This window comes from Populus alba, chromosome 2, assembly GCF_005239225.2.
Source record: "Populus alba chromosome 2, ASM523922v2, whole genome shotgun sequence".
Taxonomy (NCBI): domain Eukaryota; kingdom Viridiplantae; phylum Streptophyta; class Magnoliopsida; order Malpighiales; family Salicaceae; genus Populus; species Populus alba.
Genome location: NC_133285.1, coordinates 19,879,323 through 19,951,411, shown reverse-complemented (window position 1 = coordinate 19,951,411; position 72,089 = coordinate 19,879,323). Strand labels below are relative to the sequence as shown.

At 32.4% G+C, this 72,089-nt stretch overlaps 3 protein-coding genes, 2 non-coding genes and 2 pseudogenes across 7 annotated transcripts in view; 4 read left to right on the top strand and 3 right to left on the bottom strand.

Moving 5' to 3' along the window:
* Nucleotides 1-3,878, top strand: part of LOC118062746 (homeobox protein LUMINIDEPENDENS) — a 10,149-nt gene extending 6,271 nt beyond the window's left edge. The window contains exons 11-13 of the mRNA XM_035076590.2: nt 1-18; nt 1,378-1,916; nt 2,501-3,878. The exon at nt 1-18 is cut by the window's left edge and continues 414 nt beyond it. Of these exons, the coding sequence (XP_034932481.1) occupies nt 1-18; nt 1,378-1,916; nt 2,501-3,451 (1,508 nt within the window). The 3' untranslated portion in view covers nt 3,452-3,878. The remainder of the gene's footprint in view (nt 19-1,377; nt 1,917-2,500) is intronic.
* Nucleotides 3,879-4,965: 1,087 nt separating this feature from the next.
* Nucleotides 4,966-11,263, top strand: LOC118062754 (metal tolerance protein 2). Of its 3 annotated transcripts, XM_035076597.2 has the most exons (11): nt 4,974-5,629; nt 6,244-6,341; nt 6,494-6,648; nt 7,195-7,310; nt 8,250-8,346; nt 8,450-8,534; nt 9,809-9,871; nt 10,009-10,114; nt 10,509-10,654; nt 10,725-10,816; nt 10,893-11,263. In XM_035076597.2, the coding sequence occupies exons 1-11, from the start codon at nt 5,161-5,163 to the stop codon at nt 11,011-11,013; spliced, it is 1,548 nt and encodes a 515-aa protein (XP_034932488.1). In that variant the 5' UTR covers nt 4,974-5,160; the 3' UTR covers nt 11,014-11,263. The 3 variants fall into 3 exon arrangements, with proteins under 3 accessions (XP_073263790.1, XP_073263791.1, XP_034932488.1); XM_073407689.1 differs by lacking the exons at nt 10,725-10,816; nt 10,893-11,263 and having other exon boundaries at nt 4,966-5,629; nt 10,009-10,161; nt 10,393-10,517; XM_073407690.1 differs by lacking the exons at nt 10,725-10,816; nt 10,893-11,263 and having other exon boundaries at nt 4,969-5,629; nt 10,009-10,161.
* Nucleotides 11,264-18,919: 7,656 nt separating this feature from the next.
* LOC140955317 (uncharacterized) lies at nt 18,920-24,781 on the top strand (annotated as a pseudogene).
* Nucleotides 24,782-36,310: 11,529 nt separating this feature from the next.
* Nucleotides 36,311-55,897, top strand: LOC140955316 (uncharacterized; annotated as a pseudogene).
* Nucleotides 46,540-46,615, bottom strand: LOC118062775 (small nucleolar RNA Z155). The gene has a single exon (XR_004689824.1). It is a non-coding gene; the product is annotated as a small nucleolar RNA Z155 (small nucleolar RNA).
* Nucleotides 46,722-46,804, bottom strand: LOC118062774 (small nucleolar RNA R41). The gene has a single exon (XR_004689823.1). It is a non-coding gene; the product is annotated as a small nucleolar RNA R41 (small nucleolar RNA).
* Nucleotides 55,898-62,929: 7,032 nt separating the features above from the next.
* On the bottom strand, nt 62,930-66,295 carry LOC118062763 (zinc finger protein GAI-ASSOCIATED FACTOR 1). The gene is made up of 3 exons (XM_035076605.2): nt 65,832-66,295; nt 64,812-65,208; nt 62,930-64,332 (listed from the first exon to the last, which is right to left on the bottom strand). The coding sequence occupies exons 1-3, from the start codon at nt 66,049-66,051 to the stop codon at nt 63,249-63,251; spliced, it is 1,701 nt and encodes a 566-aa protein (XP_034932496.1). The 5' UTR covers nt 66,052-66,295; the 3' UTR covers nt 62,930-63,248.
* Nucleotides 66,296-72,089: the final 5,794 nt, after the last annotated feature.

Below are 72,089 nucleotides of genomic sequence, written 5' to 3'. Positions count from 1 at the left end.
CATGGCAGACTCCTCCAGGTACATGTGCTTTTGGTTTTTATTTGTTGGTTACTTTGATGTTTGATTAGTAATATTAGCGCAGGTGAGTAGATGCTTTATGGATAAAGCAAGACAACTTTTTAAACTGTTACCCGAATTTTAATAGTGTGCAATCAAGAATTCCAGGATCATTTTGTGTGTATTGTATGTAGTTATAGATGAGATACAGACACATTTAAAATATTTGTCGTTTAATAGTTATGGATATATGTCATTATTCAATTTCTAGTTTGACACTTTCCATTTAATTGCTCATCCCTTGATTCCCTGCCATTTCATCACAATTATTTTGGTTTTTGGATTGACCTTGTAATACAGCAAGTGGATAGCCTTTACAAATACAACATGTGCCAATGTGTATTGAAGATGCTAATTAGTTTGTTGATAAAGACTATTTTTTGTAGTTTTGGGGACGTGGATTCAAAAACTTGTTTCATGCTGTTAATTTTCAAAGTACTAACTTTTCACCAGGAAAGAAAGTAGTACTTGAACTGTTAATGTCTTGTGTGAAAATTCAGCATAAGATCAGAACAATACAAGTTACTTTATAAAGTGAAGTTTATGCTTACCAGATTTTATAGCATTGGTGGGTACCAAGTGACAATGGCATCTTAACTGGATGCAGATGCTATGAACATGGAAGTTATCTATCTTATTACATAGGCACATTGATTTTTAATTCTTTCTCAATTATGGTATCCACATACAATATGGTATCAAATCATGTCAATTACTTCAAACCTGAAACTCCTGAATATGGTTGCTGGATTGCATTGGCGAGGACATGAAATTTAAAGGTGAAAATTATGTACTTGTGGTGTTTTTGGTTTGCCAACCAGTTTTCTATACAACCATAATTTTTTTTTCCCTTATCCTGGAATTGAGCACTTATCAAGCACTATATCATGAGTGAAAAGGGGTTTGCAGCTTATCATTTTTTGGACTGGGGACTGTATATTGTCAGCATGGGGCCCAAACAACTGGTTGCTGTACTCCAAGCAGGGAGGATCTTGTTTCAAATTTTTAAATATCTTAAACAATGCATAGAGAATCAGTTTTACGTAAGTGGATAATCAGCTTAGGCACTATTTGGACTTTGGCTAGACAGGATTCAGGACGTTCACAACAGGGTTCTTTGCAAATTAGGGGTGGCTGAGCTCCCTCACTTCTTGTGTCTTTTTTATTCCTCTCAAAACCAAACTGCTATCTTCAACTTCTCATGGGTTGTCCAAGATTATTTGATTTTGTTCAGGCTTTTTTATTCCTTTGGTATTTCTTATTAGCTCAATGCACATTCTTTGGTGTTTTCAGCCTTTTATGCACTTCTCTTTTCTGCAGAAATAAAACTCAGCATTCTCTGGAGAGTGGGAACTGGTGAAAATAGCAAAGAAGTTGATGTTCAGAAAAACAGAAACCGTAGGGAGATAGAAACGATCTATCAGACAGTCCAGCAGATACCATCTAATCCAAAGGAACCATGGGACCTTGAGATGGATTATGATGACTCATTGACCCCAGAGATTCCAATTGAACAGCCACCTGATGTTGATGTTGCAGAAACACAGGTTTCCCATACTGAACATGTAAATACAGTAGTTGCATCTGCACCTTCCCTGCCTCAGGTTGGTGGAGGGAGTGCAACTGAACCAGATCTTGAGTTGCTTGCTGTACTGTTAAAAAATCCAGAATTGGTTTTTGCATTGACTTCTGGCCAAGCTGGCAATTTATCAAGTGAAGAAACTGTGAAGCTGCTTGATATGATCAAGACAGGAGGGGCTGGTCTGGCAGGTAGTTTAAATGGGCTTGGTGGGAAAGTGGAGGAGAAGGTTGAAGTCTCACTTCCATCGCCAACTCCTTCAAGCAACAATCCTGGAACGGTGCGTGACTTAGGCCAATATTGCAAATTTTGTTACGTATCATTAAACTGTTGTCAACTTCCTATGGGTAGAGCTATTTGCTCTCTTGCAATTTAGGAAATATAAATTCACAGGGAAGCATAAATTAAAATCTGGAATGGACAAAGCTCTACTTGCAATGGAAATAAAATAAAGGTCAAAATGAACTTGGGCAATTAGAGGTGTGACCAGTTGTGGAACTTGGGATTTGTCCATGGGAATTGCTTGGATGTTTTCAGCAGTTTAGAAATGGATTTTGTAGATCTTGCTCTCCTCATCTATTAGAGTTGCCATCAATGGCTGGAAAATATGGTTGAAGCATTTTCTGCCATTATTCATCCACTGATTATCTTATGTCCCATTAGCTGGGAATGATGGATTGATGTGTCCCATGCTGTGAAAATTTTGCTCGACTAAAAATGTAGTGGCCCCCTCGCAGGTGTTGTCATTGGAAAAAAAAAAAAGTAAATAAAAATGGTATATAATTGTTTTCTATATATATATATATATATATATATCATATGTGCTAATAAACACTCTCATTGGTAACTTTGTAAAATATGCAGAGTGGATGGAGATCAGAATTTGCCAAGAATCCATTTTCCCAGCAGGCTTCAATGGGGAACAGAGTTGTATACAGTGATCCTGGAGTCCCCACCAGTGTCCCCGTAGCCGAAAAGCATACTAGCTTGGTGCAGCATCAAAATCAGGCCACTAGCATCAGAATACCGCAGCAGCAAGCTAGCATTCCATTACTATCCCATCATGTTTCGGCAGTGAAGAACCCTTTCTCATTGCCTCAGACAAGTTCCATAGTACCTGAAAACCGACAACCTTCAATAGTTCTCCCAGCAAACCAGAGTTACCCCTCAAATTCTTCAATGTTGCAGACACCATCCTCAGAAATGGTTTCAACCATGAAAATTCAACCCGTTAACACCCCGCCCTTGCTAAACCTTTCAGCTGCAATGAACAACATAAAATCAACTCCACCCGTTTCTTTCACATCAAAACCACAGGAGAGACGGCTAGTTCCTTTTCCACCATCAACATCCACCGTACCAACACAGTTACAGTCACAACCTGCCCAGATAAACGAACCTCCGATTGTATACTCCACACGGCCGCATACTGGCGATGTAGGTCCAGTGGCTGATTCCTGGAGAGTTAGGCAGGGTTTAGTCTCAAACTCCCCTTCCCAAGTTAATCAAACAAACTATGTTTCATCATTTGGAGGGCCTGTGCAGCCATTGTTGAGGTCAGGTCCTCCTTGGGAAAGAAATGAACATGTGGGTGATGTGGGTGATGAGGGTTATGAGTCTTGGAGTCCGGAGAATAGGCGTTATGAATCACAAGACTACATGCCAGGGAGAAACCATTCAGGGCCCAGATCCAGAATGAATTCCGGACGGGATTATATGCCCAACAATAACAATAATAATAATAATAGGTCCAGGCAACGGAATTCCTCTGGTCATGGGGACCGTAACTGGAATGGAAACAGAAGATGGCACTGATTGACTTGAAAGCTTCTTCCATAATATGGCCCGGCCTGGGCTGATCCATTGCTTGGAGTGAATGTAATGACAGGGATTTACACGCTATATAGGGTGTGTGGTTGTGATGAGGAGAATTCTAACAGCGAATGCAAATGTTTAGATACTTGGGATTCGATACTAAATTTTGACAGAAAGCATCTAATACTTGGACGAAGTTGCAGCTCTTCCTTTCTTCGAGATGATACACTTGGACGAAGTGTCTAAAAAAGCTTGAGAGAAGAGACGGCTCTGCGTCATTGGGACGTGGTCTTGGTAAAGTAACTAGAATCCCCCCCCCTCCCCTCTCTTAATTTTATTGTATTCATTTTTCGATTTCAAGAATTTAAACAAGGATGATTTCAAAAAGATGAGTGGAAATTAAAATGCCATCCATGAGTTTGACCAATATGGCTGTTTTTGTTTCGGAAAGGAAATCTTTAAGATTAGTAAACTGCCGGAGGAGGTAAAGATGGTTCCAATCGCATCGACCATTCGACCATGAGGTTGCAACATGGCATGGAATTATAACAGGCTATGCACCATCATCACTCAGGTTCAAGCTTTGGTGGCTGCAGTGCAGTGGCACCAAACAATATTGAAGAGACGTCGCCTAATCCGTGATTCAATTAAGTCAAAGAATATTAATCATTATTATTGTTAAAAAAAAAAAAAAAAAACACCATTGAATGAGGGAAATCACAATTTAGTCATCAACATGTTACACCAATATCAATTGAATATGAAATCTTTTATTTTCATCAATTTGGCCTCGAACTTAATTAATACAAACCAGGTGAAATATACACTGGTGTAAAAACTATCCTTGAAGGAGCATGTGTAGAAATGGGTTATAACTTAAGAAGAGGTATCTGCTTAAGCCTCTGTTTGAGATTGCAGTGAAAATAGAAGGAGGTTAACATTTATTTATTTTTATTTAAAATTAATTTTATATTTTATATTTTTGGATTGTTTTGATTTGTTAGTGTTAAAAATAAATTTTAAAAAATAAAAAATGTTATTTTATTATATTTCTGAACAAAAAATATTTTACAAAGTAATTATTATTATTTTTAAATGTCCTTTAAATGGGATTTAATTATAATATGTTTGAACATTTTGAATTGAATTTAATTTAGAGATTTTAATAAAATTTTATGTTTGAAATTGTTTTGAGTGTTAAGAATTGAATTTTAAATTAAGGGTCAGCCCTCTCTTGTGATTTAAAATTTAAAAAAGAAAAAAAATTTAATGTTAAAATTAGCTTTTCTAGAACATTTATTTATTATAAAACTTTTAAAGAAATAAGATGAAAATAATTATAATAATATAAAAAATAAAATAAAATAAATTTTATATCATTCAAAAATACAACAATTGAATTCAAATCAATTAAATTTAATTTCATTAAGAAAAAATGGTTTCCAATGACTTGTTAAGGCAAGAAAATCGAGCGAATATCAGCATCAAAATAATAATAAATGCTGACTGTGGCCACCCAACTACAATAATGTTTCTTCTCTCTTGCTCTCTTTCTTTTCCTGCCATGCCAGGTGCCCTCTAGAAGAAGAAGAAGAGGAGGAGGAATCGGAATCATATTCCTATCTCTTTCCCTATCCCTATCCCTTGCTCTTTCTCCATCCTTCATTTTTACTTTGGCCTTTGAATTTCCTTCCAAAAAACATAAAATAATGGGATTCAAATTCTACAAAAGATTTAGGAATTCAATCTTGTTGTACAAATCATCCCATTTTATCTCTTCAGGACGCCACCCGAGTGCTACTACCAGTGCCAGTGCCAGTGCCAGCTTCCTACTCCAACCACCCTTCAATTCTCACCACCAAGTTAATAATAACAATAGCTATAACAACCCTCCTCCTTTCATAATCCATAGAAGGTGGCATTTTGGCCATTCTCATGCCCATCACTCTGACCACCACCACCGACCCTCTCCTGGTGAGCAAAGCGAAAGCATATTCCGTTTGGGACTTGCTGCCGATATCGGCTTGGCGGCTGGAAAGGCTTTCACTGGCTATTTATCTGGTAGCACTGCCATCATCGCCGACGCTGCTCATTCTGTCTCTGACGTGGTGCTTAGTGGGATTGCGTTGTGGTCTTTCAAAGCTGGGATGGCTCCTAAAGATAAAGAACACCCTTATGGTCACTTTTTTTAATCTGTACCTAAGCTCTACTCACTCACTCACTCTCTCTCTCTCTCTGTCTCTCGGTTTAGGTTTTAGGCTGTAATCATGTAATTTGTTAAAAACGATTATTAATGTCTTTTAATCCTAGCAAATCTATGCAGTAATGTCCAAATTAGTAAAAACATTTGGCTGTTTTAGCTTGTCTTAGGCTGGGATTTCTTTTGCATCTGTCCTTGTGAAAACATAGATATTTTAGAGGAAGCAGAGAATAATCTGAATTTTGTTTTCCCTCTTAAACATCCAGAAAGGCCTGCGCTTGTCTATCGATAAATCATCCTGGGATTGATTTTTAATTGATCAAGGATGGTTCATTCAATCGATTCATGATGATATATGCACATAATAAAGTTTGTTTTGCCCGTCTTGCATTGAGCACCGTTTTTGTTCTATAGAACCTTAGCTTCAAGTGTGTCTTGGATACCCCTAGTAACAGCTAAGTTTGATGTGCTGTATTTATTTTTTGGTTCCTGTGTTTTTTTTTTCTCCGCATAAGGTGTACAATAATCTTTTAGATGCATTGTGCATAGGGGCCTGTTTCTTGGTTTCATAATTGGTTTTCCTTCCTCTCAGGGCATGGCAAGTTTGAAACTCTTGGAGCCCTTGGGATATCTTGCATGCTTTTAGCAACTGCTGGTGGTATTGCGTGGCATGCATTAGATCTTTTACTTGTATAGTTCATTTCCTCTTGTTTCTCATCTTCATTAGCACCGACCATGAAGTTTGTCCACATTTTGGAATAAAATTACTCTACCTGCTTCACATAAACTTCATAAAGGATTTTGAATAAAAAATTGTAGAAATCAACCTTTTTCGTGTGCAGGGGTTGCTGACTGCAGTGCCTGAGGTAGCAAACCATCCATTGACCCATGAACATGTGCATAATCATCTTCAAGGTGGGCATCATCATGGGGTTGACATGGATCATCCCATCCTTGCTTTGAGTATGACAATTGTATCAATTTCTGTTAAAGAAGGGTAAGATATGTTGCATTATTTCTGGACAATCCTCTTTTGTTTCCTCTTTAGGAAGAGGTGGTTGCTTCTCTTTCACTTGCCTGTTTAATAGCCTTGAAATTATTCATTTGGCAGATATACCACGATCTATTCAGATAATAATAACTTTATGTTGATGGACATATCCTTGAAGTCTTTTCTTTTGCAATGGTTGTGCTGCCATTGTGTGATGATGGTTTTTGAAGTGCAACTTTGATTAATAAAATCTCATTTGAAACATGTAGCCTGTTTTGCTAAATATTTCTATATACACACCCGTGTCCATGGCTTCTAAAGGCAAAAACAACTAGGAGCTTTCTGTATTCTGTCGATATATGTATCTGTGACCCTTACATCCCACTCTACATGCTTTATTTCTTGTGCAGAAGATAACACCCTAACTACATTCCCTGCTCTGTGGCTTGTCTATTTCTTGTCTATAGCATCTTTTCCAGCTTCCTTTCCTATTGAAATCTATGATCTTGGCTCATTTATCTTTGTGTCACCTCATGTTTCTTTTTCCTGCAGGCTTTACTGGATAACAAAACAAGCTGGGGAAAGGCAAGGAAGTGGACTAATGAAAGCAAATGCTTGGCATCATCGTGCAGATGCCATTTCATCTGTTGTTGCTCTTATTGGTGTTGGTAAGAAGATTTTATTTATGTAGCTGGCATTCAGTATGGTTTGGTCTAAGTTGAACATGAAGCTAATTATTCCAAGATATTTTAACGAAGCAGCATAATTTGTTTAAGACTTGCAGTATAGTTTAGAATTACTGCAACATAATGACAGACTCTAGATTAATAATCAGTACATAGTCCGTTAAAAAATCTGAATTTGATTTAATGTCATGGAAGATTTTTCAAAAAACACATTATCAAGACCCCAATAAGTTTTGGATCAATAAGATTCCTAAAATTAAACTGATGTGAAAGCCAAAATCATGCTTGCAAGATGTATTTCACTTAATTTATAAAAAACATCTGTCTTATATACTAGGCAGCCAATTGTTCTTTCAAAATATCTTATTTTGGTGCCAACTGTTCAGTGTTTCTGAAATGTCAATGTCCGCGTGAATGATGAATAACACTTAGCCCTATTCTTTCTCATAATTCCTGCACAAAGTATTTTATGGTGCCTTTTCATAGCATATTATGACGTGAGGCTGTAACCTGGTTCATCCTATTGACTTGGGCAAAGTACCGGCCCTCTTTTCTTCTATCTTTAGTTTCACTGAAGTGATTTGTTAGTGGTTTTATATATATATATATATTTATTTATTTATTGTTAAAACATAGGCAGATTTAAAAGCAAGACTTTGAACAGAGGACCTCCTGGTATCCTTGGCCAAATTTTAACCACTTGTGCTAACCCTTGGTACCATGGCCATTTCTATACGTCTTATAAAGCACAAGCCATATAGTGATATAGTCTGTTTCATCTTTGGAAAAACTGTTTTCCAATTCTTCTAATGGATAGTATTCGATACACTTTTAATCTTCTTGTTCTGCCCATTCATTTCTCCCAAGTGTTCTTAAATCACTGATGCTAGTTGACCATCAATTTATTCTTCATCACTTTAGGAGGGGCTATTCTTGGAGTAAAGTTTCTGGATCCTCTTGCTGGACTTGTTGTCTCGGGTATGATACTTAAAGCTGGACTTGAATCAGGGTACCAGAGGTATACCTCCAATTACCTTAACTTAATCTTTCACTGAGCATCAGATGCATTTTCTAGCGGCATGAATCTCCTTATCTGACATCATGTTATGGACAAATCATAGTGTCTTGGAACTGGTAGATGCTGCAATCCCAGAGGAAGATTTGTATCCTATAAAGCAAACAATACTACAAGTTCAGGGAGTCCAGGTTTTATTCCTATAAACCCCTTTGCTTTTCAGAACTTCTATGGTCATTTGTTTAGTGCTCACTATTCATTTAATATTACGTATCATTTAGGCTCTTTTGGTTGCTGACATAGTTTCAGAATACTGAAAGTTGCTGCTTAACAATAGTGGAAAATGCATAAGCTAATAGCTGTGGATTTCCCATGACAATGAAATTTCCTTTTAGTTTTGTCAGTTTGCAATTTTGTCCCATGTATTGAACCTAAAACTAATGGGACAGTTCAACTTTTTCAGCTCAACATCTTTGGCTGGCTGGCTTTGCATTAAATTTGATTCAGAAACATAGAATAGTCAGATATGATGCTAACTGCTAACCAGTAAATGATTGTGGTTCTTCTGTACAACAATCTCCTTTGCCATGAGTCTGCTTGGAATGCCAGAGACATGGTGTCAGCTTTTGCAGCAAGAGACCTTGTAGTGCTTAACATACCTAAGAAATTTAATACGGCAGAGAATACTCTTTCAAGTTTTGCAGGTTGTCCATGAATTTTTGTTCATGCTTCCAAGTATGACTTTTAATAAGCTTACATGCTCGTTCTATCAAAACTCACACTATATAGAAATAATACACATTTGATCGCAAATATGATTACCAGTTAATAAAAAATTCCAATAGAACTTTTTATTAATATTTGTTGGGACAGTTCGGGTGGGTGGGGTGGTTAACTGCTAGTGAAGCAACATAACTGTGATAGATATTCCCAAGTTTTGATTTCAATAATCAATAACCAGTGGAATGGCCATACCACCCATGAAATTCCTGAGACTTTTGAACACCATGTAAAACTATGAAGTGTAATTTCTTTTACTTATTTGTTCATATTTTGGGGAATAAAAACATCTCTAGATCTTCACTTTTTCATGATACTTTACGAGTCATTTGTTTTTAATCTTTTTCCTCTTGAATGTCTAGACTACACTAAAATTTCCTAGTACATTATTCAACAAATACCACCACTGCAATTAGTTTAGAAATTCCCAGAGGGATTTTGTAGAACCATATACCTGATTGGAGATTTTATCACTACTCAAATAGATATTTTGAAGTTGATGGAGTTGAATAGAATTATCAATAAAAGGTAGAAAGGAATAAAAACGTGATCATCCCCGTTGCATGGCCTGCAAAGTGTACTTTATCATTAGTCCTGCCATATATGTTGAATGATGGTTGAGTACTTTTAGTTGGTCTTTGCTTCCTGGCATTGTTGCTCAAGAATCCTTTGTAATTGTTTACAGGGATGCCATCGCTTGAGAGGAAGGAGGGCTGGTTCATCTCTATACCTTGATGTACATATTGTGGTGGGTTATTCTTCTGAATGTCAAGTTGTTTGATGCTTTTGTGGTACAATTCGAAGTTTAGTTGAAAAGCTGAATTTATGTAAGACAATTGACCTTGTGGTTTCCCTCTTGATTGACATGGTTTCTTTTACTTGCAGGTTGATCCTTTTCTTAGTGTTAGTGCTGCTCATGAAATCGGTGAAAATGTTCGTCAGGAAATTCACAACTCCCATCCAGGAATAGCTGAAGTTTTTATACACATAGGTATGATAGTTGATTCTATCATCTGCCATAAATGGTCGAGAGAGAGGGTAACACAATGGATGACATCTTTTGGAGAATTATTATTAGACTTAAAAGCTTTCGAAATCTAATTGGGTAGTCCCAGTAAGGAGTGTCAGTTGGATCCTGTTTATTTTAGTTGTTAATCCAAAGTTCCAAACCCTTGATTTTCTGTTTGTCTTCTAATTTCTTGGTCAACATGGTCTATCAAATGATTCAATGTCTAACCATCTTTCTTATGTCCTTATTTTGTTTTCCAGATTAAGTGTCATTACCGTTTGTCTAACAATTCACCATATGTGATCACCTTTTCCCTTTACATATATACAATTGACTCTACAGTTGTGTCCTATAACATTTTCTAATGTGCTTGCAGATCCCGCATATTTATGTATTTCTCCTACTATGATGGATCAAGAAGAAAATTTAAATGGAAAAGTGAATCAGAATAAAAAGATTTCTTTGGATGACAAAGACATTGAATCGATTGTTTCTGACGTTTTCTCATCAAAGATCCCGGAGGTATTTGTCTCATTTTATTGTTTTAACCTTTTCTTTCTTTCAACCTATAAGAGGTTTTAATGGATTTCAGAAAATAGAGGTTGAGCGTATAACACGCCACCTGATGCAAGGCAATATATTACTCCAGATTGAAATTTCCATGCGCCCCAGCATCTTCATTAGGTATGTAAGTCAGCCTTTTGATGTTCTTGATCATCATGCTGTTCTATGTTTGATATTTTTCCTTGTGGCATCATAGGGACGCCATGGAATTGGCAGGAGAAGCAGAAAAGGAAATCTTAAAGGCATCCTCTAGTATCATTCAAGTTGGTTTTCTGCTAAGATTAGGGAGTCCCATCCCCAAGTTTGTCAATGAATAGTTGGGATGCGTCTGGGACGTAAGCTCATCCACTGATCTGCATGTTTGTATTTTGGAACAGTGCATTTGTTGGATTTTGTACACATAATCCCTAACCCTGAAAGCGGAATTGTCTGATTGCAAATGAGAGATACCATACAAAGACTGCTAGGAGTAACCCTATAACATTCTATAAAATAAAACAGTAGGATGGAATTGCATACCATTGGAAGCCATAATATCTGAAGAAACCCTTGTTAAAAAAATAAAAATTCACGCCTTCCTCCCTTTGTCACCTATTCTTTCAGTGAGGGAAATCGTATAAATTTTGTTATCAATTATCTATTATGATTTATTTGGTGTTCTTCTGTACTGGGTCAAGAACATAATTAGGAGGATAATTGTCCATCATGATTCTTTAAGTTCCTCAGTGATTATTAAACAAATTAATTGGTAAAATTTATCAATTTATCTTTAATTAAAAATCCAAGTTAAACATAAATGCTAACACAAGGTTACTGGGCCACTTCAAAAAAAAAAAAAAAAAAACTAACAATAATTTGACTCACAAACTTGCACCAAAAACAACACCTTTAAAAAAAAAAAAAAAACTGATAAATCAATTAAAATGACTTTAACATTATAATTAGCTTAGTTCACATTATAATTACTTAGGTCATTAATATGAGTCATAAGTAGGGGTGTTTACGGTTTGGTTAGATTCGGTTTAGGCTAAAAAAACCAACTAAACCGAGCTTCAGTATTTTAGAGAAATATTAATCAAACCGGATCGGAAACCAGTTCAAACCGAACCGGTCCGGTTCGGTTAAATCCAGGTTTTTTTGAAAACATATATTTAGTGACATACAATATATATATAATATTCTCTTCCATGTATTACCATATTTACAACCATCACTAATACAATCTTTTATAATTTAATGACGCCTATAATTTGTCTTAAAACATTTCTTGTTTATCAACCACACACATGTATAACAGACGAACATAAAAGACATAAATATATAATATAATTGTGCATAAGTGTTAATTTTTATAACTACTTAAACATAAAAAGTATCACAATAAAAGACCCATCTTAATGTAATGCTCTTTGTAAGCCTTGAGAGGCAATCCTTTTTTTTATCAATGGGTCAACAATCATGTAAGTGCAACTGATGTTTTCAATTGAAACTAGTAGTTTCTAGACTCTCTCTAGCAACCGAATACTTCAACTTTATGTGCTATGTACCATTAGAGTGCTTTCAATTCTTAAAGGAAAAAATTGCTATGGTATTATCACAATATATCTTTAATGATTGGACAATTGAGTCCTTGTTAATTTTGTTCTATTTTTTTTTATTGGAATGATAAATTTCAGTTCCAAAACATTTTAGCATTCTGTTTTAGGATCGTGCAATATGTGTATACACTGTACAATTCAAAATATTAATTCAACATACATATTGATTTATAATTTATGCTTGAGATTGCGTTAGAGTTATTCCCTTTAACTTTTGTAAAATAAAAATAAATCACGGTATGTTTTTCCATAACTAAAAGCTTATCATACAGAAATCAAAAAGAAAAATATCTTGCTTTCTGTAATTTGTTAAAATTTGCTATATGTTTTCCCACAACTATTTACAGGTATAATCCAATCACCAAAACCATTAGTCAACTACTAAAAACCTCTAAATAATAATACCAATGCAAAGAACAAAAAGGAATTTTAACAATGCAATCCTAGCACTATTCTTCACTCGAAGATAAATAGATTCAATCATTTAGAAACAAATAAAAAGTTCAAAAGGAAGATTAAAATGAGTAATTTAATAAAGTATAAAGTATAAAGTAGTAGAAAGGAAAGGCTAACATGCAGACTGGGAAGCTTTACAAAATGATTTGCATAATAAAAATTAAACATGCTGACCATGATGCTGTGTCAAGAAAGCTTTAGTTGCAATTTGCAAAACCTGTTTTTATAGATGAATTCAAATAAAAAGAATTACAAAAAATAACACAAGCCATGATAAGTAAAATTTGTAACCCCCGGTTTTAAATTGATAAAATAGCATGGTGAGCATTATAATCAATCGAACAAATTCTAACCAGATAATATAATATTAAAAGAAAATTAGGAAAAAACCTTTAGAGAAAAATATAATGGAACTCCAAGTAAATGAAAATACAAATTTACTCACGAATAATATTTTCGGTATAAACCTTGCATTGACCTGTATAATTATTTTTATAATTATACAAAAACAACCCTTCCTCCCTTTTCCTTGTAAGTTGGCCCAAAAATACAACAATAAAAAAGGAGGTAGCATTTCTTTTCATTTCTTCTTCTTCTTCTTCTTCTTCTTCTTAATTCTTGGAGAGAGAATGAGTTAAGAAGAAAATGATGCAAAAAATCAATGGGTTAGGCAGAACAATAAGAGGTTAGAACTTAGAGAGAGAAACAAACATTATTGGGAGGAGGAAGAAGGCTTTAACGATAACTTGCAAAGTAAACCATTAATTGAGTTGAATTTGTGTAAGTACGATGTTTTCTATGGTTATTTTCTTTTTTTAGTGATTTGGTGATGAGGGGATAAAAAACCCCTCAAAAAATAAAATTCTAGGGTTTATGCAATTTTCATGGGAATGATTGTTTTGATGAATTATGGTTGATAGGTATATTAATGGTGAAAATAACAATCACAATTGAAGAAAAAAGTTGAATTTTTTTTTTATAAATTCTTGTGTTCTTGTTGTCAACCATGGGAGAAATTGGGGGAGATGGAAAACCTAGCTTAACAATTTGTGGTATTACATGTTTATTAAATATATAGATACAAGTAATTGTGTTTAGGTAAGACTTTTGATGGGATAAGAGAATTTCATGTTGTATGTGTTGTCTTGTTGTGCACAAAGTTGGATGACGGGTATGGCTCCTAGATGGAGGGTTTTTTTTGGAAGTGTTAGGAAACAATAATAAAAATATGATTAATAGGGTTCAAGAGTCGCCACCAAGTATTATAATCATTAGAAAACTTAATGGTCTGTGAGATTTTGAGTAAGAGGACTAGTTATGCATGAGAAAGATGCATTACCCTTAGTGCACTCTATCTATGGTAAGCTGCATTGTTGATTGATTATTTTTTTAAGATCATGTTTTTATTCATTGGTCTGTCTAAGGTTCAATAAAAGTTTTTCTTAACAAGAAGGTCCTTATCTTATCAGGCTAAAACCTAACCATTTTAAGACTAAAAAATTAATGGTGTTTTTGAAATTTTGGCCAAATTTTAATGCATAATCACAAACTTGTTATGATATCCATTACTTTTTTCTTCTTTGTATTTTTCAAAGTATGATAAAAATATAATTTTTATTATTTTTTAAAAAATATACATGAAGAGTTTTTAGGATTTAGCCATATGCAATTTAAAATAAAGTTGTATTTTTAAAAGAAAGATTTTATTTTGTTTTTGTGAAAGGAAACTAATTTATTTTATACCAAAAAAACACCTCGTGTGTAGGTCACAATTTTGAATATTTAATATGAAACAATTAAAAAAAAAACTCAAAATAAATTGCAAAATAAATCCTTAAATTTTAATTAGAAACTAGCTAAGACCATGTTAGGAAAAGCAGTACAAAAAACATTAAAAACAAGGCTTGAAATTTTCATTGGGATGTGTTTGCCAAACAAACCTTATAGACTAAAAAAATTGGTTTTTTTTAACAAATTTATATCAAGCCAAACATGGCCTTAAGCTTTTCAAAGACTTAGCCCAACCATGCATGTTGGGATCTATAGCTAAAACAAACACAAGCTTGGTCCAAAACTTGTGCTAAGATCTAAATCCAAATAACATTCATAAGCCCATAACACATATTAAAAACCAAACAAAACTTAAAGACTCTAAGTTAATTGTCAGCCCAATTATTCAAGATCAATACAAATTATAACCCTTAAAAAATGAGTGGGCTTTAGTAAAAGCATAAACCCATATAATTTATCAAGCTAACGCTCAAATTTAATCTAAATCTATCTACACCAACCTATTATCATAATAGGCGAAAAGAATTCGATGGACTATTGTTGATTTTCAATATGGAAAAATCATTTAAGCATGAAAGTGGGAGAAGAAACTTACTTGCGCCTAAGTTGTCAAAGATTTTAGGGCTAGCACTAATTTGTGGCAACTCTTGAAGCTGTGATATGACTCTTTTGTTAGGTTCTTGAAATCCATACATGCAACAAAAACAATAAATTTAAAGTAATGTTCAGGAGTTCATATGACCCTGTTAGAAAGATCTAGAGTTGTTTAGAGATTTATTATCTGATGATTTGATTTTCTCCGACTTTGAATAATTCTTAAAAAACTGGGTTGTTACAAACCACAAGTCGTATAATTGTTTGGCCTTCAACGAAAATCACATCATCACTAGTGAGAAATCTTCTAAATCCCTATTTAAGAGAGAGAGATTGTTATTCCTAGAGTGCTAGCTCTTTATTCTGTGACTTACATAGTTTTTCTATCTAACAGATAACCTCTCTAAAATAAGAGGTATAACTTTATATTATAAAAAAATCCTAAAAACCCTATAAATGACAAAATATATATTTTCCCCTTAAATAATATCTATATATTATTTGAAGATAATTTTAGAAATTTAATCAATCAAGTCCCTACTTGATTATTCTAAGACTATAATTATAATCCTTGAATTAATTACATTCTAGTGATTAATTTGTAAAATTATTTTCAATCATATCATACTTGATTAATTGTCCTAGTTTAATTTCTGACTAATGGTTCTTGATGTGTGTGATACTTTAGGCTCTTAATATGTTGGCCCGAATATAAATTATAATTATAAATAAATATAATTAAATAAATCAAATAATTTAATTTATTATCAATTTAATAATTGATTAATTTATATTTTAAGATCAAGTGCATCATCTTTTAGCAACATGTCATGATCCCTCTAATATAAGAAAAGTCATAAGTGGTTTGACTTAACCTTTTAATGATCGGTTTCTTAGTGTAATTATTATCTATTCATCAATAGTGTTTCCATTTAGACATTTTAACATGGAGTATGTTTTCCATATTAAATCATATTTGTTTATAATATTATAGTCATTGATCCTTTCAATAAGATTTCAAACTTTTTTCAAATCGCATTCCACGTTGCATAAGAATTTAACAATCAATACTATTTGAAAACATATGAAACATTTTTCGTAATTCAATTAGGATGATAAATCATCTCTTGATCACTCAAATACCTTCATATAATTTATGTTATATCTAATGCCTGCCCATATATTGCCTTTATCAATATAACATGTAACATGATCAAAACATAAAACTCCTTATAAAAGATAACTTAGTAATATCAAGTATAAGGATCATTTACACGACCGTCACGTGAGCCTTTCCATAGACACAGATGATATCTTTATATAAAATTCTCATGTGGGCTAGTTTAGTGTATATGTCTTATGACAAGCACCTATATATTAGTTCTAGGTATCCCTTATACCTCAACTTATGAGAACAACAATTTATTTTCATAAAAAAAATCACATAATACGTACCAACCTTTATGGTTTTAAAAAATATTTAGTATTAAGAGAGCATTAACTTGGAACATTTAGGAACAATACTTTGATCTAAAAAAAATCCCATAATTATAACATCTTTATAATTTTTCTTGCAAAGTGTTTTTATTCCATTGATTTTATCTTTATTCTAAATTCATTTATCAAATATTAAATTCATAAATTAAATATAAATGAATATTAAAGATAAAATTCTAGATTCATTTATCAAACATTAAATTCATAAATTAAATATTAATGACTATTAAAGATAAATAATCCCTTTATTTAATAAAATTAAATATGTTTTACATGAATAAAATAGTATTGTGTGTAACCAACTGATTGATTATATGTCATATAAACTAATAATCTCATACTTGCACTAAAATCAATCAGCTATGTATCTAATATTATATCCCTCCATATGATGATCATGCTTATACTGGGACAAAGCTTTAGCAAGAAGATTTGCAATATTCTCTTCAATACGTACTCGTTTTATTTTTACATCTTTTCTTTTAATGATTTCTCTAATCAGATAGAATCACTGCCTAAGTACATGTTTAGATCTTCGATAAGACCTTAGTTTCTTTGCTTGTGCAATGACTCCATTGTTTTTATAGTACAAGATTACTATATCAACAATGCTAGGAACTACACCAAGTTCAATAATGAACTTGATCCAAACAACCTATTTTCTCGCCTTAGACGCATATATGTATTCCTCTTCAGTTGTAGATACTGTTGTGGTTTCTTGTTTAGAACTCACAACACCTTTATTCAGAGTAAAAATATATATCTTAATTGAGATTTGCTATCATCAATATCTGATTGAAAACTAGCATCTGAATAACCATGAACTTCTAGTTCATTTCTTCCAAATACCAGAAAAACATTCTTAGTCCTTTTTAAGAGCTTAAGAATGTTTTTAATTATTTTCTAATGACTCTCACCAAGATTAGATTGATATCTATTTGTTATACTCAAAGTATAAGATACATCTAGTCTAGTATATAATATCACTTACATAATGAATCCTATAAATGAAGCATATGGAATCCTTTCCATTCTCTCTTAATTTGTGTTTTTTGACATATGTCTTTAGAGAGATAGATCTTATATAAAATTTGACATGATCAAAATATTGATGTCTTCTCCCAAGTGTAAGAGTGTCGAAGTAATAAATAATCCGGCAAGACCGGGGTCGAATCACAAGGAAGTTAACTATATAATAATGATGATGATGATGATGATGTTGGTGATGATGAGTTAAAGAGGACTTTGAGATGTAAGATTAATGTGAATATTAATCAAAGATAAAAGAAATTATCAAGTTTAGAGGATTCACTAATAGTATTAGAAATAAGTATAGTATAAACTCTTTTTATTAATCAACTGGAAACCATACACAAAGGAAGTTCCAATCGGATGATTTATCCTTAATAGTTCATTATAAATTTTTAACATGATCATATTAATTATCTTATTATAGTAACATCATATTTTTAAATATTGTCAGTAATTCATGATGTTACCTTAAAAGAACTGTGCACTGTGAAGAGAAAAATGAATGTGAAAAAGAAAGCCTTTTTAGCGGAACAAGCTAGTGCTATTCTTCAGAACAATAATGCTTTGAAATATAAAGACTCTGGTTGTCCTCCAATTTCTTGCTTTATTGGAGAACATAAAATTGAAAGAGCTTTACTTGATCTTGGAGCTAGTATGCATTTAATTCCATATTCAGTCTTTCAGAGTCTTAATTTAGGTGAGTTAAAACCAACTTCTGTAACTCTTTTACTTGATGATAGATCTGTAAAAGTGCTTAGAGGAATAGTTGAAGATGTGTTAGTACAAGTTGATAAATTCATTTATCCTATGGATTTTGTTGTTTTGGATACACAACTTGTTGAAGCATGTAATTCAATTTCTGTCATTTTAGAATGTCAATTTCTTGCAACTTCTAATTCATTGATTAATTGTAGGAATGGGCTGATGAAATCATCATTTGAAAACCTGACATTGGAGATAAATATTTTCAACATTTACAAGCAACTTGGAGATGATAATGATTTATAGAAAGTGTACTTTATTGAAAAATTAGTTCATGATCAATTTCAAACAACTTTTAGTGAAACTGAGATTGATGAATCTGATTAGTTGTAAATGTTCTATTTTCAGGAAGAATCAAAGGCATGTAATTGGAGACCATAAATTGAAGAATTGTCACCACGATCAATTGAGTCCATACCTTCAAGTGTTCAACCACCAAAACCTGATTTGAAACCGTTACCATTCAATGTTAAATACTCATTTTTGAAAGAAAATGAAATCTTTCAGGTCATAATCTCTTCCAAACTTAATGCACATCAAGAAGGTAAGTTATTACAGACTCTGAAAATGCACAAAAATGCATTAGGATGGACCATAGCTTACATAAAAGGAATTAGGCTATTGATTTTCACACACATGATTTATTTGAAGGAAAATGCTAAACCCTCTAGAGAAATGCAATGAAGGCTTAATTTTAATATGAAAGAAATAGTAAAAAATAAAGTAATTAAGCTTCTAGATAATGGAATCATTTATCCTATTTTTGACAGTAAATGAGTAAGTCCTACCTAAGTTGTACCCAAGAAGTCTGGAGTCACTGTGATAACAAATGAGAAAAATGAGTTAATTCCAACTAGGACTATTACTAGTTGACGCATGTGCATTGGCTATAGAAAACTTAATTCAATGACTATAAAAGATCATTTCCCTTTACCTTTCATAGATCAAATCCTAGAAAGAGTTGCAGGTCATGAATTTTATTGTTTCCTAGATGGTTATTCAGGTTACAATCAAATTGAAATTGCATTGGAAGATCAAGAGAAGACTACTTTCACATGTAAATTTGGTACTTTTGCATATCGAATGATGTCTTTTGATTATGTAATGCACCAGCCACATTTCCAAGATGCCATTTAGCATATTTAGTGATATGGTTGAATGTCATTTGATGATTGTTTGACTAACTTAGAAAAGGTTTTGACCAGGTTTGAAAAGAAGAATCTTGTACTGAATTGGGAAAAATATCATTTTATGGTAACAAACGACATTGTACTTGGTCACATTATTTCATCAAAATGAATTGAGGTTGACAAATCTAAAATCAAGTTAATTGCTAACTTGCTAACACTAAAATCTATTAAAGATGTTAGATCATTTTTAGGACATGCTGGTTTTTACAGAAGGTTTATCAAAGATTTTAGTGTAATATTTAAACTATTGTGTAACCTTCTAACAAAGGAAAATGTTTTTGAATGAAATGAACAATGTGAAAAAGCCTTTGTTAAACTTGAAAGCTTGTTTATTTCTGCTCCAGTTATTCAACCTCCTGATTGGTCATTATCTTTTGAAATAATATGTGAGGCTATTGATTATACCATAGGTGCTGTTTTAGGACAAAGAAAAGATAAAAAACCCTATGTGATTTATTATGCAAGTAAAACATTAAATAGTGCTCAAATGAATTACACTACCACTGAAAAGGAATTACTTGCAATGGTATTTGCATATGACAAGTTCAGATCTTATCTTGTTGGTTCACCTATTATCGTTTTTAGTGATCATGCAGCTTTGAAATATCTTATTTTAAAAAAGGATTTCGAGGCTAGATTGGTACGATGCATTTTGTTACTTTAAGAATTTGATATCACAATCAAAGACAAGAAAGACACCGAAAATGTTGTTATAGATCATTTGTTAAGATTGACAACAGATTCAAGATCTGACATCACACCAATCGATGACTACTTTCCTGATGAATCTTTTTTTATGTCTCTACAATGCCTTGGTTTGCTAATATTGTTAATTTTTTTATTTAAGGATATTTGCTAGCTCATTGATGTACCCAAGACAAGAAAGTTCTTGAACGAAGTGAAGAATTTTTATTGGGATGACCCTTATTTATTCAAATATTATCCTGATCAAATATTTTGAAGTTGCATTCCTGACAATAAAGCAAGTAGTGTCATTACATTTTTTCATTTTGAGGCATGTGGGGGTCATTTCTCATCAAGAAAGACAACTGCAAAAATCTTACAAAGTGGATTTCATTGGCCCACTATGTTCGAGGACTTGCATGCATTTTGTAAGTGACACGACCAAAAACTTAATGTCTTCTCCTAAGTGCAGGAGTGTCGAAGCAATAAATAACCCAGCAAGACCGGGGTCGAACCACAGAGAGGTTAATTGTATAAATTATAAATAACAATATAACAACAATAACAACAATAATAACAATAATACTAATAGTAGTAGTAGTAGTAGTAATAATAATAATAATAACAACAACAACAATAACAATTAGTAGTAATACTAATAATAATTATAACAGTAATAATAATAGTAGTAGTACTAATATTAATAATAGTAATAGTAATAATAAAGAGAGCTTTGAGATGTAAAATTGATGCAAGGATTAAACAATGATAAAAACAAATGTTAAGGTTAGAGGATCCACTAATGGTACTTTAAACAAGTATAGTATAAACTCTTATTACTCAATTGGAAACCACACATAAAGGAGGTTCCAATCAGATTATAAATTGTTAACATGATTACATTAGTTATCTTATTCGAATAAAGCTAATACTTGTAAATGTTGGCAAACATTCATGATTATAACTTATGTTAACAACAAATCAAGTTCCTTTCATAGCTCAGGTGTCGATTACACCATACAGTATGGGCTATGAAAGTACCAAGTATTTGTTGTATCAAGTGTTACACAACATAAATCTAGATTAACCATTTAACAAGCAAAGTATTAAAAGTGAACAAGATAACAAATATAAAACATGTTAGTATCCAACATTAAGGTCTATGTTAAGTTTATATTATACTTATTCTTACACCATTAGTGTACCCTTTTCACCTTGACATAATTAACTTAGCTAAACATAATGAAAGAAAGAAACATAAATGAACAAGATAAAAACATAAATGAGAAATAAGTTAACTAAGTAAAGGAAAGGAAATGAAGTGCATAAACTTGATATTAATGAAAGCAAAACATAAGCAATACAAAGAGAGAAAGCAAGAGTATGATCTTGATCTGGAAACCAAGATGCCTCCATATATGGTAAATGCCTCCTTTATAGGCAAAATTTGGAACTATTGATTTGTTGACTAATTGATGAGTGGGTGGCCACATCTTGACTTGGTGACAATCCTTATCTTCTTGTCTGAACAAGATGTCATTGCTAACATCATAATTTGCACAAAATCCTTAGGAATGTTTTAGGAAATTATCTCAGCTTTCCAACAAAAAAAAAGATGAGGTCATTTGGACTTCTAGAACTCAAGATATGGGCTGGACACTAAACATTGTCTGGGCTGCAGAACAGCTTCGGACTTCTTCGTTGTTCCTTCAATTTGGACTTCAAAACGGCTTTTTTAAATCTTGGACTCCGCATTAAAGTTGTAGGCCTTTGTCTTACCTTTCCATCCATATAAAATGGACCTAAATCCGAGATATAGAGCTCCAGATATGATCCAATTACCGAGATATGTTTTGGTTTGGACTGCACCAGCATCTCTTTTCTAAGTTTGGCCATCTCTTTGTCCTTTCACTTTCAATACTTAAACTCATCAATCAATCCTTTCATTTATGTGATAGGCCTGCATTTAAGATGAGCATTTACCATAAATTAAGGTATCTTATAGTATCAAACTTGTTATTATAAAACATGCTTTAGTTAAGGAGTTATTGATACTTCAAGTGCAAAATGATGATATAAAACCTTGATAAACATGCACTTTTAAGTACTAATTAGCAAGACTTATGAAAATTGTCAAAAGTTGGGATCTATTTTAAAACATCATTTGATGCCTTTAAATCCTATTCTTGTCATTGAAATCTTTGACTGTTGGGGTATAGATTTCATGGGTCCATTTCTTCCATCATTTGGTTTCTTGTACATATTAGTTGTAGTAGTTTATGTTTCAAAATGGATAAAGGCAATTCCAAGTTGAAACAATGATAACAAAACGGTGATAAAGTTTTTGAAAGAAAAATATTTTAAGTCGATTTGGAATCCGTCAAGCAATGATAAGTGATGGTGGAATATATTTTTGCAATAAGTCATTTGAGTCTTTAATGAAGAAATATAAAATCATACACAAAGTTGCCACCCTTTATTACCCTCAGACAAGTGAACAAGTAGAACTTGCTAATAGGGAGATCAAACAGATCTTGGAGAAAACAGTGAATCCTAATAGGAAAGATTGGTCTTTAAAACTTAATGATGCACTTTAGGCTTATTGAACTGCTTATAAAACATCATTAGGTATGTCACCTTATAGACTAGTCTATGAAAAACCTTGTCACTTACCTGTGGAACTTGAACATAAATCTTATTGGCCTATTAAAGCTTTCAATTCAAACCTTGATGATGCTAGTCAACTGTGAAAATTATAAATAAATGAGCTTGAGGAAACAAGAAATGATGCATATGAAAATTCAAGAATTCATAAAGCAAGAATTAAAGAGTTTCATGACAAGAAAATACTGAGAAAAACATTCAATATTGGTTAAAAAGTCTTGCTTTATAATTCTCGACTCTATTTATTTCCTGGAAAACTAAGATCAAGATGAAGCGGTCCTTTTATTGTGAAACATGTGTAATCATATGGGGCTTGTAATATCGAGAATCCAAAGAATGGTAATGTTTTCAAGGTAATTGACCATCGTTTGAAAGTTTATTTTGATAATTTTTTAGTTGAAAATGACTATTGAATTGGGTAACCCTGTATATAAAGATTGATTCTTTTTCTCACATTGTTTTTGTGTGACTTTTGTTTTGCTAGTCTTTCACCCCGGTCAAATGACTTAACAGTACTCCGTGACTCTTAAGTCGGTTCGTTTAGTTTCCTATGATAACTGATATATATATATATATATATATATATATATATATATGTGTAATTCTTTGTTGTTTCTCCTTTCTTTGCATCTCATCTCAAATTCTTATTTGGACACTACTCTTGAAAAATTAAAAAAGTATTTTCCCATTTTGCCTACAAATAAAATTGCAAAAAATTATCGTGCTAGGTGTGAAAGATTGAGGTTGTTAATGAATCATGAAATTCCTGAAGATATTTGTTGGTTAATTGAAGTAAAGGTCCAATTATCAGGTGATTCCTCCAATTCTTTCGTTTCATACATGCCTAGAACATGTAAAAGCACTTTTGCGAAGAAACGTCATGCAAAATGATTGAAAGTTTGTCACAGATGTGCTAGATGGACTTGTAATGCAACATGTCATTGTTTAGGAATGATATTTGTAAACCGTGAAGATAAAATACAATTCATTAAGGATGGCTTAAGTAAGGGGTCTTTAGATAATCTTCTATTTACTCTTAAGATGCACTCTAGTTGAGATGTGCATCGTGCAATTCATGATTTATGGCCCCAATTCCATAAAGAACATGCTCGACATAATCTTGAGAATTTGACTAAAAAATACCTTGTTTGCCAGTTTTTAAGAAAACTGGATAGGAAGCCTATCCCCGACCCATAGAGGGCGTTTAAACAATTCTTGGACATAAAACCAAGGGAAGATGTGAGCCACAATCACAACTACTTGTACACACACATGCTTAAAAAAAAAAAAGGAAGAAGGAGAGAGAGACTTCAATTGGCCTATATATATGTGGTATGATTGCATTTTCAATTTCTTATCTATAAATTCTTCTCTTCCTTCCCTTTATTTTTACTTAACCCATACATTCATCAAATATAGAAGTGTGTAGAAATGGCTAATTCCTCAAGTCATCACATAATAAATATTTGTGTTTTCGGTGGATCTAGTCTTAGGAAAGAAAAAGAGTTTTTAGATTCAGCAAATCATCTTGGTCAGGTACTAGCTAAACGAAAGATTCCTTTAGAGTATGGGAGAGGTAGCCTTGGGTTAATGGGGATGGTGTGTCAATAGTTGTATTTTTAGGAGGTAGTCAAGTTTTGGGGGTCGTCCCCAATGCTTTAGTAGAAGAGAACATCATTGGAAAAATAATTAGAGAGAAACTATAGGTCTCCACAATGTTTGATCGAATGAATGCAATGTTTAACCATGTTGATGCCTTCATTGCCTTACCAGATGGTCTGGACACATTGAAAAAGTTCTTTCATATTTCCTTTTAGGCCCAACTACACATTCATTAAAAACCTATAGGCCTGTTAAATGTTAATGGTTTTTATGATAATTTGTTGTCTTTTCTTGACTAAGTTGTGGAACATCAATTTCTAAGATCTTCGGCATGACAAATCATAATCTCTGCTGCTACTGCTAAATAATTGATTGACAAACAACAATCTTTCATCCCTGTAATTGATCCCTCCATGAGTCGTATAAATTGGTCAACTATGAAAAGCCGTAAAAAGCTTAGATTGGATTTGAGCATTCGTTTGTGAAACCTTGTGTCTTTTGGTTTTATTAATAGCATATTATTTTGTTTTGTTATTTCTTATATTTATTTAAGTGTGTTTCAGGATTGTTAGTGTTCGTTGTTTTAGGTGATGTCTTTTATACTCTATCTTTCTATCTTAAGACAATGAGGATAATGTCTCGTTTTGGTTAGGGGGAAAGGGTAGTAGTTGATATTTTATAATAAAAAAAAACTAACTAACTGTGTTTTCTATTTCATAAATCATTTGCAAAACTGTTGTTACTAGGATGACATAATAAAGGAGTTCTAGTGACTATTGAAACGCATCTTAGTAAACATTCTTAATAAGGTCTATCAGAATACTTCTTGAAATATTCAGGTATACAAACTCTTGCATTGTTATCACTTAATTCTACTCATATACTTATTTAAAAAGTATTCTTAAACCTTCATTTTCACACACACACTTTAACATATGATTGTGGGTTGCACATTGGATTATTATATTATTTATGTTCTTTTGTTAAAGGTAGCAACTAAAGGAAAGGGATAGTGTATAATTTGCAAAAAAAAAAAAAAAAACAAAAAACAAAAACAAATTGATAATATTGATGATAATAAAAAGTAGATAAGTTTGGTTTAGTAGCCTCCTTCACTTAAGCAATTAAGCCTAAAGGGTGTTTTAACACCTAATACCCTAAAGTCAACTAACTTGGGAGCTATTGGTTCAACGCTTGTTACATGGGTTGAGGAAAAAAGCTTAAGGGAACCAAAAATTGCACTATCTATGTATCAATATCTACAACTCCAATTACTAAACTCGTAGGGGTGTCTCATCACCTAATGCCCTAGGACCAACTGGTGTAGGAGTCATTAGACGAAAGCTCGTTACATGGGTTAAGGATGCATTATGTTTTAAGTTATATGTATATATATTAAAAAAAAAAGATAATAATCCCGACCCAAGAAAGTTAACCTTAAACATTAGAACAAAAAATTTATTTTCTTCCAAGTAAAGCCCCATAACTATATGTTGATATATTAAGCACAAAAGAAAGGTTTATTAATATCTTGTTTAATAGGTATTGAGCAGATATATAAATTTAATGAGAGTTTGTTTATTTGAATAAATTAATGGAAGTTGAATGATGAATGCCTTGCTTTGTGGAACTTGCAAATTGTTTTTCTATTTTAACGCTTTGGTTACTAGGGACTAGTAATAAGCTTGTTGGGAGGGTGTGATTAGTACTTAAAAGTGCTTTTTTATCATCATTTTGTACTTGAAGTATCAATAACTCCTTAGTTAGAGCATGTTTTATAATAACATATCTAATAATATAAGATACCTTTAATTTATGGTAAATATTCATCTTAAATGCAGGCCTATCACATAAATAAAAGGATTGATTGATGAATTTAAAAACTGAAATTGAAAGGACAAAGTGAGGGCCAAACTTAGAAAATAGATGTTGGTGCAATCCAAACTTGAACACTGTTTGGTAATTGAGTCATATCTAGAGTTGTAAATCTCAGATTTAGGTCTACTTTATATGGATGGAAAGCTAAGACATAGGACTAAAACTTTCATGGGAGTCCAAGATTTAAAAAGGTTGTTTTCAAGTCCAAATCTGTCTTGCAACCTAGACATTGTTTAGTGTTCAACCCATATCTCGAGTTCTAGAAGTCCAAATGACCTCAAATTTTTTTTTTTCTGGGAAATTTGAGACAATTTTCTAGAACTTTCATGAGTAAATATGGTTCAAATTTTGACATTAGCAATGACGTTTGTTCAGACAAGAAGATAAGGATTGTCACCAAGTTAAGATGTGGCCACTCACTCAACAATTATTCATTAAATCAATATTTTCAAATTTTAGCCTATAAAAAAAGGCATTTTCCATGCATTTAGGCATCTTGGTTATTCAGATCAAGATCTTGCTCTTGCTCTCTCTCTTTATATTTTTGTAATGCTTAAGTTTTGCTTTCATTAATATCTTGTTTATGCTTTTCATTTCCTTTCTTATTAACATGTCTTATCTTTATATCTTACTAATTCTTAAACCTTGCTTGTTAAATGGTTAATCTAGATTTGTGTTGTATAACACATGGTATAACAAATGCTTGACACTTTCATAGCCAACCGTATAATACCTATACATGTGCTATGAAAGGAACTTGATTTGTTATTAACATAAGTTAGCATCATGAATTCTTGACAATATTTAAAAGTTTGGTGTTACTTAAATAAGATAATTAATATGATCATGTTAATCATTTATAATGAGCTATTAATGACAAATCATTCGATTAGAACATCCTTTGTGTGTGGTTTCCAATTGAGTAATAATGTAAATCCCGAGAAAAAAATAAAAATCAAGGCTAGATTAAATTTAAAGGAAATAAACTAAACTAGAAAGAAGTGGGGGCAAAACAAATACACTTAAAGAATATGGGGCCTAAATGCAAATAAAAATAATTATAGAGCATAAGTACTCCTTTTGTCATAAAAAAAAAAAAAGATCTGGAGATAACATAAAGAAAGAAAAGAGGGAGTTTTATGTTCATTTTTACAAACCATCCAAGATTAAGGGTTGTAGGTAAAATAAAACACTGGTGAGAAAGGGGTTAACAAGAAGAGAAGAGGGAAAGGCCGGCTGCCATTAAAAAAAAAAAAAAAAGAGGGATCAAAACTTTGATGTGTATCGGGTAAGGTATTCTAAACCTGTTTTTATGAGTCATTTCAAGATGATTTTGAATTGATGCCTGGATGTTAAACTATAGATTTTAGTTCTTAGACTTAAATTGAGGAAAAAGTATGAGTTACTAAATTAAAGAACTTCTTGTGTTGTGTGTAAATGGAAAGGCTGACGAATCTGGACAGTTTTGTCTCTTGATTTTCAAGAGATTTCGGGTAGGAGGATGAAAGAATTAGGATCAGATTCCTTATGGAAATTGTAGTTTTGAATGTTGGCTAATAAATGAAATTGGTCTTGCTCAATTTGGAGTTATAGAACTCCCGTTATGGGTCACCAAATGAGACAGTGACAGTTCAAAAATGTCTAGACAGTAACAGTTCAAAAATGAGACAATAACAGTTCAAAAATGTCTAGACAGTAACAGTTCAAAAATGAGACAGTTCAAAAATGAGATAGTAACAGTTCAAAAATGTCTAGACAGTAACAGTTCAAAAATTAGACAGTGATAGTTCAAAAATGTCTAGATAGTAACAGTTCAAAAATGAGACAGTGACAGTTCAAAAATGTCTAGACAGTAACAGTTCAAAAATGAGACAGTGACAGTTCAAAAACGAGACAGTAACAGTTCGGATTTTAAGTAGAAATAGTTTAAATATATGTATAAAGAAATGATGACCGAAAGAAAGACTTATTGGTTGTTGATATGTTTATAATAAAACATATCCGTGAGTTAGAAGAACTTATAGGATAAACCTGTGAATTTCAAGAGGGACCACAGGCGTAGGGCAACAACAACAGCAGTAGCAGCGGAGTACGAATAGAGCTTCTATTTCAGGTAGGTGAATCGCACCTATACTTCCTAGTTAATTTCCATGATTTATTTATATTACCAATGTGAAATGTGAATTTCTGAATGTATGGGTTTCAAGGTGAAAAGTTATGTAAATTGCCAAATGATGAAATTATCACTAACAAAGGAAATATGAGAAGTGCGATTTGAGGCGTAAACTAGCATACATTTAGTGTATCTTAGGATTCCGGGTAATGGGATCATCATGTATGGACTAACATACATTTAATGTATGTTAGGATCCCGGGTAAGGGGATCACCATGTATCGGCTAGCATACATTTAATGTATGTTAGGATCCCAAGTAAAGGGATCGCCATAATTAGACTAGCATACATTTAGTGTATGTTAGGATCCCGGGTAAGGGGATCACCATATATCGGCTAGCATACATTTAGTGTATGTTAGGATCCCGGATAAGGGGATCACCTTGGAATGACTCATATGGAGTGACGGTGATGGTACTGGTGATATTGGTATCGGTAATGTGATAAGCAAAAAAATGATCATGTTTAATCTCTCATAAAGTCTATAATGAAGGTTGAAAGTGGCAGAGGGAACAATTAATAATAGTTGGACAAGGAAGGGATTATAATAATAATAAAAAGAAAACTAGAAGGGAGAGGCAAATTAACTATGAATACATGTTACTTTGTTAAATTGTTAGATGTTCATGTTGTCATATTTATTGTAATATTCACCTTTCAATAATATGTATTTTGTTTCAGGATCATCACATGCACGACAAGAGTAGGTCTTAGCTTATGCTCCTTTCTTGTAATCTAGTTTCTAGGAAGTATACCTTTGTATTTTGTAAATATGAAAATGTTTGTATAACTTAATTTGTATAATTAATGTTTAAACTTGACTGAATGAATGTAACCATGTAGTTCATATAATCATGCTTTATGCCGATGTAATTATACTTATTTATTTTTATCTATTCATAATGATATCTTGTTATATAATGCATATCGTAAATATTGTGGTTGATAAAAGTGGGTATAAATGTGGAAATTTAAAACCCATGATGATTGGGTTAGGAATTGAGTTATGAGATGCGAGCTATTAGAAGTGTAAATAAATTCATGTCAATAACCTCGAACCTTCCGGTATCATGAACATATATGTATATAAAAAAACAAAAAATTTATTATGTGTTTTTTTTTCGATTGATATGAGATTGTCGTTTTATCCTGAAATGGGGGATGCTACATTTTGGTATCAGAGCCCAGGTTGCTATTCTGGGGCAAGAATAATTAGATGATTTTGAAATCTATTTCAGGATGGTGAGAAGAAGGCAAGGGGCTCCGAGTTTTCATAATGAAAGTGATCCAGATTGGGATCCCTTGGCAGACACCTCCTCTCATGTACCTACAACACCAGTGTACTCAGAAGGGGATGAGATAGTGAGACTCCAAGATGATTCGTTGTCCCGTTAGGCTGATGTATCCATGCCCGAGGTATCAGCCAGACAAGGGGGAGATAATATACCCCCACCAGTGACACCCGTAGCTGGATCAAACCCATTTTTAGATCCTGCTTTTATGGAACACATAGTGAGAGCTATAGCAGCTAGAATGGTAGCGGGAGCCTCTAATAGGACTCCTAGATCAGGGGGAGTAGTTACCATAGTGCAATGGGTGAAAGGTATGAGAGAGATGGGTTGTATGACTTACCATGGCGAAGAGGATGCTAAGGTTGCTGGGCATTGGCTGAGGAAAGTGGAAAGAGTTATAAACCAGATGCAGGTGCCAGAGGAACTACGAGTGGATTGTGTGACTCAAATGTTGGTTGAAAGTGCCCACTCTTGGTGGGAGACCATTAGAGAGAGGAGATCAGGGGAGGTATTAAGAAGGAGGGATTTTCATGAAGAGTTTGAGGAGAGGTACTATTCTTGGGAGCATAGGAGGGAGAAAGAATAGGAGTTTTTGGATTTGAGACAGGGAGATTTGACGATTCTGGAGTATGAGAGGAGATTTCAGGATTTATCAGTCTTTGCCTCCACCTACCTTCCCACGAAGCGCCACAGGGTGGAGAGGTTTCATGATGGACTGAGGCGAGAACTGAGGATGATATTGATAACCATGCAGTTTCAGTCTGTGCGGGAATTGGTACGGGCTGCTCAGGGTATGGAAAGGGTAATAAAGGATACCCCGAAGTCAGTAGGCGAGCAGAGTCAGGCAATGGGAGCTAAGAGGAGAGATTTTGAGCTTTTGACTAGGAGACCTCCTCTTTCAAAGAAGGGGAAGAGTGGGCAATCATCAGGACAGTTCCAGAGAAGAGGTGAGAGTTTCACCCTAGGAGGGAGCCTAGGAGGATCTAGACCGATCAGTGGAAGAGAAGCTTGGGGAGGACAGTCTAGACAGGGAGTTAGAACTACTGGAGGGTCTACAGAGCAAAAGGGATCCGGATATCCATTTTGTCAAAGGTGTGAGCAGCGACACCCCAGAAATTGCTCTGGAATGCCAGGGAGATGTTATATTTGTAAAAGTGAGGGGCATCGATAGAAAGAGTGCCCGCATGTAGGCAGGGGCTGTTACTATTGTGGGGAAATGAGTCACAAGAAGAAGGATTGTCCTCGTAGAACCATAGAGGGAGTCCATAGTTAGAGGACTGAGGTTCAGAGCCAGCAACAATCAGTGACAGTTGATCGTCCTATCAGGTCTACTCAGTCAGGGACAAGTGCCACTCGTGGGAGGCCCAGAAATCAAGAGGGGAGGACTCAGGGTCGGGTATATCACATGACCCATGAGGATGTGGGAGCTGTACTTGATGTGGTGGCTGGTACTTTACAGTTAGATACAATACAAGTTTATGCTTTATTTGATCCTGGAGCTAGTCATTCCTTTATATCTTATAGAATTGTGAATAACTTGCGTATGTTATCCAGTAACTTGGGTATAGGGGTGACTGATGTAACCATATTATTCGATAGTTTCACCCACATTTAACTAGTGTTTTGCCTATGTTTTATATATAAAATGCCTTGATATTCTTTGTTTTATGTTTTGAAGGCACTTTTGGATGAAAGATGCAAAAAGGAGTAAATTGAAGGTAATTGGCAGATTTGACGTTCAGTCGATGTTTTGTGCAGAACGTGAGCTCTAAAGGTCGAAATGAAGTGATTCCAGTGGCATTAAAAAGCTAACATCCATACATTTCTGGACATCTAAGTCAAGACAATAAAATAAGGAAGAGCATGGAAATCGCAGCTTTCAAAGTCAAATCTCGCAATCTGCCAGTGTTGACCTTCGGTCAGTCCGACTTGAATATCTAGAGCTACAAAAGTCCAATTGATGCAAACTCAATTGTTTTGGATTCCTGACTCAAAGGCCTATAAACGCTCCAAATTTTAGCCAAAACGATGTCATATGAGGGAGATATGATTTTTTAAAGATGACAACTGAATTCTGCCAGCAAACAGGTTTCGTGAAGAAACGAGTCCAGATTACGTTCCGAAGCATCTAAACCGACATCCAAGTTTTTATTTCAGGAATGTAGCTCCTCTAAGTCAAAGCTTGAAGATTTCATGCAAAGCTATTTCTCTATTTTTAGGAAAATAGTTATTGAACTACTTAAATGTAAATTGTCTACTTAAGAGAGGACTATTTTGTAAAATAGAGATTATGGTTTCCTAGCATATAAAAAGAATGAGAGAAGAGAAGGGGGGCAGCCACCCAAGAGGAGAAAAACGCCCCCCTACTCTAAGAAACCCTAAATCATGCATTCTTCCATCTTTTTGATTAGTTGTTCAATAAACATGCAAGGCTAAACTCATTTTCTTGGTTGCAAGGACACGGAAACCTTCGGATTTCAAGAACTGTGAGATCTATTTTACCTTTTCTTTTCAGTTTATATGATGAATATGTTTGTTCTCCTATGCTTATTTTTCCTATGATTGTTTATTTTAATTGCTAGAGCGGACTCTAAGTTATTATTATAGACAATTTATTGCTAAGTTTGATATCAAAACTGGAGTTGTGGTATATGAACTTGTGAAGCAACTGAGTTTAATAATTGTAGCGGATCTACGTTATTAATCTTAGGGAGAACATTCGATCAAAGCAACATAAGCAGACAACTTAGTTGTTAAGATAATGAATTTATCTAGATCTTAAGGCTGCCATTGGATCAAATCATTAGTGCGAACACTGTGATTATTTGTTGGTTAGGGTTAGTTATACGGCGGATCCGTTAATTAACCAACGTTAAGAAAAGATAAAAATTCAGAATATAAACTGGAATTTCGTTTCAAGGATCAATTTTGATTTCTATAGGTGGATGTGTGATTGCGACCAAGGTTTGTTCTCTTGATAATTTTCTGATTTTATTAAATTTTGTTTGATAGTTTTCTGTTTTATTTTTCTTTAGCCTATATAACATCCAACCCCCCCAAATTGCATAACATATAGCATAAAAATCTGAACTAAATCTTCCTCGTGGGATCGACCCCTTGCTTGCTCTATACTATCTTGTGTGTTGTGTTTGAAGCTAGGGTAATTAATTTGTGCGACCGCGACATCGCAACAGTGACGGTTAGTACGCCTCTGGGAGAGAATATACATATTGATGATATTTATAGAGGGGTAAAACTATATATTGGAGGATTAGAGTTGAGGATAGATCTTATGCCGTTAGAGTTATATGATTTTGATGTGATTCTAGGCATGGATTGGCTAAGTAAACATAAGGCACAAGTGGATTGTTTCACCAAGACGGTGACAATCCAGGGAATAGGTGATAAAAAGGTAGTGTTTAAAGGGGAAAGAAAGGTAATTCCAAGTTGTGTAATTTCAGTCTTGGTTGCTAGAAAATTACTAAGAAAAGATTGTTCTGCTTGGTTAGCCCATGTAAGAGAATCAGGGAAAGGTAGCATAGATTTGGCTAGTATTCCTGTTGTGAGGGAGTTTCGAGATGTATTTCCAGAAGAACTGCCTGGATTACCTCCAATTAGAGAAATTAAAGTTTCCATAGAAACTATTCCAGGAGTTTCTCCTATAGCCCAGTCTCCTTATAGGATGGCACCTATGGAATTGGCAGAACTAAAGGTCCAACTTTAGGAATTGTTAGATAAAGGCTTCATTCGGCCTAGTAACTCACCATGGGGAGCTCCGGTACTGTTTGTAAAGAAGAAGGATGGCACCCTTCGTTTGTGCATTGATTATCGTCAATTGAATAAAGTGACGGTAAAGAATAGATACCCACTTCCACGAATAAATGACTTGTTTGATCAGTTAAAGGGTGCTAGAGTGTTCTCTAAGATAGATCTGAGATCTGGATACCACCAGTTGAGAATCAAGGAACAAGACATACAAAAGACTGCCTTCCGAACCCGTTATGGGCATTATGAGTTTTCAGTGATGCCTTTCGGGTTAACTAATGCTCCAGCATGTTTATGGACTTGATGAATCGGGTGTTTCGACCTTACCTAGACCAATATGTGGTTGTATTTATCGATGATATTCTGGTATATTCCAACTCTCACTTAGAGCATGAACAACATCTAAGGGTTGTGCTACAGACTTTAAGGGAAAATCAATTATATGCAAAGCTGGATAAGTGTGATTTTTGGCTCAAGGAAGTAGTATTTTTAGGCCATGTGATATCCGCAGAAGGAATAATTATGGATCCAAGAAAGGTCGAGGCCGTGTTAAAATGGGAAAGGCTTTCCAATGTGACAAAAATCCGAAGTTTCTTGGGTCTTGCCGGATATTACCAGAGGTTTATTAAAGGGTTCTCCACCATAGCATCACCTTTAACCAAGTTGACTCGTAAGGAAGTCAAGTTTGTTTGGTCGAAAGAGTGTGAAGCGAGCTTTCGAGAACTGAAGGAGAGGCTCACTTCTGCTCCTATGCTGGCCCTTCCATCGGGGACAGAAGGGTTTGTGGTATATAGTGATGCCTCAAGAAGGGGTCTGGGATGTGTATTGATGCAACACAGTCGTGTGATTGCTTATGCATCAAGACAGTTAAAGTCGCATGAGGTGAATTACCCGGTTCATGACCTAGAACTTGCAAGCGGTGGTGTTTGCTTTAAGAGTATGGAGACATTATTTAAATGGGACACAAGTCCAAATCTTTACAGACCATAAAAGTCTGAAGTATTTGATGTCACAGAAGGAGTTGAACATGCGGTAGAGAAGATGGTTAGAGTTAATAAAAGATTACGATTGTGTTATTGACTACCATCCTGGTAAGGCTAATGTAGTAGCCGATGCCTTAAGTAGGAAGGGAAAAACAATGATGAATGATATGGAGCTTAAGGAACAGGAAAGTATAGTGGAGTTAAAGAAGATGGGCTTGCGGCTAAGTGTTGGGCCCGAGGGATCACTCTTAGCTCAGTTAAAGATTCGATCTGTGTTTCGAGACAAGGTCTTAGTGGCTCAACAGGCAGATGGAAAGGCAAAAGAGATTAAGGAGAGGGTAAACAAGGGTATTGAGACATCATTTCAAATGCTATTCGATGGGCTAATAGCTATGGGTAGACGAATCTATTTGTCTGAGGATAAGATTTTGAAGGATGAAATATTAAGAGAAGCTCATGAATCTCGATTTGCTACTCATCCGGGGAGCACAAAGATGTATAGGGATTTAAAGGAATACTACTGGTGGCCAAATATAAAGAGGGAAATAACAGAATTTGTGTCGAACTGTGGGATCTGTCAACAAGTAAAGATAGAACACCAGAAACCTGCAGGGGAATTACAGTCATTATCAATTCCGGAATGGAAATGGGAGGATATTTCTATGGATTTTGTGACGGGATTACCAAAGGGAAAGAAGGGGAATGATGCCATATGGGTGGTCGTGGATCGACTAACAAAATCTGCTTTGTTTTTGCCTATGAAGATGATTGATTCAGTGGATAAACTGGCAAAATTATATGTAAATGAAGTAATCAAACTTCACAGCGTGCCAGTTTCAATTATATCGGATCGGGATCCAAGGTTCACATCGAGATTATGGCCTAGCTTATAACAGGCAATGGGGACAAAGTTGAATCTAAGCACAACATTTCATCCTCAGACAGATGGTCAATCCGAAAGGACCATTCAAACTCTCGAGGATCTCCTGAGATCTTGTGTGTTGGAGTTTGGAGGGAATTGGGAGGATCTCCTGCCATTGGTAGAGTTTACTTATAATAATAGTCATCAAACCACCATTGGTATGACTCCTTATGAAGCATTGTATGAGAGGAAATGTCGTACCCTAATTTGTTGGGAGGAAGTAGGGGAAAGGAAGCTTTTAGGACCTGAAATGGTGCAACTGACAACCGACAAGGTGAGGGTGATCAAAAAGAGGATGAAGGAAGCCCAGAATAGACAAAAAAAGTTACGCAGATAACCGAAGAAGGCCCTTAGAATTCCAAGTGGGGGATAAAGTATTTCTAAAGGTGGCTCCTTGGAAAGGCATCATTCGATTTGGAGTAAAAGGGAAATTAGCCCCAAGATATATTGGCCCTTTTGAGATTAAGGAAAGAATCGGTCCAGTTGCATATCGATTAGAATTGCTTGTATATTTGGATAAGATTCATAATGTGTTCCATGTGTCATTGCCGTGAAAGGCCAAAATAGACCCCTCACGGGTATTGCCACAAGTTCCTATGAAGATTGAGGGGGATCTAACCATGAAAACTAAGCCAGTCTAGATTTTAGATCGAGATGAGAAGCTGTTGAGGAATAAGAGAGTTCCCTTAGTGAGAGTATTGTGGAGAAACTCTCGAATAGAAGAACAAACATGGGAAAGAGAATCCGAGATGAAGGAGAAGTTTCCACTCTTATTCTCCGACATAGGTACGTAACTTGAATTTCGAGGACGAAATTTTATTAGGAGGGGAGAATGTAAATCCCGAGAAAAAAAATAAAAATCAAGGCTGGATTAAATTTAAAGGAAATAAACTAAACTAGAAAGAAGTGGGGGCAAAACAAATACACTTAAAGAAGGTGGGGCCTAAATGCAAATAAGAATAATTATAGAGTATAAGTACTCCTTTTGTCACAAAAAAAAAAAAAAAATCTGGAGATGACGTAAAGAAAGAAAAGAGGGAGTTTTATGTTCATTTTTACAAACCATCCAAGATTAAGGGTTGTAGGTAAAATAAAACACTAGTGGGAAGGGGTTAACAAGAAGAGAAGAGGGAAAGGCCGGCTGCCATTAAAAAGAAAAAAAAAGAGGGATCAAAACTTTGATGCGTATCGGGTAAGGTATTCTAAACCTGTTTTTATGAGTCATTTCAAGTTGATTTTGAATTGATGCCTGGATGTTAAACTATAGATTTTAGTTCTTAGACTTAAATTGAGGAAAAAGTATGAGTTACTAAATTAAAGAACTTCTTGTGTTGTGTGTAAATGGAAAGGCTGACGAATCTGGACAGTTTTGTCTCTTGATTTTCAAGAGATTTCGGGTAGGAGGATGAAAGAATTAGGATCAGATTCCTTATGAAAATTGTAGTTTTGAATGTTGGCTAATAAATGAAATTGGTCTTGCTTAATTTGGAGTTATAGAACTCCCGTTATGGGTCACCAAATGAGACAGTGACAGTTCAAAAATGTCTAGACAGTAACAGTTCAAAAATGTCTAGACAGTAACAGTTCAAAAATGAGACAGTGACAGTTCAAAAATGTCTAGACAGTAACAGTTCAAAAATGAGACAGTAACAGCTCAAAAACGAGACAGTGACAGTTCAAAAATATCTAGACAGTAACAGTTCAAAAATGAGACAGTAACAGCTCAAAAACGAGACAGTGACAGTTCAAAAATATCTAGACAGTAACAGTTCAAAAATGAGACAGTAAGTTCGGATTTTAAGTAGAAATAGTTCAAATATATGTATAAAGAAGTGATGACTGAAAGAAAGACTTATTGGTTGTTGATATGTTTATAATAAAACATATCCGTGAGTGAGAAGAACTTATAGGATAAACCTGTGAATTTCAAGAGGGACCACAAGCATGGGCAACAACAGCAGCAGCAGCAGGGGAGTACGAATAGAGCTTCTATTTCAGGTAGGTGAATCGCACCTATACTTCCTAGTTAATTTCCATGATTTATTTATATTACCAATGTGAAATGTGATTTTCTGAATGTATGGGTATTCAAGGTGAAAAGTTGTGTAAATTGCCAAATGATGAAATTATCACTGACAAAGGAAATATGAGAAGTGCGATTTGAGGCGTAAACTAGCATACATTTAGTGTATGTTAGGATTCCGGGTAATGGGATCATCATGTATGGACTAACATACATTTAATGTATGTTAGGATCCCGGGTAAGGGGATCACCATGTATCGACTAGCATACATTTAGTGTATGTTAGGATCCCGGGTAAGGGGATCGCCATAATTGGACTAGCATACATTTAGTGTATGTTAAGATCCCGGGTAAGGGGATCACCATGTATCGGCTAGCATACATTTAGTGTATGTTAGGATCCCGGATAAGGGGATTACCTTGGAATGACTCATATGGAGTGACGGTGATGGCACCGGTGATATTGGTATCGGTAATGTGATAAGAAAAAAAATGATCATGTTCAATCTCTCATAGAGTCTATAATGAAGGTTGAAAGTGGCAGAAGGAACAATTAATAATAGTTGGACAAGGAAGAGATTATAATAATAATAAAAAGAAAACTAGAAGGGAGAGGCAAATTAACTATGAATACATGTTACTTTGTTAAATTGTTAGATGTTCATGTTGTCATATTTATTGTAATATTCACCTTTCAATAATATGTATTTTGTTTCAGGATCATCACATGCACGACAAGAGTAGGTCCTAGCTTATGCTCCTTTCTTGTAATCTAGTTTCTAGGGAGTATACATTTGTATTTTGTAAATATGAAAATGTTTGTATAACTTAATTTGTATAATTAATGTTTAAACTTGACTGAATGAATGTAACCATGTAGTTCATATAATCATGCTTTATGCCGATGTAATTATACTTATTTATTTTTATCTATTCATAATGATATCTTGTTATATAATGCATATCGTAAATATTGTGGTTGATAAAAGTGGGTATAAGTGTGGAAATTGAAAAACCATGATGATTGGGTCAGGAATTGAGTTATGAGATGCGAGCTATTAGAAGTGTAAATAAATTCATGTCAATAACCTCGAACCTTCCGGTATCATGAACATATATGTATATAAAAAAACAAAAAAATTATTATGTGTTTTTTTTTCGATTGATATGAGATTGTCGTTTTATCCTGAAATGGGGGATGTTACAAATAAAAAAAGTTTATATTATACTTTTTTGAAATACTATTAGTGGATCCTCTAATCTTGATAACTATTTTTATTATTGTTTAATCTTCACATTAATCTTACATCTCAAAGTCCTCTTTAACTCATCACCACCACCACCACAACCATCATCATCGTTGTTGTAATAGTTGTTGTTGTTATTGTTGTTGTTGTTGTTGTTTTAACCTTCCTGTGGTTCGACCTCGATCTTGCTGGGTTATTTATTACTTCGACACTCCTACACTTGGGAGAAGATATCAACTTTTTGATCGTGTCAATGATCCATAAATAGGCATAAAGCATTTTGAGAATGAAATATATGTGAATGAGCGTAAAGCATACTGAGATTGAAAAATATATGGATGAGCTATAATTGATATAATAGATATTGATATTGATGAACTCTTAATTAAATTAATTATGATCTATCAGTATGGTAAGAAGTAATGAACCCTAAATTGGTTAGATTATGAATGAGAAGTATTTGTGATGATTTGATAAAGGTGGTTAGATTAAAACACGAAGAAGGATGATTGTGATGTTACCATGAGTTCAACAATTCAAAACATAAGTAATGAGTATAACATTGGTGAAGAAATATAATGTTAATCAATAAGTTATTGTGGGTATGATGACAATAATTCAATAAGTATAATATAAAAAATGAGAGTTAGTTAGTTAGAGAATATATTAAATAAAAAAGTTGACATAAAATTAATGTGCTTATAAATGTGTTAAAGATGTGGTGTTTACTCATATGATTTGGTAAATATTAGTAACCATGATGACACAAATATTTATTTTAATTTTTATGATCGTATGTGTCACAAGTACTTTCCCTCAAAGATCTTAGTCCTCGTTAGAGTGCTATTGAGATAGTTTTACACATTAGATAAGTCATGTTAATGTCTGTTGAAAGTTATAAGTGTTGTAACTTTACTATTTTGTATGTATAATTTTGTATAATCACCCTTGTTAATTGATGACATTAATGGAAGGTGAGCATAAAAATATCATCATGATGTTGTGCGTGTATTACCTCATTTCTCATATATATGCAGTATTTTAAAGGTGAAGACCATAATAAAAGTTTGAGGCATTACAAAAGTAGTAGAGTGCACTTACATTCCTTTGCCTTCGGCTAAAGCTTCCTCTAATGGGTTTTTCCATGCATCAAATTTGCCACACCACACGAAATAATTCAGTAGCAGTTAATCTTTATTCTTTTGAATATTTAGTCTACATATATTTACCAAGAAAAAGAGATAGAGAGAATCACACCTAACTGTAACTACAATCAAAGAATTATCCAAAACATAAAGAACAAAGTAAACTGGAACACCTCGACCAAAATTTAAGCAAGTAATCTAGAATGATCTAAGATCTTGAGAGAAATGAAATTTGTTCGACTTTTTTCAATTTCTTAAAATGGTATGAGGTATGCTAGTCATTTTGGTTGGAACATAATGAAATTGACAACCTTGATCAAGTTGATAATACCAAGTCCTAAGATAAAATCTCGTAACCACAAAGCATGACTTGTTACCTTAAAACAAGCTATAAACTCAACCTCCATCTTAGATGAAGCAATAATTAATTGTTTAGCATTCTTTTATAAAATTGTCCCACCAAACAACATAAATATATAACCTGACGTAGATTTCCTACTATCCATATAGCCAACAAGGTCTATATTTGAGTATCTAATCACTTTAAGTTGATTTGATTTTGTATATATGAGCATATAATCTTTTATCCCTTGTAGATACCTCATAACTTCTTTTACTGACTCTAATGTTCAATTTGTGGGTTACTCTAGCATTTACATTCCCATTACAAAACTGATATCCGATCTTGTACAAATTTGTGCATATATCAAAATCCTAATAATAGATGCATATAGAAATTTCTTTGTGTTATTGTTTGAAGTTATTTTTTGGGCATTAGTTTTCATTTAATTTATCACCTTTCATAATAGGAGCATCATTAGCTAAACAAAACTACATGTTATATCTCTTAAAGACTTGATCAATATAACATTTCTAAGATAATCCAAGCAATACTCAAAATCGATCTCTAAATACTTCTATGCTAATGACATAGGATGCCTCATCCATATCAACCATCTTAAAGATCTTAGAAAGATAATATTTGGTTTCATACATCAAACCAAAATCACCACTTGCTAGCAAAATATCATCCATATATAGGACTAAAAAGATAAACTTGCTCTTATTGAACTTTAGATATATACATTAGTTAACGATATTTTCTTTAAATATGAAAGAAGTGATGATATTATTAAACTTAATATATCATTTCTTAAAAACTTGTTTAAGTCCTTAAATGAATTTCTTTAATTTGCAAGGCATATGTTCATTTATAAGACCTTTACGTTATTCCATTAATATATCTTCATCCAAAGTCCCTTTTAGAGAGGAAAAAAATAGTGTTCACATCCATTTGAGTTATTCTAAAGAAATATGGGATAATTACAAAAAAACAACTCTTATACCCTGGTCTATTTTTCATTTTCAATCTAAGGTTTGAGAAATTATGATTTTCTTCTTGAACTTTCTATATGTAATAACACTTAACATTTTGAAAACAATTCAACAAAAAATCTAATTATTTATAGGTTTGTTATTATATTCATTTTAATAACTAAAGAGCCAAGAGCCCCTATAGCATTAAAATAACAAAATCTCCATTTATAATCTATAATTATAATAATACCATCCAAAATTCCATGAACACAAATTCCTTCTAGGCATTTCATTAAAAAATATTAGGCATTATTAGTGTTTTTGTTTTTGATATATTTGGAAAGAAATGAATCAAAAGACTCACAATTCCTTCCTGTTACATCTTCAAAAAATCCTCCAATGCTTCACTAGCATATACATTCACTGCAAATCCATTTATTAAAGCATTTCAAGTACCTATCTCTTTTTTAGGGGTCTTGTTAGAAAACTTTCTTGCGTTTGATATTTCTTCATGTTTTACATACATATCGACAAGTGAAATACATACATTAATTACTCTATCAAGTTTCTTCCTCAAAAAAATAAAAAATTAGATGTACCCATTCACCTAATTCTAGAGCACCCAAAGTAGCAATAGTTGAAAAAATGCTTGACTAGAACTCACAAAATAATTTTAATGCTTCATAGGTTTGCTTATTTTGACAATATCAACCAATCATTACATTCTAAAAGACCAATTATTTCTTCAGAGTAGCATCAAACAAAACCATAGAATATAAACATCACCATTATTATTAATGTGAACCTCATGAATATAAAAATCCAGAAACCCATAAAGAAGTAGATAAAAAAACTCAAGAAAGCTAAAAATCAGGTTTGGATAGAAACCTTAACCTAAAGAAAACCATATATTTAAGAACCAAATGTATTGAAAATTGAACTTAGACCCATTATTTATAAAGAAATAAGAACCCGAAATATATGAAGACACCACAAGGTCACTTATACTTTGATAATTCAAATATGTTATTTGTTCTAACAAAGAGAAAAGTGTTGTATAACTTAAAACACAAGTTTATTCAAAATATCATGGCTACTAGATATTACAAAAAAATAAAAAATAAAAGTCCTCCTAAATAACCATAATGGACCCTTACTAAGTTGCAAATTAATAGGCCCAAAGTAATAATCACCTAACACTAGTCAGGTTGAGAGTTATGCTCAATAATGTAAAATTGAATAACAAGCATAATTACACTAGAATTCAAATTTTCTTGTTCAACATTTTCTTAGGCATATCATTCATTCTCTCTTTAAGATGATTCATCTGAATATGTAAAATTAAAAAAAACTTCTAAAGACAATAAAACACCATCAACCTGAAGTAATGGATTGCCATCAAAACCCTACATAATCATGTTAGCAAAGAAAAAAAAATTGAATACACCTCTCCTTCACATATAAACTCTCTTATCAACCATATTCTTATTTTTTTTAGCGTCAATTAATCATCATGAGCTTGCTTAGGTGTTAAAGAAACAAGAAATTTCTCATCTTTCATAAAAATAAAATCTATTTTTGAACACATCATGCATAACTTTTCGATCATATTACCAAGGCCTACACAACAATAAAGGATTAGCATGCATAAATGCATAGGCACAACATCTCATCATAATACTTTCCAATAAAGAATGCAACTAAAACTTGTTTAAGCTCTTTCACTTCTTTACAATCATGTAACTATTGCAATTTATATGGAATAAAGTTTTTTGTATAGTACAAGTTTAATTTATCTACCAAGGCCTACACAACAATAAATGATTAGCATGTATAAATGCATAGGCACAACATCTCATCATAATACTTCCCAATAACGAATGCAACTAAAACATGTTTAAGCTCTTTAACTTCTCTACAATCATGTAACTATTGCAATTTATATGGAATAAAGTGTTTTGTAGTATACAAGTTTAATTTATTTACCAAATTAGTACTAGCTATATTAGTGAAGCTGTTATATTAATAATCATTCTAAATATCTTATTATGAACTTGACATCTTATATGAAAGATGTTCTCTTGTTTCTCTTCCAAATCTCTCATCTTAATTTGTAAATTTAGTGCTCGTTTTACCATAAATGCCTCCCTTTTAAGTGGATACTTAACACAATCAACACTATCATCCTCAAGTTGGTTATCTTCATCTCATCATTAATCTCTCCATCGATCACAACCTTACCTGGAGCTTTTATAACCATAGCTCACTTGTTTAGACATCGCGAAGCAACATGACCAACTCCCAAACAACAAAAACATTTTGTCATTACTACAAGAAGTAAGAGTTTCAACTTTACCTCAACTATTAGTGGATATGTCTTTTTTCTTTTTCAAAGTCTCAATCCTTTCCCCCATAATTGGATGAGATTGGGCAACCCCTATATTAGCCTTCTAATTAGGTTTCTAAAGTGACGAAGAACCTAATGATTGGCTTGACCGTGAACTATCCTTATGTTTGAGTTGTCTCTCTAATTTTATTGTCATATACACCATGTCATCCAACTCTATATAGTGTTGTAATTCCATAATATTCACAATTCATCTAATTTAAGAACCTAGTTATAGTGGCCTTCCTATCCTCCATTATATTAGCTCAAACCACTACGATCTTCATCTCCTTACGATACTCATTTACACTCTTTGAACTGGCTTAAACATTACAACTTTTAAAACAATTCCCTATAATAATGACTAGGGATGAATCATCTCTTTATAATAGCCTTTATCTATTGTCAAATCTCAATAAACCCCTCACGATTCTTGTTGTGACTCAACATAAGCTAAATCCACCACACAATGGCATAGTTCATGAACTCAATTATGGAAAACTTAACCTTCTTATCCTCAAAATAGTTATGATGGTCAAATATGAGCTCGATCTTCTTCTATCATTCCAAATACACATCAGGATCATTTTCCCTTTGAAATGAAGGACTCTTTATCTTAATGCTACCCAAAGACCCATCTACCCCATCATGGTACCCAAAATTATTTAAATTATCTTTTTGGATGAACTGCCTATCTCCCCTAACTTCCGATACCTACAGTCTCTAGGCTGCCCAAACTGATCTTCATAGCCTAATCTCATCAAAATCATTGTCGATAGTAGGACTAACATGCCTTTCACGTGTCCTAACATTATTTCCACATTGATCAACTATATTTCTTAAACCATTAATTTCAACATCATGTCTCTCTTTTCTCTCCATCTTATCCTCCAAATTCCCTAAAATTGTTCATCATTTCCATTTGTTATGCTAAAGATTGAATTTGAAAAGCCTAATTTTCAATTGGTGGTGTTGTTTTGTTGTTGTCCAACATCTTCAAATCTGCAAAATATAATTTACAATTTATATTAATGATAAAGAAATTATATTTCCTTACTCACTTCCTCACGTGTTTACATATCTCGTATTTCACTGAGTTATGCTTTCCACTTTGAAGTTAAACACAAAAAATAGAACAACTTAGTCATGAAATCAAAATATATGTACTAAAAAAAAGAAATATACCAAAAAAAAGAAGAGACAAAACTCCGATTATGATTTCGCGAGTGGGAAATAAATTCATACGAAACATAAATATTTTTAAAGACACGAAATAAATCAGATGTGAAACTAATGAAACTGACTTTATTAACACTTAAATATCCCAAATATAACTTTAGTATACTTATTAGGTTAATTTCAATATTAGCAAAACATGTTTTATAAGTTGTTGCAATTAAGACTTGATCCAGTTTAATATTTGATGTTATTCTACCCAAAAGCCCTTGAATATAAATCTTGAAGCGATTCCAACGTGGTTTGATTAATTCTTCTTTGTATTGGTGTTTTCTTGACAAAACTGGATCTTTAGCTTTTTTAACATCTTTTTTTTTTTCTTTTTTTGAATTTAGTTGCACTAATATGTAAGGATAATAATAAAAACAACAAGACACTTTTTTTAATAGCACATGCAACAAGCAAAGGAAGGAGTAAAAGTAGATAAATAACCTAAGAAAACTGAAATTCATGTTTGGATAAAAATATTGACTAGGAGATAACCCTAAACCTAAGAACCAAAGGTATTGGAAACTAAACTTGAACTCGTTATTTATAGCGAAACAAGAATCCAAAATATATAAAGACACCACAAGATCATTTATACTTTGATAAGTCAAATTTGTTCTTTACCCCATCAAAAAAAAAAATATTGCATCAAGTAAAACACAAGTTTATTCAAAACATCGTGACTGCTAAATTTTGCTACAAAGAAAACAATATATAATCCTCTTAAATAAATCTAATGAACCTTTATTGGGTAGAAACTAATGGGCTCAAGCTAATAAATTAGTTAAAACAAGCCTAGTGTCTAAAACAGTAATAAAACATTGATTTTAGCCAAAACAAGCCCAAACTAAAAAGCAGGGCCTAAATTGAATATAAATATCCAAATAATAAAATAAAACCTTTAAATAATTTAGATTGATACAATTAAATACTATAGCACTCATTTCCTCGTGTAACTAGAATAAATAAGGAATTCTTGTAAAAATATATATTTTTAAAACATTAAAAAATTCTTGTTATACTTGAAAACTATATTGTTATCTATTAAATATACAACTAGTGAACTCTAAAAAAATAAGTTGAGATAATGATAAAATTTGGATATGCATCAATAGCTGGATACGCAATATTGTTTTTGGATTTAACTTTTTTTTTTCCATGTGGATTGAAAATTCTAGCCGGGAGAGGGTTGTAAAACTAAATTTCTCATCGGTCCATAACTATGAAAGTTAAACAACACAAATACTAAAATAATCAATAAAAAAAAGAAGAAGAAAATTTACAAGAATATGATGGTGCATTAGCCCTAAAATCTGAGAAAACCTTGTATATAAAAGAACTTCAATTTAAAGTGGATTGTAATAGCAAATTTGTATCACAACAAACCAAAAAAGAAACATCTTGACGGCGTTGCCGGCATTAGGAAGCAGTATTTGAACTCTTGGATTTACGAAAAGCAATGAACTTCGACGTATCTCTTAATTGAAGCTGTAATCAGAAGCCTTTCACATGTTAAACCCATTATAGATCCTGCCAAAATAAACTTTGTTTTCATTTTTTTCAGATAAAATCAAAAAATACATTTTTTGAGAAAAAAGGATATATAAAATAGAGAGCCAGCGATCAGATAATTGTAGTCTGAGTTTTTTATTCGACACTTTATAATTCCGTCAAGGATATCATCACATCAATGGCCCTCCATCAAGTATTTGTTAAGCAAAAAAATAAACCAAAAATCAATAAAGAAAATCTGTGTGGAAAAAAGAGAATGAAGAAGGAAGGAAACAAGAAAGAAGAGCAGAGGGCTCAGAAGGATCCATTGGTGTTTTTATAATCACGAGAAGATCATAAAATAGGTAGTTATCAACATCACTGCCCTCGTACTCTTCTCCTGATCCCATATCAAATACAAAACAGAAGCATACACAATTTGTAAGAGAAGGAAGTTTAAGAGCAAGGAAGGGGGGTTTCGGCTATATATTGAATATGATGTTCTTACCTGCTAAGTTGCTGCTCATATATTGAATCTCAGAGGCGACTCTGGAGCTTCAGATTGGGGTTAGGGTTTAAATGAGGTTAATGGGCTTTCAGGACCAGGGAGCAGCCATTTCTATTTGGACCATTAGCCCAGTTTCAGTTTGGTTGCTCCCAGACGTAAAAAGCAAAAGAAAAGCACAAGCCTTGACCAATACCAAAACAATCACCTTCCTTTTTTACGTGGCTTTATGTTAGACATAAATTTCCTTTTATTGACTCTATCACGAACTTCATTTCTTTTTTATTTTCAACATAAATTGTTAGAAAATCATTCAAAAATAAATTTTAGTTTTCATCTTGTTTTGAAGTTTTTTCTAAACAATTTTTATTACGTAATTGTTGTGTAGATACAGAAAGGGTAAAAACAAGCTTCATTAATCTATTAATAAAAAGCTATATAGATGGGGTGGCCTTTTTGGTTGACACTGATCCTTCACGTAATTCTTGAATCCTAGATAGCTCTCTTGAAACTTAGGTTATGTGGAACATAAAGTTCAAAATGTTAGGTGCACATTTCTTGGCCAGGGAAATCTCCTGAATACAACTTCTTCGCTAGTTTGTGAATTTTGGTCAATATTGAATTGATGAAATCCATCTCTTGGATTAAGAGCATAACTAGGAATAAGTAATTTCACTGTATCCTCATTCATGATTAATATTATTTTTTTTTAAAAAAAGTAATATGCTGCCATTTGGACCGCATGATCCAAACGACAACACATCCAAAAAAATGTACCCCATATCTTTTTCTTTTTTTCTATTTTCATGTCTCGATATAGTTTTTGAGTTTCAAGGAGTGCAAAGTACAACCTTTTATGCAGGTGAAGTGCCATATATTTTTCGTTAATAACCTTAGAGCAAATGCAAATCACTTTCTATGTAATCAAACACTTTCACATTGACATTTACTAATATTTTCATCAATTGATTTTCATGCAATTCTCAAGGTGAACCGATGCAACCAAGATTTATAAATACATTATGTCACCAAGTAAACAACAAGGGTCAACACAGTTTACCATTTCCTCATACTCAACATTTCACTCTCGTCCTTATATTTCTTTTTTCATTTCTCTCATAAAAATTACTAACTTAAGCATTAGAGTTACTTGTTCCATAAGGAACTAATTTTTCAAGCAAACTTTCAATCACCGGTCAAGCCTAACAAAACCTAGATACAAGCCCACACATATCGGTCCACTTTCATAATCGTGGAAAGCTTAATATTTTATATGAAGTCTTTTTTCCAATTTCATCAATGGCAATAACCTGAATAAAAAGTAGTTCATTCCTATTTCACATATTTTCACCAAAAACATTTTCCATGCTTGACAAAATTTCAAACCAAAGGAGAATAATTAATCTTCTCACTATAGGAACTCCAGCTCCCTTAGGTCTTTAAAAGCTCTTCTATCAGGTGTAAATGCTCAATAATATTTTTGTGGCGATGCAACTACATCTTTATGCTCTTTCTCCTGCATAACAATAAGCTCCACTAACTGTACAACGACTCTAGTTCCTTCAAGAGATAAGGCATAATAACATGCAAATGAGTAATGCTTGCACTTTTATACTTATATGGTGTTGCATATATCGTTCTTACATAAGATGCTCCAAACAATCTAGCCACCATCAATCTCAATCCAAGTCTCACTCATGTACTAGAAAAAGACTTGGGTGGGAGACAAGCTTCATGACTTCACGAGCTCACAAGAAAGAACAAAGCCTTCACCAAGTGGGAGAATGCCCACTTTGTCGTAGAATATTGCACACTTGGCTCTCCAAAGACCATGTCAGCATAAAACCTAGCTTAGAAAACTATAAAGAACTTACAGACCTTTAAGAGTATATACAAAATATGAGAATCATCATAGAGCTTGTTATACAAGACAATAATGTTATGAACAAAGTTCTTCCAACAATGCTTAATGGATCTGTGCAAATATGGTACCATAGTTTAGAGTCTAGCTTTATTCTTCACTTTCAAGTTCTTAGCTCCAAACTCATGTCTTTATCTAGTACAAGAATTCTAGCTAAAAAAAGCATCACAAAGTTCTTCACTGTCACATAGTGAGAAGATGAAAACACTAAGACCTATCTTTAAAAGTTTAATAAGGAAATGCTCAACATGGAATGATTCATTAAGCCAAACATCATAGAAGCCTTGATTAATGGAGCTTACAATTATTTTTCTATAGGAAAAGATGTATACTATACCTGACCAAAACCTCCTCAACATCAAATACGCAAAGAAAAATTACATTAGGATGGAAAAATGCAACAACAATTTTTAAATAAGTTTTTACCTTCTCATTGAACAAAGTCTTTCAAAATACAAATCACCACATTCACTAAAAAAACCAAGAGAAACCTTTTATTAGAGTTAGAGTTAGTATAGGTATAAAGAGTTGCTTAAAATTTGGTCATGCCATGGTTTTGAAACATGGAGATTAGTTTCACACTTCTATGAAGCTTTAACACCTAAAGTAGGCAAATGGTAAAATCGATGTGCAATGAAACTTTAAAGATAAAGACCTTGAAGAAGCAATGAATTACTTAGACTTGTTAGTTAAAAATACTTAAAATTAAGACATTGTAGGCACTTGTAAGGTATCAAGTAAAACTCCACCCCATACATCAAGAGGCAACAAGTAAAACCTTAGAGAAGATCATGACCTCTAAACCAAATTCATAAATTTAGGTAGAAAAGTTGAGGCGCGTGAATTGAAAAAAGAGTGGTTAATTAAAATCTATTCAAGAAATTATGTCAAATTTATGAAACTAATAAATATGCCACTAATGATTATCCAACTTTGCCATCTTTTAAGAAATGTCTCCATGAACAAGCCGATACTTTAAACATTTTTTAAATGTCAAATCCTAATCCATACTCGTAGATTTATAATCTTATTTAGAGAAATCATCCAAATTTCAGTTGGAAGAGTAATAAAAATAATGCACAAACTTCACAGCCACCATTTCAAGAACACTATAATTTTCAAGATTATTAAGGATATATACCTCCTTATGTTCTTCCTCCTAGAAGTAATCTTAAGGAAACATTGCATTCATTCATTGAAAAGCAAGAGTTAATCAATACTCAAAATGTTCAAATTATGATAGGTTTGAAACAAACTCTTGCAAGATTCACATCTACTCTTAGTTTTGAGGAGAAAGGTAAGTTTCTTTCTCAACCATAGCAAAATCCTAAAGTACAATACAACTCAAGTGTGGGTAGCTCAAAAAGTCAACACATGGATCAAGTCAAATCAGTTATAACTCTTCGTAGTGGTAAGGCTATTATTGAAAAACCTATTCTTGAACCTTGTGAGAAAGATGATGAATCAATCTCTGAGGGTAATGAAGAAGTCAAACTTGAACATTGCAAAGAAAAAAATAATTCCTCACTAGTACTTCCATCTCTTCATACCATGACTAATCAAAGGAAAGTGAATCATAATTCTAAAATTTTTGAAATTTTCAAATAGGTAATGATCAATATATTTTTATTGGATGCTATTAAACAAGTACCCTCTTCACAGTAGTAAGACTGGTTGGCACATGTGCATTAATGATTAGTACTCAAAAGTGTATTTTTATCAATGTTTTATATCATCATTTTGCACTTGAAGTATCAATAACTCCTTAACTAAAGCATGTTTTATAATAACATATCTAATAATATAAGATACCTTTAATTTATAGTAAATGTTCATCTTAAATGCAGGCCTATCACATAAATGAAATGATTGATTGATGAGTTTAAGTACTGAAATTGAAAGGACAAAGAGATGGCCAAACTTAGAAAAGAGATGTTGGTTGAGTCCAAACTAGAACACTGTTTGGTAATTGAGTCATATATGGAGCTGTCGATCTCAGATTTAGGTATGCTTTATATGGATGGAAAGATAAGACATAGGCCTAAAACTTTCATCTAAAGTCTAAGATTTAAAAAGGCCGTTTTCAAGTTCAAATTGTAGCAACAACAGAGAAGTTTGAATCTGTCCTGCAGCCCAGACATTGTTCAGTGTTCAGCCCATATCTCAAGTTCTAGAAGTCCAAATGACCTCAATTTTTTTAGATGAGACAATTTACTAGAACTTTCATGAGTATAGGTGGTTCAAATTCGGACGTTATCAATGATGTTTTGTTTAAACAAGAAGATAAGGATTGTCATCAAGTCAAGATGTGGTCACCCACTCAACAATTAGTCATCAAATCAAAAGTTTCAAATTTTGGCCTATAAAAGGAGGTTAGGCATCTTGATTGTTCAGATCAAAATCATGTTCTTTATTTCTTTCTTTATATTTTTGTAATGTTTAAGTTTTATTTCATGTTATATTTTCCTTAATCTCTTGTTTATGCTTTTCATTTTCTTTACTTTACTTATGTTCTTACGTTGTTTATTTATGTTTCTCTTCTTTATTATGTTTATCTAAGTTTATTATGTCAAGGTGAAAATGTTTCACTAATGGTGTTAGAATAAGTATAATATGAACTCCTTTGTGTGTGGTTTCTAGTTGATTAACAAAAATAGTTTATACTATACTTATTTCTAATACCATTAGTGGATCCTCTAAGCTTGACAATTGTTTTATCATTGTTTAATCCTTACATTAATATCCCTTAAAATTCTCATAAACTCTTTATTTTATTTATATATATATATATATATATATATATATATATATTATTTGTAATTTATATAGTTCACCTCATGGTTCGACCCCGGTCTTGCCGAGTTATTTATTACTTCGACACTCTTGCACTTGGGATAAGACATAAATCTTTTGGTCGTGTCAATTGATTATAGGAAACTTAACTCATTGAATAGAAAATGTTATTTTTCCTTACCTTTCATGGATCAAATCCTAGAAAGAGTTACAGATTATGAATTTTATTGCATCCTACATGACTATTCAAGTTACAACCAAATTGAAAATGCATTTGAAGATAAAGTGAAAACTATTTTCACATGTCTATTTGATATTTCTACATATCAAATGATGCATTTTTGATAATATAATGCATTAGCCACATTTCAAAGGTATACGTTTAGCATATTTAGTGATTTGGTTAAATGTTTTCTTAAAATCCTTATAGATACTTTTTCTATTTTTTGTGATTCATTTGATATTTCTTTAACTAATTTGGAAAAGGTATTGAGGAGGTGTGAAGAGAAGAATCTTATGATAAATTAGAAAAAATATCATTTCATGGTAACAAACGGTATTGCACTTGGTCATATTGTTTCATTAATAGAAATTAAGGTTGACAAGTTTAAAATAGAGTTAATTGCTAACTTGCTAATTCCAAAATATATTAAAGATGTTAGATCATTCTTAGGACATTCTAGTTTTTATAAGAGGTTTATCAAAGATTTTAGTAAAATATCTAAGCCAATGTGTAACCTCTTCACAAAGGATAATGTTTTTGAATGAACTAAAAATTATAAAGAAGCCTTTGTTAAACTTAAAAACTTGCTTGCTTCTTCTCTAATCATTCAACCTCCTAATTGATCATTACCTTTTGAAATAATATGTGATGCTAGTAATTATGTCGTTGGTGTTGTTTTAGTACAAAAAAAGATAAGAAACCTTATATGATTTACTATATAAGTAAAAATGCTCCAATGAATTATTCCACCACTAAAAAAGAATTACTTGCAGTATTATTTGCATGTGAAAAATTTAAATCTTATATTGTTGGCTCACCTATTGTTGTTTTTAGTGATCATACAATATTAAAATTTCTTTTTTATAAGGATAGATTGGTACGATGAATCTTGTTACTCTAAAAAATTGATATCACAGTCAAAGATAAGAAAGGCACAAAAAATATTGTCGTTGATCATTTGTCAAGGTTGACAATAAAGTCAACATTTGATATCACACCAATCAATTATTACTTTCCTAATTAATCTTTATTTGTCTTTGCTACAATGCCTTGGTTTGCTATTATTATGAATTATCTTGCAACAAGAGATTTGTCAGCTCATTGGAGTGCCCAAGATAAAATAAAAAATTTTAGCGAATTGAAGAATTTTTATTGGAATGACCTTTACATGTTCAAGTATTTTCTTAATAAAATATTTCAAAGATGTATACCCGACAATAAGGTAAGTAATTTCATTGAATTTTTTGATTTAGAGTGAGGGGTCATTTCTTATAAAAAATTATGATTGTAAAAATATTAAAATGTGAATTTTATTGGTCCATCATGTTCAAGGACACACATATATTTTGCAAAACCTATGAAAATTATCAAAAGTTAGGATCTATTTAAAAACATCACTTGATACCTTTAAATCATATTCATATCATTCAAATCTTTGACTGTTGGGGTATAGATTTCATAGGATGATTTCGTCCATCATTTGGTTCTTTATTCATATTAATCACAATATATTATTTTTAAAATGGTTAAAGGAAATTGCAAGTCAATTTTAATGATCAAAAAACAATGATCAAATTTTTGAAAGATAATATTTTGAGTCAATTTGGAATCTCTCGAGTCATGATAAGTAATAATGGAACACATTTATTCAACAAGTCATTTGAATCCTTAATGAAGAAATATGAAATCACATATAAAATTCTCACCCCTTATCACCCTCAGATAAGTGGACAAGTAGAACTTGCTGATATGGAGATCAAACAAATCTTGAAAAAAAATATGAAACATAATCGGTAAAAATGGTTTTTAAAACTTAATGATGCACTTTAAGCTTATCAAACTTCTTTTACAACATCATTAGATATGTCACCTTATAAGATATTTTATGAAAAACCTTGTCACTTGCCCTATGAAACATGAATATAAAGCTTATTAGACAATTAAAGCTTTCAATTCAAACCTTGATAATACCAGTAATCTGCTTAAGTTACAAATAAATGAACTTAAGGAATTAAGAAATGATGTATATGAGAATTCTAATATTCATAAAAGAAGAATTAAAGTGTTTCATGACCAGAAAATTTTAAGAAAAACATTTGATGTTGGTTAAAAGGTTTTTCTATATAATTCTTGACTCAATTTATTTTCTAGAAAGCTAAGATGAAGATGAAGGGGTCCATATATTGTGAAACATATGTATTCTTATACGGCCTTTAATATCAAGAATCTAAATAATGAAAATGTTTTTAGAGTGAATGAACATCATTTAAAAGTATACTTTGATAATTTTCCTAATGAAAATGAATATATTGGTTTGAATGATCCTATTTATAAAGATTGATTATTATCAAAAATCCAAATAAGCTAAGACTTTTGTTTTGCTAGTCCTTTTCCAACCTTAGTTAAATGACAGATAATGCTACTTCGTGACTCTGAAATCGGTTCTTTTAGTTTTCTATGATAACTGATTTTTTTTAATACATTTATTAATCAATTGTTCAATTCTTTGTTTATTATATTTTCTTTACATCTCTTCTCCACCTCTAGTTTCGAAAAATAGACAACATTCTTGAGAAATTGAAAAAGTATTTTCCTGATTTGCCTCAAAATACAATAACAATTGTTCAATACATATGAGAGATTGAGGTTATTAATACATTATGAAATTTCTAAAGATACTCGCTAGATAATTGAAATAAAAGTTTGATTATCAGGTGAGTCTTTATTTTTATTTTAATTTCACACAAGCCTAAGATAAGTAAAAAACTATTGTGAAGAAGCATCAAGCAAAACAATTGAAAGTTTATCACAAATATGCTAGATGAACTTGCAATACAAAATGTCATTCTTTAGAAATAGTCTTTATAAACCGTGAAGATAAAATACAACTCATTAAGGATGGCTTGAGTAAAAAGTCTTTAGATAATCTTCTATTAACTTTTAAGACACATCCAAGTAGAGTTGTGTATTATGTAATTCGTTATTTATGGCTATATTTTTATTTAAAAAAAATATGCTAGATATAGTTTTGGAAATCTGACTAAAAAAATCTATTTTTCAGTTTTTAAGAAAACTGGATGGTAAACCTATTTTTGAGCTATAGAGGGAATTTAAACCATTTTTGGATGTAAAATCAAGAAAAGGTATGAGCCACAGCCATAACTACTTGTATATATACATGTTATGACACAAAAAGAATTTAGTTAGTCTATCTATAAAAGTGATATGATTGCATTTCTTTTTTCATCTCTATAAAATCTTCTCATCTTTCCCTTTATTTTCATTCAACCCCTACAAAGAGTGTGGAAAGTGTAGAAATGATAGGATCCTCGACTCATAAAATAAAAAATATTTTTGTTTTTGGTGGATCCATTCCTGAAAAAGAAAATGAGTTTTTGAAATAAAAAACTCATCTTGGTCAGGTATTAGTTACCTTGAAATAATATGGGGGTGTCAACAACACTTTCTTAAGAAATTGTCAAGTTTTAGGTATCATTGTAAAAGCTTTAGCCATACAGAACATCACTGGTAAAATATTTAAAGAGAAACTATAGTTCTTAATAATGTCTAAATGAATAGCTATAATGCTTGAACATTTTGAAACCTTTATTTCTTTAATAGGTGGTTTGGACATATTAAAAAAGATATTTTAGATTTCCTTTTAAGCCCAATTAAACATTTAACAGAAACCTGTATGTTTGTTAAATGTTAATAGTTTTTATAATAATCTGATGTCTTTTCTTGACCATGTTGTAGAAGTTTATAACATCTTCGGCACACTGAAACATAATCTCTATTGTAATTGTTGAATAATTAATTGATCAACTAAAAATTTTTATCCTTGAAATTGATCCATCTATGAATCAAATAGACTGGTCAACCATAGAAAGTTGTAAGAAGCACAATTTGGATTTAAGCCTTAATATGTAAATATTTTTTATTTTGGTTTTATGATATCAAATTATTTTTTGTTTTGTTATTTATTTTGGTTATATTTGTTTAAGTGTGTTTCAAGTTTTTTTATAGTTGCTATTTCAGGTGATATCTTCTATACGTTACCTTTCTAATTTTAAACATTAAGGACAATGTCTCATTTTAGTTGGGAGAAAAGCTAGTTGACAAAGTTAAAGAACTTAAAAAAACTAACTAGTTTTTTTTCTCATGTTATTAAAACTATTTGATAGAATTGTTACTGGTAGGATGATAGAGTAAGGAAAAATTATACTCTTTAGACATATCATAATAAATATTTTACAATGATTATATGCAACATTCATAACAAGATTTTATCATGCACTTCTTTTTCAAGTTTACCAACTCTTATACTGTTCACTTAATTCTTTTCATATGCTTGTTTAAAAAAGTATTCATAAATCATTTTTTCACACATAGTTTAACACATGATCTTGGGTTGCAAATTAGATTATTACATTATTTATATTTTTTTTGTCAAATGTAGCAACTAAAGGAATGATATATTATAAAAAAAATAAAAATATAATATCAATAATAATTAAATAATTAAATAAATGAATGAATAAGTTTGGTTTTGTAGCCTCTTTAACTTAAGCAATTAAGTCTAAAGGAGTGTCTTAACACATAATACCCTAAAGTCAACTGATTTAAAAGTTATTGGCCTAAAGATTGTTATATGGGTTAAGGAGAAAACTTAAGGGAATCAAACATTACACAATCTATATTTAAGTATCTATAACCCGAGTCACTAAGCTTGTAAGGGTGTCTCAACACGTAATGCCTTGAGGTCAACTAATTTGGGACTCATTAGTTTAGTCGTTGCATGTGTTAATGATGCATCGTATTATTTTTAAGTTAGGTTAATACCCTAAGGTCAACTGATTTGGGACTCATTAGTTTACTCGTTACATGGGTTAACGATGCATCGTGTTATTTTTAAGTTAGGTTATATATATATAACCTAAACAAGTTAACCTTTAAAAAACATTACAAAAAAATTGTTTTCTTTCAAGTAAAACCCCATAACTATATGTTGTTATATTAAGCACAAAAACAATGTTTATTAATATCTTGATTAAAAGGTATGTGGTAGAAATATAAAATCTAATGAGAATTTATTTATTTGAATTGATCAATAAAAGTAAAATGATGAGTGTTGTGGTTTTGGATTATTATTTTTTTTTTCAATTTTAATGCTTTAATTATTATGAACTAGTAATAAGTTGATTACAAGGGTTTAATAAGTACTTAAATGTGCATTTTATTAAGTTTTTATATCATCATATTATACTTAAAGTATCATTAAATACCTTAACTTAAACACATTTTATAATAACAAGTTTGATAATGTAAAAATATATTTAATTTATGGTAAATGCTCAGTTTTAAATGCAAGTTGGTAAAATAAACATATCTTACAATTTAGAGGATTGATTAATGTGTTTGATTATTGAAATTGAGGTTCACATGGGGAAAAAAACAAATAGAGAGCTAGACTTAGAGAACAAATCCTAGTTAGGCCAATTCTAGTCAAACTGGAACACCATTTAGTTTTTGGGGTATAATTGAAGCTAGTGACGTTGGATTCATATGTGGTTTAACTAGATGGAAAGCTAATATATAAGCTTAAAACATTCATGAAAAGCCCAAGACTTAATGCTTTTGTTTTTAAGTTCAAATCTTAGCAAGAAAAAAGAAGTTTGAATCTATCTTGCAACCCAGACACTATACGGTGTTCAACCCATATATGAAGTTATAGAAGCGCCAAAATAATCCTATTCTTTTTAGGTTAGAAATCTAAGATAAATATCTATAACTTTCATAAAGACTATCTATTCATATTATGATGTTATCAATGATGTTTTTATACAACCATCAAATCAATAGTTATCCACTGTATCACTAGTTCTAAGTTTTAGCTTGTAAAAAGAGGAATTTGCCATCAATTTAAGACATATTGGTTTTGATATCAAGATCTATTCTCTTGCTTTCTTTATTTGTATTTGTAATATTTAAGTTTTATTTCATGTTATATTATCATTAGTTTTTTGTTTATGATTATTATTTTTCTTATTATACTTAGTTAATTTCTATCATACCTATGCTCTCATCTTGTTTATTTATATTTTTCTTCTTAATTATGTTTAATTAAGTTTTTTTTTTTTGTCAATGTGAAAATGTTACACTAATGATGTGATGCGAACCTCGTGATCACGCAACCCACACACAAAGACACCAATTCCCGGAAAGCCAAGTAAATCAGGTTTGATAGGAGTGTGACACAAAGATAACTTGTACCTAGGCACCAGCACTATTGGAAACGTAAACCCCCACCCAACGAATATTGATTCGCGAACGAGAAGTATAAGGATGACGCCACGAAGACAGTTGTTCTTCGATAAGTCGTTTTCAGTTCTTTAGAGAACCATGGAAGGGAGATTATCTCACCAACACACACACACAAAGTGCGGCAAACAAGAAGTTTTATTAATATGAATTGTCTTCTTACATGTCTGGTTATGCCTTTATTTATAGTGACTGCAAACTAAAATAAACCCTAATGGACCCCTTATGTGGACTTATATGATGCCCACTTACAATTAAACCCAAATAATATAAATATACTCTAAACTAAGAAGAAAATAACATTAAAATAAATAAATCCGAATTTAATATCCTAAATATGATAGGATCAGATTTGTAGCCCTTTAGAAGTCCTATATAAGCTAGGAGAATCAAATCTGAAGGTAGAATTAGTTCTGAAATCTTCTTTCCTTTTTGTAGCTAGGATGAATAAGGAATCCTTGCAAGAAAAGGATTCTGAAACATTTATGAATCCTTGCCACACTTGAAAACTATGTTGCAGCCCATTAAAGATCTTTGTAGAATTAGGAGATTCCCAAAATAAGCTGCCGCATCCTTTTAGGAAAAGAATCCTAGCCAAATAGGAAGTCCACAAGTCAAAAGGAAGTAAATAACAAAACCCGTACAGCCTCTGTTGACCCGTGTTTGGATGCCTTGCCGAACTCCGATTGACATGATATTTTAACCCAAGGTACGAAAACATGTCAGGAGCCTCCACGTAAAATTTCAGCCCGATCCAACGGTGGGATTGAGAATTATGACTATTTCCGTAAAACTGGATAGTTGTGCATTTTACGTCAAAATCCGAATTTGACCTTGGCTGGATCGTATCATTCCCTCTCTCTTCAAGATGATTCATCCTCGAATCACCAACAAGTTGAATGGACAATTCCTTAGCTTCATTTTGAAGCCTTTGGAATTCTTTTCTTGCCAACAATCGTCGCCAACAACTTTGGATGAAAGTAGCACCCATTGTCTTTCGTATTTCATCATTGCAACATTTTTTCTCCTCTCTTTTTGAAGCTTGCTGCGCATTGACTGCTGCCGTTAACACATCAAGTTCTTGCTTCATCTCCCCGAGAATACGAGATAGACTCTTGGATTCTTTTTTTAGAACACCAATCTCTTTATTTCTGTCCCTTTGATACCACCTCTCCTTTTGAATCCTCCTTCTCTTTTGCCATAACAACTCATCAAAATACATGAAATCCCTTTGGTTTCTAGGCTGCCGAAAAGCTTCCCGATAGCCTATGGTCTCATCCTTAAAACCACCATCACCATTATCATCAATGTCCTCCTCAAAATCCTCATAATCATCCCACTTTGGCCTTTCAGCCCCATTGCTATGGTTTGATTTCAATTCAGCACCACCCTTCCTCACACCTTGGGTACATGTTCCAGCCATGTTACCATGTATTGCCACCTTCTCAAGTCTGTCACACACGTTCCCCATCGTGAAATTCATTATTTCCATCATCTTCGTCATGGCTTGCATTTGGAATTTAAGCTCTACATCGGGAGGGCGCGGTGTGTTGTTTTGTTCTGACATGATATTTACCTGTAAAAATTGGTTAGTGAAAAAAAAATATATATATCCTCACGTTGCTCGTGTTTCACTCAAACACTCTGAATGTCCTCACACGCTCACACCTCTCGTCTCACCTTCTTACGGTTCTTGCGAAACTGAAACCAACACCAAATAAAACCAACTTGGCAGCGCAATCCAAATATATCTATATATATGACTTGAGAAGCAATAAAAACCAGAAAACAAGCAAAACGAAGCTGCGATGATAGTCTCGCGAGTAGCAAGCGAGTCTATCCGAAATATGAACGAAACTGAAGACTCGAATAAAAAAAAACATAAACAAAATATGAAAAATGATGAAACAACACCCAGATACGTTGGATATGATGAAAATAAATGGCAAGAAATGAAAACAACAGAAAGAAAGTGAATTTCAAAAGTTGACGCAAAACAGACTCATTTACAACGAGTTAAGTCCGGATCTGGAACCTAAAGTCAATGATGTCCAATTGAGCTAAAATTTCAGATATAGCACTCTACCAACCGAAATAGACATAATATAAAGTTTGAGCAATTTACGATAAGGTTTGATAGACTGACGCAAAAACATTATGAATCAGACCTAATTAGACCCGAATTTGAAACCCAAAGAAAACAATATCCAATTGACCTCAAAATCAATATGTGGTGCAATTAGGGTCCAGTAATAACAGAATCAAATTTGAGCTCATTCTGAGTTGATTTGATCAAATTTTCCTTTGTTTAGTTTTTTGCAGCAGAAACAAACAAATGACTTTTTATTTGTTTTTTTTTCTTTCCTTTTTTTTTTCTTTTGTTTTAATGCAACTGATATATTTTGTTCAAGAACCAAACGAAATAACTTTTTTTTTTATATATGATATCAAATCAAGAGAAGAAGAAATTGGACACCAAGGAATTATTATTATTATTATTATTATTATTTTTTGCGGAAACAACAAGAAACGAAAATTTCAGAAGGATATAACCTGATTAATGGAGCTAAGCTCTGATACCAAATGATGCGAACCTCGTGATCACGTGGTCACGCAACCCACACACAAAGACACCAATTCCCGGAAAGCCAAGTAAATCAGGTTTGATAGGAGTGTGACACAAAGATAACTTGTACCTAGGCACCAGCACTATTGAAAACGTAAACCCCCACCCAACGAATATTGATTCGCGAACGAGAAGTATAAGGATGACGCCACGAAGACAGTTGTTCTTCGATAAGTCGTTTTCAGTTCTTTAAAGAACCATGGAAGGGAGATTATCTCACCAACACACACACACAAAGTGCGGCAAATAAGAAGTTTTATTAATATGAATTGTCTTCTTACATGTCTGGTTATGCCTTTATTTATAGTGACTGCAAACTAAAATAAACCCTAATGGACCCCTTATGTGGACTTATATGATGCCCACTTACAATTAAACCCAAATAATATAAATATACCCTAAACTAAGAAGAAAATAACATTAAAATAAATAAATCCGAATTTAATATCCTAAATATGATAGGATCAGATTTGTAGCCCTTTAAAAGTTCCATATAAGCTAGGAGAATCAAATCTGAAGGTAGAATTAGTTCTGAAATCTTCTTTTCTTTTTGTAGCTAGGATGAATAAGGAATCCTTGCAAGAAAAGGATTCTGAAACATTTATGAATCCTTGCCACACTTGAAAACTATGTTGCAGCCCATTAAAGATCTTTGTAGAATTAGGAGATTCCCAAAATAAGCTGCCGCATCCTTTTAGGAAAAGAATCCTAGCCAAATAGGAAGTCCACAAGTCAAAAGGAAGTAAATAACAAAACCCGTACAACCTCTGTTGACCCGTGTTTGGATGCCTTGCCGAACTCCGATTGACATGATATTTTAACCCAAGGTACGAAAACATGTCAGGAGCCTCCACGTAAAATTTCAGCTCGATCCAACGGTGGGATTGAGAATTGTGACTATTTCCGTAAAACTGGATAGTTGCACATTTTACGTTAAAATCCGAATTTGACCTTGGCTGAATCGTATCATGATGTAAGAATAAGTATAGTACAAATTCAACACATATATTAATGTTTAAATTCAAAAAAATATGTTATTAACATGTGTTGTGATTGTTATCTTAATCAATCTTAATACCCTTCTTGTTAAGTGGTAAGTCTTGATTCATGGTGTACAATAATTGGCACAACAAATACTTAATTCTTTCATATCTTACCACATAGAAAATTGACATATGTGCTATGAAAGAATCTTATTTTTTTGATGATATAAATTAACACCATGAATACTCACAACATTTATAAGTTTTGGTGTTATAAAATAAGATAATTAAATATAAATAATATGATTACGTTAATAACTTAAAAATGATCTATTAATGATAAATCATTCAATTGAAATCTTCTTTGTGTATGGTTTCTAGTTAAATAATAGAAAGAGTTTATACTATACTTATTTAAAATATCATTAGTGGATCATCTAATATTGACAATTATTTTATATTTGTTAGATCTTTACATTAATATTGCATCTTAAGGATTTCTTTAACTCTTTTTATTTTATTATTTGTGGTTATGTATACTCAACCTCCCTGTAGATCGATTTTGGTTTCATTAGATTATTTATTATTTTAATATTTTTGCACTTGAAAGAAAACATTAATTATTTGATTGCGTTAGTATTTATTATAAATGATGGACCGAAATTGATGATTTTTATGTCTCAATATAAGTGACTCTTATGGCCTTAACTTCTATTTGTTATACACTCTTGACTTGAACTAAACGAAAATTATGTTAACATAATCTTAGCTAATGAAAAGCAATGTTGTATTGTGGTAGGTTTAATTGAATTTGTGTTGAAATTGAGATAAATTTAATCTCATATTACAAAATTAGTTTTCATGTAGCATGTAATTGAATCACTAGGTGAACGCAATGACTTAATAACCAATGTTGTTTTAGGTCAAATTCAAGTTGAATTTGATTACTATAAATAACAAAATAAATTAGATTAGCATTTATAATATAAGATTCAAAACAAGATATATAGATAATATATAAGGTATCACATCTTATGATATGCAAGGCATTCTTATTCTGTTTGGCACAACATAGTTGTTAGTACAAACACAACACTATAGACAAGTTATAATTAAAAACATTTTAATTGTAATTAAAGCGACCACTTTGAACCAACTTATATTCAATATTTCAAGTTACGTTCATGTGAAGGTCATTTTTAGATTTCTGCCCTGAATTCAAAGATCACGAAAGGATGTAAAATGGATCGGGCACCAGTGACCTAAGAACTATAAATACAGGCCCACGGTACTCACATTCACTAAAATGGGTGTGGAGCCTTTCAAAGCCCATTTTATATCCTTCATCCCTCAAAGTTTTATGGCCGAAACCGCCTAACCGCAATAAGATCGGCTTCTACTAGCCATGGGCGAATAGCTCCATGAACCGATGGATACCGAAAGAAGCTAATATACTAAAAGTGTCAAACATCCCATATAGAAGAAGGTTTTTCCATAGCTGGTTCCCTAAGTGAGGGCTGTTGTTGATGATGATAGGGATTCATCATTTCCAATCTCGGTTGGTGCTGCTGCTGTTGATCCTGAAAATTTGTTGGCCTTGCTCCTCCAATCCCCATGAAGTCACGAGTCATCATGTCACCACCTTCAATAGGCGTACCAGCAAACCTTGAAGGTCCTGTTGGATTCCGCTCCATTAATGCATTCCTTCCATGCATCAAACCAGAAATGCCACTATCCTCCTGTTCCATATTTTTTATGAACCCTGGATTTTGGTCGTTTCTCATGAACATACTTGCAAACATTGCCATATCGTTCATTGCTGAGCTACCTGTACCAGCTGTGTCAAAAATCTGCGACATTTCTTGTGGCCCTCTTTGCAAGGGCTGGTTATTAAATCCTCCCACGCCATTGATCATTCCAGCCAGGCTAGTTTGATCCGAAGCCTGTGGCGGGAGGTCATCATAGGAGGTGTTATGCTGCTGAATTCCACCATAAGTTGATGATCTTATAGAAGAAAGCTGGTCAGGACCTGCCATGCTGCTGGCAAAGCTCTTTTGCATCATGGGGGAGTTAATACTATTGCTAGCGGTGGCACCCATTTGTGCTGCTTTTTGCAACAAGGCTGTTGCTGACATGTGAGCAGTGGCCGAAATTTGGCATCCGTTTTTGTTATCTTGAAGATAATGCAAGCCGGATGAGCCATTGGAACTGAGTTGGAGGCTGGAAGTTGAGGAAATGCTTCTTGGACTGCCAAAGAGAGTGCCCGAGCTGCTCGAAAACATGCCTCCTGCCATGTTCATGGACTTGAATGGATTTGGAACGAGTTCTTGAGGGAGAGATTTGAGAGGGTTCTTAGGGTCGAACCAGTTGAAGTCTGGAGTTCCAATAGATGTGCTGGTGTTGGCGCTTAAGGACATCGAAGACATGAGCTCTGGCATTTGGTTTTGCAAGTTTGACCCCATGTTGGTCATTACTCCTTGGTTTACTTTGTTGTTTTCTTCTGCTAATGCATCACAGAAAGCTCTGTGGATAATGAAGCTATCTCTTCTGCATGATTGGTAGCAGTGGGGTCACATTAGGTTGCTAGCTAGTGAATAAAATACTGAGACAAGACTGAAAATCAGTGATTTGCAACTTGAATGCTCAGAGCATAAAAAGTCGTCAAAAAGGAAACACAAAAATTTTATGAATTTGTCGGCCATTCCAACCGTATCTTCTACTGGAAAGAGACAATAATGCACTTCTTTGCGATAACTGCGGCAAGCAATCTTTGGACAATAACAAATAATGTTTCAACTGGTTTTGGCAGCAAAAAGAAGATGTCAAATACGTCTATGTAGCTCTACAAATTCAGAAATTACCATGGGATCACAACTTAAGAATAATCTACTTGATCCCAAATATTATTAAGTAGTCATATACTATAGTTTATCATGAATATAAAAAGACTGTGATTATTAAACAAAAACTAAAACCATGTTTTTTCTTCCATGACGATTTTTTTTTTTTTTTTTTTTTTTGCTAACCTTGAAAAGATGGTTCCACAATTACATTTGTATTCCCTCGTACCACAAGTCTTTTGATGAGCTTTCCAATCAGATTGTACTGCATATTTCTTCGAGCACTTGTCACATTTCCATTTCTTCTCGCCATGTTTTCGGCTAAAATGCTTCTTAATGCCAGTTAGATCTCCTAATGCACGAGCCGGGTTGTGGTGAACACATGTTGGCTCAGGGCATATGTAGACCTGTTTCCTCACCTCAGCGGTAGTTCTTTGCCTGAGCTTCCATGGCAGATTATGGCCTCTCCTATGCAATTGCAGGTTTTGGTCCCTTCGGAACCCTTTGTTGCATATCTCACACACAAAACGGTTTGTTGCCATAAGTGTCGTTGCTGATAAAGCCACGACTTCAGCAGTGGGATCTGATTCATAAAAGTTAGACCAGTTAATTAGTAATTTTAATTCAGATTTCTCTCCGAAAGAATAATTGATTATTGGAAGATGATTGCTCTATCATATACAAAAGTATACACCATAAGACAAGAGTCAATGGAGGAAGAGAAAGTGAACTCATGCTCCAGGTGAGGGTGATCGTGGTAATTAATTTTTTCTATGCATGGTAAAATCGATGGCCCGGTTCTCAGAAGTACAGTTGCAGACAAAAAGAGGCACCAGCAGAGAGGGGAGCCAAGGAAACAGTTCTCACCAATTATTGAAATCTCAAAGCAATAATTGAACCTTTCAATTCACATAACATCTTTCTCTCAATACAAATTATAAAAAAGAAAAAGAAAAGGAAGCTTCTAATTCAGTGGTGGGCAGTAATAATAATAAAAGAATAAAAAGAAACGAAAACTGTGTCACCAACCCTTTCATTCACTGTATTTATGCTACTACGTACGCATATAATATGATGCTATATATAAGAAATAAAGGTTTCCTTTTTCTTTTCTTTTTTATTTGCCTCTAATTGAGACCAAGACTAGAACGATCTGTATCAATAAATATCACTGTTAAGTTTCATAAATGGGGCAGTTGAATTTGCCTGGAGTTCCTGGAAGATTTCTTTTCTTCTTCACCGGTTGTTGGGAGGAAGACCCATTGCTGTTGGTTGCAGCCACTGAGTCTGAGCCGTGTAAGTGATTTTGTGCCTGCTGCTGCTGCTGCTGCTGCTTTCCTTGGAGCTGTTGGACTTCTTCTCCAGTATTTCCTGAAGAGAAGCTCCCTTCATCACCTGTGATATTTGACATCGAAACTGAAAACATTCAAGAAATAGTTTTGCAAAGTTGGATTGTATTTCTGTCCTTTTTCCTCCCTTTCCAATCTCCCTGTTTCTTTCCAAGACTTTTGTTCTTGTTGGTTTTCTCACTAAAAGGAAGGGTTTGTATTTTGGTGAGCATAAAATCAGCAGTTTGCTAGCACCAGAGGAAGACAAAAAATCATGGAATTCTCCTCCATTTCTGGTGAGGACGGGGTATTGCTGCTATAATACTAGCATTGGAACATGGCCTTCTTTGGCCTTATGTACTTATATATAGTGTTGACATGAGACAATTGTTTGGCAAATGCCCCTAGCTTTTTGGAAATTAAAATTGTTCCTATTCCATTCCCAAAATATTAGAATATTAATTTGCATGCTTAATAATTTTTCAATTAACAGCACTTATTTCATGTGGAAAAAGTAGTCTGCATTTTATTTTATTTACTGTGCATTATAATAGTTAAATTATAATTTTTTTCCCCTCACTTGAAAAACAAAGAACTAGTTTTGAAGGGTAAAAAAGTATTTTCATAAGATCCATTTATCATTCTAGAATTGTTTAGGGATATCTTGGTATTTTTATAATTTTTAAACAATTAAATTACTTGATTATCCTTAAAAGAAAAAAAAAATTGACCTAGAGGCTTTTTCAACAATTCTTTGGCTTGACTTGGAGGGCATATTAGTTATTTCACATTGATTTTTTTGCACTATTCATGTGGTCCCAATAGTCATTTGATCATTTAATTAATAAATAAAAAGAAATGTTGTTATCACGTTTATTAAACACATAAATGAGGGAACCATCTTACCGTATTTGGAAGACACGAGTGGTGGCTCATGGAGATCCAAAATTAGTTTTCTTGGTATTTTTCGATTCACAATGATGAGATAACATTTCTAGGGAACGTGTGTGGCTTAATTACAAGTGATTTAGAGGTGATAGACTTTTTTTCTTCTTCTTTTCTTTTTCTTCCATGATTTTCATGTATATCTTTGCAAAATTTCACAACCACCCTTCAATTTTGGTTTTTTTAGGGGTTCGACCCTTTTCTTCTAATTATTTTTTTATTATTTTAAAATAACTTATAGAATTGATTTTTTTTTTGTTTCATCCTCCATCAATTTTTTTTTATTTTAGATTTAATTAGTCCTCATTGTTTTCATTGCTATTTATGTTATTATAGATATTTTTTAAAAGTAATTTTTTTTAAAAAAAATTCATCCTTCTTTATTATATTTGCATATTAGATTTTATCCTTATTGTTTTGATTACTATTTTTTTAATCTTGACAAGTTTTTAAGATTGATTTTTTTTATTTCATCATTTAACATTAAATTGAGCTTCTTGATTGACCCTCAATTTAAGATTTAACGGGTTAAGAATTTTAGAGATTAACTCAGGTTTAAGAGATTCTTCCTATTTATTTGTCGGTTTTTTTTCTTTTTTTTTAACTCATATTTTTTTAGTTTTATTATTTGGCATTTAATTTAGTTGTATATTGGGCTCCGTAATGTTCTTTGTATAGGATTTTTTACTGCTTTTAAAAATGAGTTGGCTTGTCTTGAGAATTTTTATGTTTTTTTTCTTTATTGGATTTAGCTTCTTTTTAAAGATTTTTTAAAATTAAATTAGACTAATTGCTCAATATTTTCTCATGGTCTGTGTCACGGGCTTGATAGGTTAACTCAAGTCATTTATTTGCTCTTTTTTTAATTGATTTTTTTTTTCAATTTCAACCTTCAACATTGGGTTTATTAAAAATTAAGCTTCATAATTTATTTTAATTTGCTTTCTATAAAGTTATCATAGTCTCGTAACTTAAAAATATAATCTTGAATAGTTATTTTGAATCAAACTATATTTTTACTGGTCATTTAAGTTATTTTTAAATTCACCAAGTTGATCGGATTATATCAAGTCAATTTCCACACATAATTATTTTTTACTAGAAAAAAATATTAACAACGTTTAAATATTTTTTTATAATTTTTTTTGTATATATATAATTAGAAGTGTAGCGCAGATTAATAATGTGGTAAAGCACTAAAAGGTTTCTGGCCTCCTAATGGAAAGGACATTATGGTAAGAGGCCATGGATTCATCTCTTATATATATATATATATATATATATATTGAGCTTTATTTGATTTAATCTAAAGGGCCTGTATGAAAAGGGCTTTGCATACAGGAACCAAATTGCATATTGATACAAAATTGAAGGATCATTGAGGTGGTTCACTGCAGCTAACCTCATTTAGTTTTAGTTCGTTACAATTGAGGGATCATTGGGGGTTTTTATTTTTTTAGTATAGATTATCACAAGTTGATTGGTGCCGAATCATTCTTGTCTCATTTGATCAAAACGATCGAAGGAAATCGTAGAGGTCAGGGTCGATCTCATAGAAATACAGAACCAGAACCAGTTATTGTCATAAAAGATACATGCTGCTTCGTTTTCTTGGTTTAATTTACTAGTCAAGGCGAAGGCCGCGGCGCCAACGTCTATATTTATAAAATTTGTCTCAGCCGCTTCAGATAAGAAATTTAACATTAATAAACTAAATAAAATAAGCTTTTATTTTATTTTATTTTATTGGAGATTATGTTTAAAGAGAGAAAGGGCTAATTAGTTTGATTCTGAATGTCCAGGGGAATGGACGTGCATACATAAATCTCAGCTCCTTGTTAATGAACATCAAGAAATCACGAAAGGGATCATCAGCATATGCTTTTGCAATTCCTTCGAGATATAGATAGAACTAGTTATATGCCCCGCGCGATGCCGCGGGTCAATTATTTTTTGCATTTCAAAAATAGTCGAGATCTAAAAGTGTTAGGGTTTTTTGTAAAGTTATACTCGAGAGTCTCAGTTTTGGTTGCATCGCCTGATCCAAGAGTAATGTTTATAATATTAATAATAACATTAAACTTGGGTTAACCCTTAGCATAAAAGTGTCTGGACTATAATACCAGATCTAATAACATTGGACGTGGATCTGGCTGCAAGGTCATATCATAAAAGTATGATAATTAAATAGATTAGTTAAAAAAAAAAAAAAAACCAACTGGAAGAAAAAAACTAATGAGAAAAAAGAAAAAAAAATGAATTAATTGGGTTAACTCTTCAAACCATGTTAACCCGTCATACCTTAAATTCGCATCATAAAAGTTTGATAATTAAAAAAAAATAAAAATTAATGGGTTAACCTAGAATTAACTGGGCTAACTCGTCAAACCAGGTTAACCTGTCAAACCCGGAATCCGTGTAATGAAAGTTTGATAACTAAATAAAAAAAAATTAACATTAACAATTTAAATTAAACAAAAAAAATTAATTAAAAAAAAAATAAAAGGCATCAACCTTTTGACTGTGGACTGCACTGTGCAGTCCACAGTGAAAAGCATAAAAACAACAACAAAAAAAAAAAAAGCTAAAGGCATCAGCCGAAAACTACTTAGAAAAAAATTTAATATTAATAAACTAAATTAATTAAAAAGAAAAAATAAAAGAAAAAAACCTCTAAGAAAAAAAATACTAAATAGAGAGAAATTTAACATTAACAAACTAAACTAAATGAAAAAAATAATTAAAAAACAAAAAAAAATTTAGGTTAACTCATCATACTAAGTTAACCCGTTAAACCCGGGATCCGTTTCATGAATGTCTGGTAACTAAATAAAAAAAAAAAGTGAACATTAACAAACTAAATTAAACAAAAAAAAATTAATTAAAAAGAAAAAAAAATATATTTTTTAAAAATTCACATCATGAAAGTTTGATAACTGCATAGAAAAAAAAATTGACAGGTTAACGCATAATTAATTTGGTTAACCTATGAAACCAGGTTAACCCATAATTAATTTAAAAAAATAAATTAAACAAAAAAATTAATTAAAAAAAACCAGATAAAAAAAATCTGGGTTAACTCGTTAAACCCGGAATGCGTGTTATAAAAGTTTGAGATACGAAAAAATTTAACATTAAATTTTTTTTTTAAAAAAAAATATCCATTAAAAAAAATCAAAGAAAAAAATGAACAAAAAAAAAAACTTAAAAAAATAAAGCAAAAGACAAAAATTAAAAAAAAAAAAAACAAAACAAAAAGAAAAGAAAAAAAAAAAAAAAAGACAGTTCAATGATTTCTTGCTAGCCTATTTTTATTTAGCCGGTCCATGAATAAACAATTTCAATAGTAATTATTCTTTTCCTGAACAATTTTATTTATTCTAAGTGCATGCAATTTATTTACTAATCATAGTACTCTCGTATTTTTAATTGAAAAAGAATTAAACGTAAACAATTGCAATTAACTTTTTATAATAATCTTAAGGCTTTTAGTGTTTTAACTTTTAATTTTTTTCTTGTTTGGTCTAATTTGTTATAACATAGTTCATAAATACTAATTTACAAAATTCAAAATTATTTTTATTGCATCCTAAATAACTTATAGTTAGAAATTGTTTGCTGAATTTTATTTTTCTTTAAGTTTTGCATATTAAAAACCATATTTTAATATTATATATGTGACTAATGTTTTAGAATATTTATCATGACTTCAACACAAGAGATGGTTAATACAACCAACATGGCTTTATTAAGAACTATTTTTGGCAAGAAAGATTTCACTATCACCTTTTATAGTGCATGATAATAAACCTGAAAAGTTGAATGAATTGAACTTTTAAAAGTGACACTGGAAGATGTTTTATTTGATCACCTTAAACACGAGCAAAGTTTTTGTTTGAAGAAGCGTCAAAGCTATCAGATAATGAATTTGATCATATCGTTATGGCAGGTATTGACGCATGGAATAATACAACTTTTATGTGCAAGAACTATACCTTGAATGAATTAGACAATATATTTTATGATGTGTATAGTTCAATTAAGAGTGCAAAGTGACGCACCCTCGCGGTGGAGAGGCGACCCCCGATTGATTTCGGGGTCTTTTGTTTTTTTGTTTTTGAATAAGAGAGTCACCACCTAGTATTATAGACACTAGAAAACCTAACTGGTCTTTTAGGGATTCTAAGGCAAGGGACTGGTGCATAAATGAAAGATATTAGCATCCCTAATACGCCCTACCTAAGATAAGTTGCTTGGTGTTTGTTTTGCCTTATAATAGCTATGGTGTTGGTGTTTTCTAATCCCATTAATTTTCATAAGTTTGATTCAAACTAAATTTATTAAGGTAGAAATCCAAGGAGATTCCATGTACTTTAAAAGCTCATTTTTCCCTTAGTATTTCAAGAGTTTGCGACTTGCAAATCGTAAGGAAAAAGGACAAAGATTTAGAAATCTAAGGAAATTCAAAGCGCTTTAAAAGTCTCTTTTGCCTTAGTGTTTCATACTTTCACGGCTCGTAAACCATGGATTCAAAAGTTGAAATGTTCTCAATTATAATTGAGATTTATTTCAAGGATGTGTGATGACTTATTATTCCTAGAAAATTATTTTGGATATTTATCACTTAGGGTTTCTTTATCCAAATATTAATAGTGAATAATAACAAATTATTCCCAATAATACTTTAGATATTTGTCCCTTACGGATTTCTTTATCCAAACATTAGCAGTGAATAATAGATAAATTCCTCCAAAATAAGTTTTTTGTATTTTTTGGAATATTGGACAATACCCTTTGAAGTTTTACAAACATGTTGTAAAATCCAGAAAAGCAAGAAAATAATTTTTGTTGTGTTTAAGAAATCCATGCGAAAACACATTTTCGAAACTTCCAATATTTTTTTTTTAAAGAACATTCAAAACATGTTAGGATATTGGTTGTATGCACAAAAACATTTTATATATATATACTTGTCACATTGCATCGAAAAACCAGGTATTTTAAATGCGAGATTGATATTTTTTTTTACAATAAAAAAATGAAACCTTAAAATAAATATGCCAAAAAAAACATAAATCTCCTTTTCTTTCTTTTATTTTTTTTCAAAGGGGCGCGGTCCTCTCAAAGAATGGAGAGTTATTGTTCATGTGAATTAATTCACTTGAACAGTACAGACACAAAACAAAATAAA

Excerpts from the sequence above, each read along its gene's own strand:
- LOC118062763 (XM_035076605.2), bottom strand. The coding sequence starts at position 66,051 with ATGTTTTCAGTTTCGATGTCAAATATCACAGGTGATGAAGGGAGCTTC. Across the intron at positions 65,209-65,831 it reads AAATCTTCCAGGAACTCCAG|ATCCCACTGCTGAAGTCGTG; the intron begins GCAAATTCAACT and ends TTTATGAATCAG. Across the intron at positions 64,333-64,811 it reads TGTGGAACCATCTTTTCAAG|AAGAGATAGCTTCATTATCC; the intron begins GTTAGCAAAAAA and ends CCAATCATGCAG.
- LOC118062754 (XM_035076597.2), top strand. The coding sequence starts at position 5,161 with ATGGGATTCAAATTCTACAAAAGATTTAGGAATTCAATCTTGTTGTAC. Across the intron at positions 6,342-6,493 it reads ATGCATTAGATCTTTTACTT|GGGTTGCTGACTGCAGTGCC; the intron begins GTATAGTTCATT and ends TTTCGTGTGCAG. Across the intron at positions 9,872-10,008 it reads ACCTTGATGTACATATTGTG|GTTGATCCTTTTCTTAGTGT; the intron begins GTGGGTTATTCT and ends TTTTACTTGCAG.